The 65824-nt window shown below is 44.1% G+C and overlaps 1 protein-coding gene and 1 pseudogene across 5 annotated transcripts; one reads left to right on the forward strand and one right to left on the reverse strand.

Moving 5' to 3' along the window:
- Positions 1 to 16830: 16830 nt before the first annotated feature.
- LOC118019974 (protein DDI1 homolog 2) lies at positions 16831 to 55095 on the reverse strand. 5 transcript variants are annotated; one of them, XM_035019726.1, is made up of 10 exons: positions 54851 to 54988; positions 47112 to 47241; positions 43984 to 44220; positions 42051 to 42177; positions 38174 to 38301; positions 34603 to 34731; positions 29105 to 29208; positions 26307 to 26496; positions 23758 to 23820; positions 19325 to 21248 (listed from the first exon to the last, which is right to left on the reverse strand). In XM_035019726.1, the coding sequence occupies exons 1-9, from the start codon at positions 54986 to 54988 to the stop codon at positions 23804 to 23806; spliced, it is 1200 nt and encodes a 399-aa protein (XP_034875617.1). In that variant the 3' UTR covers positions 19325 to 21248; positions 23758 to 23803. The 5 variants fall into 5 exon arrangements, with proteins under 5 accessions (XP_034875616.1, XP_034875617.1, XP_034875613.1 ...); XM_035019722.1 differs by lacking the exon at positions 23758 to 23820 and having other exon boundaries at positions 54851 to 55095; XM_035019723.1 differs by lacking the exons at positions 23758 to 23820; positions 43984 to 44220 and having other exon boundaries at positions 54851 to 55095.
- LOC118019976 lies at positions 38394 to 38815 on the forward strand (annotated as a pseudogene).
- Positions 55096 to 65824: the final 10729 nt, after the last annotated feature.

A 65824-nucleotide genomic window follows, 5' to 3' on the forward strand; every position in this document is an offset into this window, starting at 1 on the left:
CGGCCCCCAGCCCCTGCGGCCGGGGGCCCCGGACCCCCCCGCAGACCCGGGGCCGCCGAGCCCCAGCCCTTGTCGGCTCACAGCCCCTCGGGCCGGGGGCCGCGGAAACCCCCTCAGCCCGCAGACCTCAGGGACCCCCAGATCCCCGCGGACCTCGGGCCCTCTCCCCCGGCCTTGCCAGCCCACAGACGCAGGTCTCCCGAGCCTCCTCAGCGACCCCGAGGCCCTCCACCCACTCCGGCCGGGGACCTCGGAGGCCCCCACAGATCTCAGGGATCCGGAGAAGCCGCCGCCGCCGCCCCCGCCGGCCAGAGACATCCCCCCGGCCCACAGAGCCCACCTGTACCTTCCCTTTCCTTGGCCCAGAGGCCCTTGCCATGCCCGGGATCCTGAGACTCCCCCCCCCGCCCCCCCACTCAATGCACAGACACCGGCTTCCCTCACCCCAGAGACCCAGGGCCCCTGGCTTTTGGCAGCCTAGAGACCCAGGCACCCCACCCCGACCGACCCGGAGAACCCAGCCCTCTGGCCCTCACTGGTTGCCCTGGCCCTCACCAGCCCAGAGAAGCCAGCCCCTCTCCCCAGTTCCTTACCCTCCCGGCCCAGTCTGAAACTTTCAGGCCATTTCAGGTCCCTGGTGCTCCTCCCCACCTCCAAAACACACCCTCTGCACTTCCCCCTTCAATCACAACACCCACTCTGATTCTTACCCATATCCAATTCTTCAGGGGGTCCACTTACCCTGGGGACCCCAACTCCCTCAGCCCTGAAACCCACCCTAACAATTCCCCTTATCCTCACACACACCCCCTTTCCAAATTCCCCTAAAGCCACCTACACTTAAAAGAGTTTTCAGTCTCCTACCCGGCTCACTTAGCTCATTTGGTCCCCAAATAAGTATTCTGATACATCCATGACTCCCTCTTTTTTACTCTTAAAAAAAAAAAAAAAAAGTCAATATGTATTCATTTTTCTTCATTTTATGAAATTGAGATATATAACATTAGTTTCAGGTGCACAACGTAATGATTCGATATTTGTATATATTGTGAAATGATCAGTACCCTTTTTATTCTTAAGACACCCCAATTCTCAACTTCAGCTCACTATTTTCCCTCTTCTCTGCTCAGGCTACCCCTTCCTCAGCCTCCCAGACCTGGTCACCTCAGCACCATTAAGAAACACTGATTCTACAGCTTATCCTAGATGGACCTCACCCCATACACAACCAAAAGATCCCTCTCCATCCCTCAGTTTCCCCAGGAGAGACCCAAGATGGTGGTAGTTATTTGTTTGCTTAAGATTTTATTTTCAAGTAATTCTACACCCAGCGTGGGGTTCGAACTTACAATCCCAAGATCAAGAGTCGCATGCTCCACCCACTGAGCCAGCCAGGCACCCATTGTTTTGTTTTTAAGTGACTGGATAGGGGGACAAAATTATGTGTCAAGAAAAGGAAAGAGAACAACTTGAGAAACTGCCTTCTATTGCCACTTCAGGATCTGGGTCAAGAGTTTTCGATACTAATGATGATGATGGTGGTAAGTATTGAGTACTGACTATGTGCCATGAGCTGAACTAAGTGCTTTATATACATTTGTCTCATGTATTCTCACACAACAATTCCTGTACAGATGATGGAAGCCATTTGCATCCTGAGATCCCTTTACATTTCTTCATACTATTCTAGCAGGTGACCCTGTAGGGGCTTGGGCTAACCGTGGAGGAAAAGAAGCAAAGTCTCTAAACTGAGGGCATTTCTTATTAGTACTGAGTTCAGGAAAATAAGAAATAACAGCCTCCGTGGAGTAGGGCTAGGACAGAATGACAGGTGGGGAAGAGGCTGCAGTCGCTGGGCAGGTAGAGAAAAGGCTGAGAACAGAGGACTCATTACTTTGAATGAGGAAAGAAATAGTAACATGTCCAAAGGTGTTTGTGGCAAGGAGGAGGAAAGCTGCTTGGATGACCAGTCTAATAGCTCTGCTGCACTCCCTTCCCACTGCACCCAGGCTAGGGTGCCTACAGGCCCTGACCTGTCGGATGCAACTCTGGCTCATGAGAATCCATTCAGCCCAAAGTGGAACCAGCTAACATTGGGATTCTTCCTTGCTGTTAAACAGTAAGACATCTTCTGGGCTGCAGCTTCCGCTGGGTGCCACCTTCCTATAAATGGCTACTCATGGCTTGGGCGCATGACAGCTTCAACGGACGTTTGGATTATTGGCTACATCCCTGTGATGTAAGGTGGTGGCATTTTTGCCGTACTGTTTTCATCTTCACACACTGGGGGATGGGCACATTCAACTTTTTACAACATTCAGGAGGAACATAGAGGCCTACTGCCTACCAAATTCCTAAGGTGGGCGCCTGGGTGGCTCAGTTGGTTAAGCGTCTACCTTTGGCTCAGGTCATGATCCCAGGGTCCTGGGATTGAGTCCCATATCTGGCTACCTGCTCAGCGGGGAGCCTGCTTCTCCCTCTCCCTCTGCCCCTGCCTCCCTACTCATGCTCTCTCTTTCTTTCAAATCAATCAATCTTAAAAAAAAATTCCTAAGGTTTACATGGGTAAATGGGTAGGAGAAAAGAGGCATATTTTAGTCTCACAAGACTTCTTACAGGGAACAAGAGGGGGCCAAGTGTGTGTTCACGTGCAGATAATTGCCCCATGCCCAGAGCTCAAATATGGAATTCATCGTTGCCCATCAAAGACAAGGCAACTCAGGGGGCACCTGGTGGGCTCAGTCGATAGAGCAGGTGACTCTTGATCTTGAGGTTGTGAGTTCGAGCCTCAGTTGGGTGTAGAGATTACTTTTTTTTTTAAAGATTTTATTTATTTATTTGACAGAGAGAGACACAGTGAGAGAGGGAACACAAGCAGGGGGAATGGGAGAGGGAGAAGCAGGCTTCCCGCAGAGCAGAGAGCCCGATGTGGGGCTCGATCCCAGGACGCTGGGATCATGACCTGAGCCAAAGGCAGACGCTTAACCAACTGAGCCACCCAGGCGCCCCGGGTGTAGAGATTACTTAAGAAGAAAAAAAAGGCTGGGCGCCTGGGTGGCTCAGTTGGTTAAGCGACTGCCTTTGGCTCAGGTCAAGATCCTGGAGTCCCGGGATCGAGTCCCACATCGGGCTCCCTGCTCAGCGGGGTGTCTGCTTCTCCCTCTGACCCTCTTCTCTCTCGTGCTCTCTGTCTCTCATTCTCTCTCTCAAATAAATAAATAAAATCTTTTAAAAAAAGAAAGAAAAAAAGGCAACCCAGAAAAGAACAAAACTAAAAAGCCCCAGGATGCCTATCAATTCTGTTATAGGGAGTCACTGAAGCTCATCCATTTATTGCACAAGACTTCTGATCATATGGCAAGTGCATGAGACTCTGAGGCATCAGGAGTCAAAAGCCTCAGTTGACTCATGCTAAGGCCTCGGGCAAATCACTGTCTTAGTTTCCGAATCAGTGACACAGGAAAAATGACTTTGTTCTTCTTCTTTTAAATATTATCCCTGTCTCCCACTGCTCAACTCCATCAGGCGAGGGATGAAGTAGGGTAAGAAAGCACATCATAAAGAGTCCACAGGCCTGGCCACCCACCAGGTCTTCTTTACTATTCTTTCCAAATATGTGTGCTCCCTCAGAGAGGAAGGAGATAGGAAAAAATTCTGGCAGCTTTATCCTGCCACATCCTTAAAAGGTCATTGGACAGGATCATTTTTTAAAAAGGGGGGACAGGGGAATGGGTTAAATGGGTGATGGGTTAAGGAGGGCACTTGGGATGAGCACTAGGTGGTGTACGTAGGTGTTGAATCACTACATTGTACACCTGAAATTAATATTACACTGTATGTTAACTAACTGGAATTTAAATTAAAATGGGGGAGAAGGTGGAGGATAGTTTAAGAGACTCGTTCCTCCCTTGCCCCTTAACTCAAGGCAAATGTATTTGTGTTTCTGGAGGAGGGAGTAAATATTTCCTTGACCATCAGGCTTGAGAAGCTGAACCCCATCTGAGAAGGGGAGATAGCAGGGGCTGGTTGTACATCACAACAATGCTTGGTTTCCTATAATTTAACTCCAGCACCCACAAGTGCAGACAATCTACAGCTCTAAGACTGTGTAAATCAAAACAAGGCAGCTTTACTACTGGGTATTTACCCCAAAGATACAGATGTAGGGATCTGAAGGGGCACATGCACCCCAATGTTTATAGCAGCAATGCCCACAATAGCCAAACTATGGGAAGAGCCCAAATGTCCATCAACAGATGAATGGATAAAGAAGATGTAGGGTGTATTTGTGTGTGTGTGTGTGTGTGTCTATAAATAATGGAATATTAGTCACCAAAAAAAATGAAATCTTGCCATTTGCAACGACGTGGTTGGAACTAGAGGGTATTATGCTAAGCGAAATAAGTCAATCAGTGAAAGCCAGTTATCATATGATTTCACTCATATGTGAAATTTAAGAAACAAAACAGAGGATCATAGGGGAAGAGAGGAAAAAATAAAACAAGACGAAACCAGAGAGGAAAACAAACCATAAGAGACTCTTAATCATAGGGAACAAACTGAGGGTTGCTGGAGGGGAGGGAGGTGGGGGGGATGGGGTGGCTGGGTGATGGGCATTAAGGAAGGTACTCACGTGATATACTGAGCACTGGGTGTTATATAAGACTGATGAATCACTGACCTCTACCTCTGAAACCAATGATACATTATATGTTAATTAATTTAAATTTTAAAAAAAGGCAGCTTTAGTCGAGGTGATTTTTATTATTATTTTTAAAAGATTTTTATGAATTTTTAAAAAAGATTTTATTTATTTATTTGACAGAGAGAGCACAAGCAGGGAGAGTGGCAGGCAGAGGGAGAGGGAGAAGCAGACTCCCCACTGAGCTGGGAGCCCAATGTGGAGCGATCCCAGGACCCTGAGATTATGACCTGAGCCGAAGGCAGACACTTAACTGACTGAGCCACCCAGGCGCCCCTATTTTTAAAAGATTTTTAAGTAATCTCTGTACCCAACGTGGGGCTCAAACTCACAACTCCAAGATCAAGAGTCGCACCCTCCACTGACTAAGCCAGCCTGGTGGGCCTAGGTGATTTTATTTTAAAATGTTGAACTCAGGGGCGCCTGGCTGGCTCAGTCAGAAGAACACATGACTCTTGATTTTGGAGTTGTGAGTTCGAGCCCCACATTGGGTGTAGAGATGACTTAAAAAATAATAATAAACCATTTTTAAAAAATGTTGAACATCCAGTTCCTTCCTCATGACTGTCCAGTCAGCAACATGGGTTGGTGAAAATTGGGAAGTTGTTCAACCTCCAGTTTAAAAGGCTCCAACATCTTCCTGTGGCGGCATCTGGAATGACATCCAGACACTTCTCTGGCCTCCAAGGCCATAGCCGACCTGATCCAGCCTCTCTCCCTGACTCATGTCCTAATCCTGGTGTGTGTAGGCATGGCTATATTATCAAGTGCTCTCTAATGGAGCGTGAATAGAAATAAAGTGATCCACTTCTAGGCTGGGCTTCGAAGGAGATGGGTACTCCTCCTTGCTGTTTCTTCTTCTGCCAGGTAGGAGGAAGCAAAGGGGATGTCTGATTGACAGGATGTGAAGAGGGTGGCTCCCTACATCACTGCAGGGAGCAGAGCTGCCCATCAACCGGGAACACTTGTCTTGGACTATAACATAATCAAGATGAAAAACTTCTTTTGTAACAAATTATTGGAATTTTTGGCCTCTTTGTTCCCTCAGTCTAGCCTAACATTATATATTCCGAGACTTCACCTGGGAGGACCCTTCTTGCCTGTTAGGTGTCAATTTATTTTTATTTATTTATTTTTAAAAGATTTTATTTATTTATTTGACAGAGAAAGACACAGCGAGAGAGGGAACACAAGCAGGGGGAGTGGGAGAGGGAGAAGCAGGCTTCCCGCCAAGCAGGGAGCCTGATGCGGGGCTCGATCCCAGGACCCTGGGATCAGGACCTGAGCCGAAGGCAGACACTTAACGACTGAGCCACCCAGGCGCCCCTAATTTTTAATTCAATAGGGATGCAGAAAATCTTTGTAAAGCTAGCCGTAAGGACCGAAGAGAAGTAGGACCCAATAGAAAGGTGCCTCTCTCTTTTTAAATTTTTTAATTTTCTTTAGTTTTTTGACAGAGAGAGAGCTAGCACAAGCAGGGGGAGTGGCAGGCAGAGGGAGAGGGAGAAGCAGACTCCCCGCTCAGCAGGGAGCCCGATACGGGGCTCGATCCTAGGATCCCGGGATCATGACCTGAGCCAAAGGCAGATGCTTAACCAACTGAACCACCCAGGCACCCTGAAAGCTGCCTCTCTTTACACCTGATTTGGGCCTTTCCGTTCCAGAAGGTAAAGGATGAGGAAGTATAGTCAAAGCCCATATGACCACTGGCTGAGGGGTGCTGTTTGCCAACATCCCAAATTATTTGTATATGTGGGTATAATAAAAAGTACTACTTCACATGGAAGCCTGAAAACTTACTAACCCCAGAATGTCATCTGTCTTTTAAAATCTACGTTAAACTCGGGGCCCGGTGGGTGGCTCAGTCAGTTAAGCATCTGCCTTCGGCTCAGGTCATGATCCCAGGGTCCTGGGATCGAGCCCCACATCGGGCTCCCTGCTTGGCGGGAAGCCTGCTTCTCCCTCTCCCACTCCCCCTGCTTGTGTTCCCTCTCTCACTGTGTCTCTCTCTGTCAAATAAATAAATAAAATCTTAAAAAAAAAAAAAAAATCTACATTAAACCCAAACTCAGCAGTCATGCTAGGCTGGAATCCCTAAGTCTGCAAACTGACCTCCATGACCTCACTGGGCCTCAGGCACAGTTCTGCTATGTCACTCCACTTACAGGACAACCCCTTGGGACCTTGGAGAGCATAATAGTGTTGATGGATTTATTAACTCACAACAGTGAGTTAACTCACTGTTCTAGGCACTGGGGGTACAGCAGTGAGAAGGACAGGCATAAATCCCTACCCTCCTGGGGCTTACATTCTAACGGGAGAGACAGTCAACAGAAATGAAATGCTGGTATGTTGGGTAGTGCTTAGCGCTATGGAGAAAAACGAAGGGAAATGACGGAGAAGGGGGTGGGTGGCTTGAATTTTAGATGGAGTAGCCAGGGAAGGCCTTTACGGAGGTGATATTTGCATAAAGACCCAAAGGACATGAGAGAAAAAGCCATGAAGGTTTCTGAGGATGGGGCCTTCCTGAGTAAGGAAATAACCAATACAGAGGCCCTGACGTGGGAAAGAGCATGGTGAGCTCACGGAATACGGAGGGCAGGGTGGCTTAGGGATAGATGAGTGAGGGGAAAGGAGGAGGAGGGGAAGGCAGGGAGGTGAATAGGGGCCTTGGAGGCATTAGGAGGACTTCTGCTTTTACCCCGAGTGGGATGAGGACCCATTGATGGGTTTTAAGGACAGGTGTGGTTTGGTTTAACAGAATCATGCTTGCTGTTGTGCTAAGGAAGAATAGAATGTAGGTAGAGGCGCCTGGGTGGCTCAGTCGGTTAAGTGGCCTGACTCTTGATTTTGGCTCAGGTCGTGATCTCAGGGTCCTGGGATCAAGCCCCACCACAGGCTTGTGCTCAGCAGGGAGTCTGCTTGAGGATTCTCCCTCTCCTTCTACCCCTCCCCCCTCTCTCAAATAAATAAATGAATCTTAAAAACAAAAACAAAAACAACGGTAGGTAGGCAGGGGCAGGAGCACGGAGACCCAGGGGAGAGATGATGGGGCCTGGGACCAGGGCTCTAGAAATGATTGAATTTTTAAAAATTGAATTTTATTCATTTATTTGAGGGAGGGAGAGAGAGCACGAGCAGGGGGAGGAGCAGAGGGAGAGAGACAAGCAGACTCCGCACAAAGCACGGAGCCCAACACGGGGCTCGATCCTGCAAACCCAAGATCACAACCCCAGAGGAAATCAAGAGTTGGAGGCTTAACTGACTGAGGCGCCCCCAGGAATGGTGGGATTTTGAATCTATTTTGAAGTGCAGCCAATAGGCTTTAGGACGGATGGGATGTAGGTTGTGAAGGATGAGTCAAGGTCTTAGAGCGAGCAGCTGGAAGGATGATGCTGCCAGTTGCTACTGATTTCTCAGGGAGGATGGAGAGGAGCAGGTTTGGGGGTGGGGGGTGCGGGGGGGATAGTTCTGGTTCGGGCCCTGCAATTTCAGATACCTGGAGTTGAACAGGGAAAATGTTGACTTTGTGTAATTTTCTAGGAAGAACCAAACCACCCTAGCTCTAATTTTTTTTTTTAGGACAAAATCCATACATATGGATTGGTATAGTTGGTTAATCCCATTAGTACACTAATAGCTCTGAACAAGGAAGCAGTATCCGGTGACAATTTAGCCCTTTTATGTAAGACAGCAATAAGCTGGGGCGTCTGGGTGGCTCAGTTGGTTAAGTGACTGCCTTCGGCTCAGGTCATGGTTCCAGGGTCCTGGGATTGAGCCCTGCATCAGGCTCCCTGCTTGGCGGGAAGCCTGCTTCTCCTTCTCTCACTCCCCCTGCTTGTGTTCCCTCTCTCACTGCCTCTCTCTCTCTCTCTCTCTGTTAAATAAATAAATAAATAAATAAATAAATAAATAAATAAATAAATAAAACCTTTAATTAAAAAAAAGATGGCAATAAGCTCTGCTTACCATGTATTTTGAAATTTAGAACTATGTTCTTTTTTGAACTCTTTTTTTCTATTTCTTTGTATTTCTACTTTTAAATGAATATCCTACCCTTTTCTTACATTTTCCTCCTCCAAGCTATAGATAGATTCATGTCATAAACCCCCAATGCATTTACTTCTCTGATACTTTTTATTTATTTAGTAATCTCTACACCCAACATGGGGCTTGAACCCTCAACCCCAAGATTGAGAATCGCAGGCTCTTCCAACTGAGCCAGCCAGGCACCCCACTTCCCTGATACTTTCAAAGTTTTGTTTTTAATAAAGATGCAGTAAATTCCCCTTTCTTTGTGCTAAGGACTCATAATTCTTTCCACTAATAACTAATGTCTCACAATTTCTATCACTATCAAGTACTAGAAATTGGATTGAGATCTGAAAAATGGCAACATAATTCTTACTTCCAACTAGAAGTAGCCTTTGCTCTCATCATTCTTTTCTTAAAATATTTTATTTATTCATTTTTTGAGAGAGAGAGAGAGGGCTCGATGAGAGGGAGGGGCAGAGGGAGAGGGAGAGAAGCAGACTCCATGCTGAGCATGGAGCCCAATGCAGGGCTCAATCCCATGACCTGGAGATCATGACCTGAGCTGAAACCAAGAGTTTTAACTGACTGAGCCACCCAGGTGTCCCTGCTCTCATCATTCTTATTAGATAGGCAAGAACCCTAACGGAACAAGGGGGCACATGTCTAAGCTCCTCCCCATAGACACCAGCTTTTCCAGGTACATTGAAATCTTCTCAAGTAAAGGCTCCACAATACAAACCATACACAAAGCAATGACTCCACATTGGTCAACACCCTAAGGTGTTTCCAAGTTACTCATTAATCTCAAAATGGTTCATTTTAAGTCTTAAGATTAAGATTTATTTTAGAGAGAGGGACAGAGACAAAGAGAGTGACTGTGCACAGAGGGGCAGAGGAAGAGGGAGGAGAGAAGCCGACTCCCCGCTGAGCGTTGAGCCCAACATGGGGCTTGATCCCATGACCCACGAGATCAGGACTTGAGCCGAAATCAAGAGTTGGCCACTTTAACAGACTGAGCCGTCCAGACCCTCCAAGTCACTTCAATTAAAAAAAAAAAAAAAAAAGTAAACACACAGCATTTCCAAGCTTAAGGAGAGAAGAGAGATTGTCCTGATACCCTCAACAAGAAATTGACTCTCAGTAGTTCAGAATGAGGGGTCTCAATTTGTGAATATATAACTGGGAGGCAAGGCAAGGCTCCATCCCCACCAGACATTAGAAAATGGATATTCTTTGAGATGAAAACTGGGTTAGTTGATCTCTTCTTACTGGGCACAGAGCTAGCCTACATTTCTCTGCCTGCCCTTCAGCTAGGTGTGGCCAGTTCCTGGGGTTTTCACTGATTTTGTGTGGGACATGATAGGTACCATTTCCAGGTCTGGCCTATAAAACCCACTTGAGCTCGGTTCTCTCTTCTGTTATTTCCCAGTGTGATGTTGAAGCCAGGGCAAGCTTGGAAGACAGGTGAAATGGCAGAGCTGCTCCAAGCTTGTTTCCCAAATGACAGCGTGAAGAGTCCTCCTATCTCCACTGACTTGGACCCACACCGTGGGCTGTTAAGGAGAAGTAAGGTTCTGTTGTGTTAAGCTCCTGATATTTGGGTTGGGTATCCTACAGCAGTTAGCTTATCTTAACACAGAAAGTGGTACTAATTTTATTCACCATAAAAACCTAAAAGAAGACCTTGTCTTGGTGGTCAAGAAGGAAACTGATGTATGGAGGCTGGAAAAAACGGAGGTGCTTCTTATCCAGGGGGTGAAACATCTGGTAGAACTCCCTGTGGCACCTTGGATGGTCGGCTGCATTAACTACATAGCCTGAAGCTCAGGTCCACAAGGAAAGGTTGAAAAGTCAGGTTAGTGTGTTGACTTTGACATTATGAGAAAGACACAAGTTTAGGAAAGAATTGGCTTGTTGCAAGCAGAATTGAAAAGGAACGGGGCCAAGAAACTTGGGGCCTTGAATTCAGGGTTGTTCGAGCTAATTTCCTTGTTCTGGACTTCAGATAGTAAGAGCTAAGTTTGAAATAGCCTTTGAGGGCGCCTGGGTGGCTCAGTTGGTTAGGCGACTGCCTTCGGCTCAGGTCATGATCCTGGAGTCCCGGGATCGAGTCCCGCATCGGGCTCCCTGCTCGGCAGGGAGTCTGCTTCTCCCTCTGACCCTCCTTTCTCTCATGCTCTCTGTCTCTCATTCTCTCTCTCTCAAATAAATAAAAAATAATAATAATAAAAAAATAAAAATGAAATAGCCTTTGAATACCAAGGCCCAGTAAGACTCAGCCCTGTAGTAAAAATCATATTAAGTTCTTCCCATTCAAACCTATTTCAGATAAACTCTAGATGCCCCTGAGGGCAGACTGGAAGTGAGAAAGCAAAGAAATGAATCATGCTTGAAGATGGTGTACATGAAAGAACTCTTTGAGTGTGGTTACTGGCAATGCAGGATTGACTGGAGCAAATAATCAGACGCCCCTTAAGTGTTACTGAGTAAATTGTTTTGCCAAAGAAACTACAAATCCAGAGTTCAAAAGCCATGGACTCTTTTCCAAGCCTTTACACAACCCCTAGTCCCCAGACCTGTGCCAGGGGTAAGCTAACAGAGGGGTGTAACTCCCAAGGAAGGCAGACCGAACACCTGCTTCAGGTGGGGCCATGGACAATGGACAAGGGAGTTCCCTCCACAAGAGGTAATTAGAATTTTAAGCAGAGGAACTCCCTGAACCACCTCACGAGGGCTGCATTTCCCATTCTTCTCTTTTCTGAATGGGATTTGCTATCGCGGTTATTCTGTCCGAGTCAACACGGTGTGTGGGGCGGGAGCACAGAACTTAACCTTGAGTTCGATTTGCTAGACCATAAAGAGGCGCCATCAAGACCTGAAGGACAGGGCATCACAGGAGATTCTGGACTGAGGTTGGCTGAGTGCCTGACTGGGGTATGGACCATCTCCTTGGGGGCGGGGGGGACGGGGAGGGTTGAAGCACTGCTAGGTGGTACCTGACTGTACCGCTCACCCTGGGCACATGAGTAGATTAGGTTTCCCAGCTGCCCTTGCACTTTGGTCTGGCTGTGTGACTGAGTTCCAGTCAGGGAACGGTGGGTAGGGAAGTGACATACACCACTTCCAGGCCTGGTAGAAAAACTTCTACGAACAGCCCTCATTCTCTTCTCCTGGTATGTCAGCGGGATACTGGTGTCCAAGGTAATCTTGGAAGCCATGTGTGGAAGAAAGCAGAGCCCTGGCAGCCTAGGACCCTGAATGACTGACTGCATGGGGCAGAGCCAGATCCGAAGGTTGGGATTGCCTAACTTCTAGAAACTGCATTCAGCATTCTCAAATCCTTTCCATGACACAATGAATACTAGCTAATATCTAATGAGCACTTAAAATGGTGCCAGGTGCTGTGCTAAGTATTTTACATGTATTAACTCGTTTAATCCCTACAGCCATCCAGACGGTCCCCATTTTGTAGACGAGACGGAGGCACAGAAAGGTTAGGAAACTTACCCAAAGTCACACAGCCAGCAAGTGGCAAAGCAGCCTGGCTCCAGAGGCTGGTCTAACCACAACACCCTATCACAAGGTCTGTCACTGTGCATCGGCTGCCCACACGGTCACAGACGCACGTCTCTGACACAAGCAGGTGGCTGTGTCCCTGCAGTGGTCATCTGGAGGTCAACTTCGATGGCTTGGAGATACCCATTTCTTGTGAGGTCTGGGCAGATGGCTGCAAATCAGAGTACCTGGGTAGGGGTTATTTATGAGACTGACGCGCTGCCCACTGCGCCAAGAGGGCCGCTTGGGTAGGGGTTATTTAAAGGGGCGGGGAGACAAAGACTAAAGCAACCATCTCAAAAGAAATTGATCAAACAAGAGTCTTATGATAAAAACTTTATTGTCTTAAATATCAAATGTTTTACACATCACTTTTTCTTCAGAAAGTTCCTATTAAAAAAAGAAAAATAAAGTGTTTCAATTATTTAGGGCTGACTTAACATTTCAGTATGTGACAAAAAACTCAAACCCAAATGCATCTAGTTCACTCAGCTGCAGACAGGTCCTATGTCCAGCCCCTAAACCAAGGGCACAGTGCAGCCAACTGTGGGATTCCTGAGTTTGGTTCTCTTAAGTTCTCAGAGTTTTCCCAACTCTCAAAACCAAAGCACTATGGGAGTGACTAAGCTATTGGCAAGCCTATTTTGCCAATCCGCCTAGTTTTTTAAAGATGCAGTAGTCTCAAAGCTCAAAGAAAAGTCAGAAAAGCAATACATGAGCAATCGCAAGAACAAAGGGGAAAAGAAGGGTTTCTATTTGCTAAGATTTGCCAAATATGGCTACAAAACTGGTAAACAAACCTTACTTGAGAGTGAAGGCCATTAGCCCAACTTGCCATGAAGACGAGATTCTGAATAAAAACGAGCAAATCAATTTTCATTGTAGGTGCACAGTGAAGAAAGCAATATAATCAGTATGTTCAACTGCTCTGAGTGCATCACTATTTCAAAAGGATGATCGCAAGAATAGAGAATGGAATATAATCATTCAGAGAGAAAGGTCTCAGATAGGAGGCATACACTCAGAAAGCTGTGGGGCCTTCAGGGAAAGAAAAAAAGTCTGGTCAGCATCAGGTAATGTCAGGCTGAAGGAATCTGGAAAATCTGGAAACCAACTGGCTGATCTGACTGCCTCTGATAGGAGATTGAGAGAGGTCTCCTCCCTTTAAGCCACAAATGCATTCATTCAAGGTTGTGTGTAAAGCAAGCTCCTGGTAAACAAAATCTTTTCCCATCAGACATGGATTTTCCCATGGAAAAATATCCAGCATGCCCCTTCCCCAAGTCGGCTAATGAGAATGTTCTTATTTATGTATTTAAAGAAATACAGTTCTGTAAAAATCTAATTTTGTGTTCTACGCCCCCACCACCCCAGGTCTTCTGTCATCTGCCTAACTTTTTTAGGTAAAAGAAACATTCTCTAACTCCTACACCCTTGAACCATTTTCTCTGTAGATTTCATTCCTCAAAATTGTGCCCTGAAACTTACCAGCTATATCCCTCTCACCTTTTACAGCCCCCAGAGGGTCTAGATTACCAATCACCAATATATATCTGATAAACTTTTGAGTTTTCTAATTGTAAGCCTCAGAAGTCACTAGTAGTCAGGGCCAGAAATTCTACCTGTATGCCTCAGGATTACAACATACATGGGGACATTTTAAATAATGGGTTGAAGAATGTCCTTTTGATGGAGCTATCCTGTCAAAGATTTGGTAGAGCCTTGAATCCTCTTGTCAATAATCCTGCCCACCATCCGGTGCCATCGCTTGCTACGTTTTCTGCTCTAGATTCCCATTTCCACATCTTGCACTCAGCTGCTTTAAAACAGCAAATCCTGCAGGATCCTCTGCTAAGTCCTGTTGGCCCAGATGGTCTGTATTCCAGAGCAGCCGTGCTCAAAGGGTGAGTGGGGAGGATGCCTCAGCACACTCCACATTCCTATTCTGCGCGGAAGGGTGTCCTGATGGGAGGAAAAGCTGTCACTGGTGCGTATTTGCGATCATCTCCCATTTACTTGCACTTCTATCCTGCCCATATCCCCTTGTCCCCCGGTAGCATAAATTATTTCCAAATAATTTATACTGACCTCTTCAAGTATTTCTATCAAATGCCAGAACATTTTTTGTTGGTTTCTGATTCTATTAAAAATAATAACTTTTTAAGAGCAGTTTTAGGCTCACAGCCTCTAATTCCATTTTGAGCCTAATTTTCCCAATCTCCTCTGAATTCGAACCATTATCATTCTAATATGACTTTGAAAATAAAACCATGCTAATAGGCAAAAACAGATCTTGCTCTTAAAGCTAAAATTTGTTTCATGTCTCCTTACTAGACAGAACTTCACAAGGGCAGGCTTCCAATCTGATTTAGTCACCCCTGTATCCCCAGTGCTCCCCAGTACTGGGCACACAGGCACTTAATGTCTGATGAATAAATCAATACACACTTTTTTTTTTTTTTAAGTAAACTCTACCCCCAATGTGGGGCTCGAACTCACAATCCTAAGATCAAGAGTTGCATGTCCTAACGACTAAGCCAGGCAGGCACCCCATGAATCAATGAAATCTTATTCAAAGACTCATACTGTATAGCCTTCAAGAGTACCAGACAGATTTTCTCGAATTCTGTCTTCACCACCACAATACAGATAGTGCAACAAACAACATAATAAACATCTAGAAACCATTTTTTTGGTACTCCCGATGCAAAAAAGCCCTATTATAATTCTTCTATCTAGGGAAGTCTAAAGATTTGGTGCAGGGTAATTCTGAATTAACAATGAGGGTGAGTCTTAGGACCACTCCATGCATAGCCTCTATCTTTAGGAAGGACATTTTCAAACTTTCCCTCCGATACTTCCACTTTCATTTCCCACCAAAATGTGACGCTTCTGCTATTTGGAGAAACTAAGGCACAAGAGAAAATCAAGTACATCAAAGGTTTACCCCTAAATTATTTATTCAATGAACTCCTAGGAACACCTTACTAACACTGAGAGGCCTCTAAGGTATAGAACTTAAGCCATGATTTTACATTTCTAGTTCTCAAGGACCACGCTTCGAATTTACTCTGTTGTTAAGAGGAACTGGAGTTTTTTATTCTTTCAGAAAAAAAGCTATTTTTTATTTTATGGAACTCCTAACACAAAAAGGTTAACATTCCATCTTCTGGGAAAGGAAACTCCTAATAACTTGTTTCTTTCTAGTTCAGCCACAGACTATACTAAGTCACCAAATTCAAAGGAGAAATTTGGCTTTTTGGAATTTGTGCTAGAGAACAGAAGAATGCATAATCTAATTAGCTTCTCTTAGGATATGTTACCAGTGATAACAAGTTTGAAATACATCGCAGTTCAATTATCCTGCTTGCTCTCATTACAGGCGGCAAACAGGTAGGAAAAGGAAGTCTAAATGCACTGTAACTTTTCTGGCCAGTTATTTGCAAGGCTGTTTTTATATATATGGTGGGATAAAAGCCACCGTAAGTGGAGAATATATCTGTAGGTACAAAAACTGTTTGCTTTTCAGTCTATGTAAAATCAACTGTAAGGTATTTGTCAATCACACACACATATATATATATATACACACATACACACACACACACACACACACGAGCCGATGGTTAAATCAACTAAGTTTTTATGGCTTTTACTAGAGATAGAAAGCTGTGCTAAGGGAAGAACAGGCAGATTCCATTTTAACTAGTTATAAAATCGGTGACACAGAGTCTCATACATCTTTCCATTTTTATGCAACCCTCTCTCGCTGGAGAAATGCTTTGGGGAAAAAACACATGGGTTGTGTCTTCCTTTAGTACATATGGAGACAAGGAGCTCTGGGAGGTTTCATAGGCTCCAAGGCAGAACAGTTTTAACACACACCCACCATCTATCCCATTCTCTTTGCCAAGCAACTGGTTATCTTTATATGTTAATGGCTAAGGCCCAAACTGTGGGATGAAGGCTACTGGCTGATGTCTGGAGGCCTAAACAGGTACAAGTGGAAATCACTCTTACCAGCTCCAATGAGCAAAATCTGCAGCCTTGGCAGAGCCGTCAGGTCACCAAGCACATTGCTGCACACGCGAATCAACTTAGGGTAAACCGCAGAAGTCATACAGGACAATCTTCTCCTCTCTTTGGTGAATAAACAGAGACCACCCTTGGAGGTGACTGCTGACCACAGAACCGTCCGTTACTGGTTGTGGCAAAGAAGCTGTCAGTAAAGTGGCCCACTACTGTTTATGGCTGACCAGTATCCGTGTTTTAGCTACCAGAGGAGTTCACAATGATTTTATCTTATTTTAAGAGAAGTTAATCTTGAATTTCTTCACTTTTTAAAAAAAGGTTATTTTAACTTTTTTTTTTTTTTTTTAAGTAATCTCTACACCCAACGTGAGGCTCGAACCCACGACCCTGGGATCAAGAGTCACATATTCTTCTGACTGAGACAGCCAGGCGCCCCAAATTTCTGCACTTTCAAAAAAACTGACAATGAAGGTTCACTAGTGTCATGTTCCTTAATTCCCTTTGTGTTTTAAGAACTGCAAAATTTAAAAATGATTCAAAATCCTAACAATGTCAACAACTTCACTTTCATACAAATGATGGAACAGGAAATAAGGTTTTAAAAATCGAAGCAATTATACACTGAAAAATAAATGATGAAAAAGGACAAGGATATCTGGCAAGTGGGTTCAGCTCATTCATTCAAAGTACTACTAACAAGAATACATGTACAACTACAGGCCTATTCAATTTCCTCCTAAAAATAAATACACATATGTAGTAAAAAGCTATTATAATAAAACCTTTTGCGGGCTGATACCCTATATTCCACCTGGGATTGATTCCCAAATCTCTGCGCTGTGAAAACTGAGCGGCCAAGCCTCTGAGCAGTATAGCACCGCCCAGACAGAGCCGATGAGGCCCATCCTCACGCAGAGGCCTTTTTGGAGGAGTCTGTTGTCATCGGTAACTTCCCCCACCTCATACCAACCCCACTTCGCGACCTCCAAGATTTATAAGCTTAGAATAAATTCCCAGTTACCACCCATAAAGCAAATACAGGGGCCATTGCATTGCTACTAGATTTTGCTTCAATCATAGCACCAACTACTTAATTACAATCACAGCTCTAAGAGTCGGTTGACAGAAATCCTATATGCAGTTTCCTAGTGCATCTTACATCTTTGGTGTGGGGCAGGCAAAAGGGTCTGCAACATGTGATTGTCTAAAAGAGTATCTTAAAGACAACCTGGCTGACCCGCTGTTCTGAATGCCCTCTTGAAAACAGTAAACCACAACTCCTTCTGTCAACCATCTCCTAACTTCAGAGGATGATGATGAATCTATGTGACTTTCCATCACATCACTAAAGTCTCATAACACACAGACAAATATCACAGCAAAAGGAAAAGATGGAATAGGGTAGAAGAGAAACGTCTCTAAGTGCCCCCAAATTAAAATTTCAAAAACTCCTGAGATATGAGCCTCCATTTTGATTGTGCTCAATGACTCGAATTCTGATGGAAAGAATAAGCTTCCAAAGAGAGTAAGACTTTAGACAAAATCATTTAACACTAAGTTCACGAATCACCCTTTCAAAACATCTATTTCAAACACATTGTGAACCAGAACTTGGAATCGGGAGTTATTCTCAAGATTCTTTTCAATAAAACCAAGATTTCGGATTCCTGCTAGGTACGTAAGAGTTTATTCTTCAGGAAAAACTACCTAAAATCTATCCAGTAGGATTATTGCACAGTGGGGCCCACAGGACAATGGTTTCCAAGGGCTAGTCCTCATATAAAAAAAGGCCACAATAAATACTTCTATATACTATGCCCCACTCTACCTTGACATGGTAAACACAAATATGATGCATCTTGCTTTAAAAAAGAAACTCCTGAGGAAAGAAAGGGATGGAAATCTCTACCCAAGGCCACTTGAGTCAGAAACTGCAGTTACTATTTCCGGTGCCACGAAGGACACTCAACAAAGAGACTGACCATTCCAAGCACCAAGATGAACCAGTGACAAGGTTATTTCACTCAGATCACAGCTCAACCTGAGCTTTAGAAGAAGTTCCTAGTAGATGAGCTTCTAAAGGAAATAAACTGCTGGCGATCAACCCGTTAGCAGATCTTTAAGTTCCTCATTAATCACTAAAGGTTGAGGTGTGATCAGTAAGATGCTAGCAAACCCACTCTCTAATCAATTCCAGTGTTTCGGCCATTTTTCACTCCTAGTTCTTGAAATATCACCAGGATAATTGCAAATGGAATTACAGACTCTTCCCTTTTCTATCTGGGTAGCACCATGTTTCACTCTGATGTTGACTCCCCCGCCCCTCCCCCGCAGTGTCCCACCCCAAATACTTGGCAATCCATGCAGCAGCCTATGATGCACAAAGCAGCCCAAGTTCTAAACCCTCCCACCTCATCCCATAAAAAGGTCAAATCCTAACCAAACAAATAAAAACATACCACTCTAGGAGATATTAGTCAACTACTCTTCAATTTCCTGTTGTTAACTGATGAATCATCAATACACAGAGCACTAAGTGTAATTCCAAACACCAAACCATGTGATCCAGTTTGTAAATGGACAACTGACCAACAAGCCATACCTTGCCTACAGTACAGACAAAGCCAAAATGGGAAGCTGATTTGCTTTTAGCTGCATGGGCGGTGGGATTTCTCATGGCTTCTGCTTTTTAAAGCATTCACTCTCATTCTAAAATGGTATGCTATACACGAAACCATCAATTTTATTCCAGAATACATCATCTTAATGATAATAAAAAGCTTTTGTATGCACATTACTGCCAATACATTTAAAAAGGCCCAAATTTTAACAAAGAGAATAGACAAATTCATCAGACAAGAGATAAGTTACTTTGGCCGAAAAAAATCCTTAAAAAAAATCTGGCTCAACATTCTGCTTGCAGGTTTCTACATACACTGTATATGTGGTGAGTGTGTATGTGTGTGTGTGTGTGTGTGCGTGTATAGCTTTTTTAAAGGGAATGGAGTATGGTCTAGCCCCCTTTTCCATGGTTATGTAGGAACTACAATGTTCTTTGCTAGCAAAACAAGAAGTGCAAGGTCTGCATTTCCACCAACTCGATGCAAAGCCCCAAGAGCTTCCTGCAAAGTGAAGCCAGCACGGAGAATGCGGTCAATGTCTGCGGCGGGAAAAATTAATGGTGGAAGAATGGAGGGACTTGATGCTGGCTGGCTGGGAGGTGGTTCAAACTCAAGAAGTGGTCCTGCAGCTTCAGGACAGACATCTTCTCTGGTCTCAGGCCTGTCTGGCACTGGCTTCTGTGTGCCCGGACCCAAATCTTGAACCAGTATGAAATTGGACAAGGACTTCGCTTGCTCAGAAGTGTGACTGACTGCATCCTCCTCACCGGCTAAGGGTTTGCATGGAATGTCTACACCTAAGGTGCAGTGTGACTGATTAGACGTTTTAGCTGAGGCTAGAGTGGCAGAGCTGCTCTCCTTTCCAGATTCCCTAGGCTTGGGGACACTTTCCTTATCCGTTACTAGGCCATCGCCCGGATCCCTTACGGTACTACTTTCTACTGCATCTACTCCAGCACCATTTGAAGTGTCTGGTAACTTCTCTGCCCTCACCGATACAGATATGGTCTGATGAAAGGTGACTTGTGAATGCTCTTCATTCTGGGCAGCTGTAAGATGCTCACTTTGGGTCCATCTTTCAGAAAGGTCCTTAGTAACTGTTTGGCCCTCAGTTACCATTTCGGACTGACAGATAACTTCCCCAGATCTATTTTCTGAAGCTGGTTTACTACTAATGACCAGAAGTTCATGGAGTTCCTTCAAGGCTGCTGTTAGAGATGAGCATGATTCCTCTGCTGACTCCACAGAGGGCTGAGAACTGCCACAAAGACTTAAGGAGGGGGAGCAATCCCCATCTTCTTTACTTGTTCCAGACATTTCAACATTGCTGTCTGGGAGCTGTAAATCCTGAGTGCAAACTGAATTACTCAAAATTTCAGACGGAGGGTTACCTCTTGGTGTTTCTACTTCCATCAAGGGATTATCTAAGGTGAGAGCAGATGCACCGATGTTCTTGACACCGGCATGCTGACCATCTGCCGAATTAAGCATAGCAACTAGGGACTCTTCAACTGTATCTACTTCCATAAATGTTTCTGACTTTGAGCAGCCAAACCATCCTGAAGGTAGAGTACTTTCCTCTGTACCTGGAGGGTCCGCATTCTGTCGTAGCCGGTCTTCTTTCATCGTCGATTCCAAATCAACACTTCTTTGTTGATTCTGTTGCCTTTCTCCAAGAAGTTCAAAGTCCTCTGCGTTACAGAGATGTTCTCGGTCATTTAGAGCGTTCTGTTGTCCAACCCCGTGCTGTTCATTCCCTGGTTCTTTGTGCTGCCGAAGGCCATTCACCTGATGCAGGTTCTGATTTTCTGGATGCCAACCCTTCTCACCTAGAAACCCCGGTGGTTCTTGCACCCTAGTAGTTGTGACAGATACACTAGCTTGCTGTCTTGTGTGGAGATGAGATCTGAGGCCCTGGGTGCTTCTTTCAGCAGATTTCTCCGTATTATCGGCAACAATGGCTTCTTCAGAGGAATTCTGCAAAGGTATGGCTGGACTCTGGTCTGCTGGAGCACTGTCTGCTGAAGAAGCACTATCAGAAAGATCCTGCAGAGGAAGATGTTCTTTCTTTTCAGAGGTTATCTGGAATTCAGCTGAAGCCTTCAAAGCCTTCACAGCTTTAGGTTCGATGCTGTCGGGGTCACTGGGCTTGATAGGGCAGACTGAAGCAGAGACAGAGTGAGCAAGACTCATAGGATTACCAATCTCAGGACTCTGTCCTGAAGGATGGGCTGGATGGTTAAATCCATCTGAAGTTGGTAATGATGACATTCCCAGTGAGGTAGTTTCTTTACCGCTTTTCTCTATATGGACCAAAAAGGAAAGGAGATTAATCAGCAGGTTACAAAGGCCACTAAATTATCAGATGATACAAATCTAAACAGGACGGAACAAAATTAGGTCCTTAAACTTGGGTTTGTCTTATATTCATAGACTTATACAAGAACCATTCCCACTGGGGTAGACAATTTAACATCACAGGATCAGAATAAGAGGTAGGTACATTCTTAATAAAACATGTGCACTCTAATTCAGTATTTTTCTTTAAGTACCATTAATAAACATCCACATAGTGGCTGGGTTAGTGCTCAAGACCGAGGGAAAAGGATGTATCTTTAGTCTCAGTGAGCTCAGAACTCTAGAATAGTTTCTCCGAGTGTATTCTATCACTTGCCCTGAAGTCACCTGGCATGTTTGCTAAGCGTGCACACTCAGGGGCACTCATCCTTGGGAGTAAACCCATGAATATGCATTTTCAATAAGCTCCCCAGGTGATTCTTAAGCATGTCACACATTTTGAGGATCTCTACACTGAACAATTCTCATGTCAAGGCACTTTTAGTGTTTCAAATGTGAACACGAAGGTTCTAAACGACAATTCTAAATCCGGGTATATCTGGAACAGAGTGGGAATTATAATGAGAAAGGAGAATACGCTTGGGAATCTCCAGAAGACAGAGAAACGTCCCATTTAATTCATTTCTACCCAAACTTCCTGAAAATCAGGATAAAACTACGTTGAGTGTGGAGTCAAAGAACAAAAATAAGGCTAAAGGTCAAACAGATTAAATCCAATCATCACCTTACCAAATAGGGCAACTTTAGAAAGGATTATCAGTTACTTTATCACATTAACATAGTACAACTAAGTGAGAACATTTAAGTACTTTAAGGGCACGGTAGGGGGTGGTCCTGGCAGTGGAGGGAGATAGTTTGTAATGGTTTTTTGCCAGGCAATGACAATTTAGATTGACTGCAACTAACTGAGCACTCACAGGATGGCAGGCTCAAACACCACCTCATGACACCATTAATCATCACTCCAACCCGCCTTTTGCCACGGATCCAGTTAAACATCGATCTCTACCGCAATTACTGTAAGATCTTTAATTAAATGCCAAAGGCTGGTAACAAAGATTACTTCACAATACAATCTATTAGGGCAGATGTGACTCAAATGCTTCATGCTGATTAACATCCAATGTGGTGGGCCTGATCCTTAAGAAGGCACGAAGCAATCCAGTTAGGATTCAAACAGCTCTAGATCATTCTAATGCAACACTGGTTAACAGCAGGAGAAGATAAAGCACTAACTACGTCAGGAAGTTACTGACTTCTTGCAAAAACAATCTGATAGTTTAGAGGTAAACGGGACAACAATATTTATTTCAGTGCAAATTATACCCATTAGTGCCTAGAAACACAGTGATTAGTTTTATTTATCAATCTCTAGAGCTGACTCTAGAACTCTAGAGGTTCAACTGCGAGTTAATGCCAACAGAGAAGATGCGTTACAGTGAAGTATCCATGTGAGTGGCCTTCTGGCACCAACGTGCCAGTGAGGACGACTGAGTGACGTCAAGGAGAACACGGCCTCCATGTGTTTGGTACTCACTATGAAAGCAGCAGACAGTCCTCCTGTAGCTGAGAGGGTCAGTCTCACTGGCCTAAGTCCTAACTAGGGGAGCACCGGGTCAGTACTATAGGGTAGGAGAAGGGGATGAGGACAATGGATATGAAGGCTAATTAAACCGTGCCTACTTTTACCCCACCTTTGTAAGGAAAAAGGAAAAAAGAAGAAATTGAGTGCTAGGTATCTAATTACAACCAGCCTGCAAACCCCTATACAGTCTAAGGTTGGTAGTTTAAACTCTTTCTTCCTCTTGAGAAATCAGCCGGTACGCTCAGGCTGCTGTCTCCCAGATTTACACTCTAGGGAAACGGGGGCAGAGTGCCTCCGGGGGAGAGTCTGTCAGGCTAGGGAGAGACGGAAGGGCCAAGTGTCAGCTCTTCTTTGTGGGAAAATAAAACCTCAGTCCTGCCCACGTTAGTGAACCTGTGTCCCTAGACAAGTCAGCTGGTCTAGGCTTCCACTTCTTCCTCAGTGGACTGGCAGTTTCTACCTGTCTCTAACTCTATGTGGTTGTGTGCAGTGCCAGGAAAAAAGAACTTTCAGGTTTTCAGAAGAAACAGACTCAAGAAACCCCTGATGGTGTAGTTACCCCAACAACAATGCACTGTGGTGCTGACATTCTTGATTTGATATATTCACCATGGCCAGATGGGCCGTTTTTCCTGGGATTTCCCTCCCCTCCTTGGACTGTTCCAATGGTTGAGAAAACTTTGCATAGGAAATTGCGCTCAGTTACGTACTTATGCCAACACACAGATGCATATACAGGCTAGTTGTAACCAGATTAAACAAGGTGAAATGGATGGCAGAAGCTAAATTCCAAAACTGCTGCAGATACAGAGACTTTCAGACCACAGACGATAACTGGATGGAAGGCTTAACGTGGTGTCTATAAATACCTGGTCTGGGGCCCACTCCAGCTGCAGTACACACACACTACATGCATCATGGCTTCTGACGCTCTGTTTGAATTAGGAAACAGACAAGCAAACTTGGGTTAACAATGCAAACCACACAGCATGCAGGGTTTTGTCTCCATTCCTCTGCCACCTTTATAATCAGGAACTGGTAGAGTCAAGCTTGGGGAATGTTTCTGTAGTCTAGTTGGTTTAATTCTCTCACAATACATAAAGCAATGTGTCAACTTCAACAGATTTTTCAAAAGAACTTGGAAAGAAATGAACTTCACACACCCACACACACAGAATTCATGGGCAGACATGTGGGACGGGTGGAGAACAGCAGACCCATAGATGGAATCACACGGTATGGAAATCTTAAAGGTGAGCGAACGCTTGTAACAGTCACTTTCCAAATTTCCTACTCAGTTGAGATTTATTTTTAGAAGAAAAACAAACCAACCTGGATTACCCTGGCTTATCTTTTAGCCAGTTTTTAGAAGATGTATTAGATACAGCTCCTATTCAGATTTATTTTTCCATTGATAGAAAAGATAAAGACACTCTGGTATAAGGTATCCACCAAAGAAACAGTTTTTCGCAAAAATACTTTCATCTACTATGTCCAGAGTTTTGATTTTGATGATACTGGGAAGTTGGTGTTCCAAACAAACAGGACCTGATGTAGAATTATTTCACTACTTAAACATTATAAAAATTAGCACAAGCCATGTATCATCAGTAACAAAAAGTCACGTGGGAAAAAACCCATTTCCTTTTAATCCTTTTAAAAAATATTTTTATTTTTTAATTTTACTTTTCATGTCCTTAAAGTAATCTCTAAGCCCAACGTGGGACTCAAACACGTGACCCCAAGATCAGGAGTCTCACGATCTACCGACTGAGCCAGCCAGGTACACACCTCCTTTTAATCCTTTCAATTGGTACATTCCCTTCACTATGCTGAAAACACCTGTGGTTTCTATTTTAGTTTCCTGAACTTTTTATTACAAGAAGATTATTACCCAAAGAGGGTAACTGTTAGTGGGTTAGAAAGCATTGCTATCATCAGCTAGTGCTTCTCAAATAAAAACACCAAATTGTGGGGGAAAAATGGAGATTTCACAAGATGGTAATACATCTTCATTTTATTAATACCCAGTATTATGACTAAGCTGACAAGTTACTAAAAACAGGTAAAACCTTCTAAGTGGGTATGTCAAACTCAGTCAAGCTTGCCTTGCAGGGAAGATTAAAACTATTAATTTTGTCTCTATCTGGTGGTTCAGAATTCTCCCCTTCCTGCAAAACAGTTATGTCACAACCAAAGCTGTACTTTATATGTAAAACTCAAAGGTACCAAAAGGTGTGGTGATTAGGAACAAGGCCAGCTTGGAAAACTCTGTCTACTACCCACACCCATTTTAAAGAGGCTCAGGGCTAGACCTCTGGGTGTTCTCTAAGTAAAAACACTGGCAAAATCTAGCTGCTTATTTTTTAAAGATCCTGTCTTTTTTGTCTTTAGGAGAAAGCTATTCCCTGGACTTGTAGCTCTAATACATTTTGCTATACCAGAAAACACAGTGTGTGATATTAGTCACTGATGAATAATTACAGCTCAAGACTTTAAAATAACCCCACCTTAAAAGTGAATTCTCTTCAGCTTCTAGAAAATGTATCCCAGAGTCACTGTTTTATAACAGATGGGGAAAAATTATGCCATGAAGGTAGGATTTCAGCAAAAATGTGTCCTTCCACTTAGCCCAGAAAACTTGGCTTGGTCTTTAGATTTAAACAAGGCATGACAACTGAGACTTAACGAAAAAATGATTAGGTATCCCCATGTCAACAGCTGATCTACTGTTCTAATTTGGCCCAAGGACACACTATGCAATCTCATTAATAGCATAAACACTGTAGTTTGATTAGTGTTCAATTATGCATCTTATCGTCAGTTCCTCTATGGTGACAACACTTTCAGTACCTGTTAAAAAGGCTGGGACTGCTTAGTCACAACAACAATGCTTTCCTTCAAAGGAAATGGGCCCAAGAAAAGGAAAATAAATTTTCAGGGAAACTGTAGAACTCAAAAGGAAATGTCTGCTTAATTTTTTTTTTCTTTTTTCAGGTAGGCTCCACACCTAGCATGGAGCCCAGTGCGGGGCTTGAACTCACAACCCTGAGATCAAGACCTGAGCTGAGATCAAGAGTTGGACCCTCAACCAACTGAACCAACCAAGTGCCCCTGTAGTAATTTTTGTTAGGAAAAAAGAAACAAGATTTTTAAGGAAGCCTACCAGAATGTGCTTAAGCAAATAACTCCCTGATGTACCTGGTAACACAGCAATGGATCTGTCGAAACACCAAGGTTTTCTTTATTGGATTCAGAGATAGGGAGAGGTGGTGAGAGGACAAGGAACACATCCATGACAGGACAATGACACGGATTAGAAACTGAAAAGGTCCCCAACCCCTCTGAAGATCCAACCTCCCCCGCTCACCAACCAATAACAAGAAAAGTTATTCGAGAGCTTGGCCACTGCAAATACCTGCATCCTCTACGGATTTCTGAAGAGCTTCTGCTAATTCTTGGTCTGCGATCTCCTCTGGCCGCACATCCTCTCGCCCAGCCCCGTATGCCAATCGGGCACACTCTGGTAACTCTCCCTCGGGAAGGAAGGTGGTCTGAGAGCCTGTGGTGCCGATCACGAGTACATTTTTCTTGAGGTCAATGGAACACTTGGAAGGAAGAAACCAAAGACAGATGACAGTGGATAAAACGCCATGCAGAAAAATTATCATGAATTTAAATATTTAAGTTTTATTTCATATTTAAATATTTTTAAGTATTTAAAGTTTATAGCAGAATCCTCTTCACAGGATGCAGTTTACACTTATTCGTCTAACCCAAGCTCTATTCATTTCTGAACTTAAATGTAATACATGTTCATTGTAAAAATTTGGAAACATGCCAGGCATAATCAGCAGCCCCACTTTTTAGAAACATGTAAGTGACTTTTTCTTATAAAACTGAGACATACTATTTATACATTCACATTTACATTACTATTTACATTTTGCTTATTGCATAAAGTACAGCTTATATTTAAACTCTATACCAATGATCTCAAAAGTGGTATATGGGCAAGGCCATCTCTACAAAAGTATTCTTTATTTCATACTTACGCTGCCCTCCGTTTTTGTATATTTTTCTGTGTATATGACATAGGACAGTACACACATGCATGTTTTATATCTATCAAGTTGGAGAGTACTGGTCTATACCATGACTAACAAACGGAGAAAGATGGTGACAAGTTTAAAAATTGGGTTTTATTGGGCGCCTGGGTGGCTCAGTTGGTTAGGTGACTGCCTTCAGCTCAGGTCATGATCCTGGAGTCCCGGGATCGAGTCCCGCATCGGGCTCCCTGCTCGGCGGGGAGTCTGCTTCTCCCTCTGACCCTCCCCCCTCTCATGTGCTCTCTCTCATTCTCTCTCAAATAAATAAATAAAATCTTTAAAAAAATAAAAAAAAATTTAAAAAAATTGGGTTTTATTAAAACATGCATTCACTCATCCCTTCTACTTAAAATTCTGCACCTTCAGTAGAATATTAATGCAGTATATTTTATAGGAATTTAGTAATAAAAATCTTTTTAAACAGTACTAGTGACATAAAAATATTGACTAGATATGAAATATTGCTGTGAAAAATCTTATTACCCAGTGGACATTAACTGCTTCTTCAATCAGAAGAGTTTATCTTTAAACAAATTATTAGGCTTCAGAGTGGAAATATAAATATCACTGCAAGCAAATATCTTTACAAATCATCCTCCCTGTACTAAATAAACATTTCCACTCCCAACATCTCATGTACACCTTCCTTAATCCTGCAGCTCTTCTTACTGAGCATCGTCTGTCTAGCTAGTAAGGATTTACTAAACGTATACTTGCAGTAAAATCACCATCATGGGGAATGCAAGCTGGTGCAGCCACTCTGGAAAACAGTATGGAGGTTCCTCAAAAAGTTGAAAATAGAGCTACCATATGATCCAGCAATTGCACTCCTGGGTATTTACCCCAAAGATACAAAAGTAGGGATCCGAAAGGGTACGTGCACCCCGATGTTTATAGCAGCAATGTCCACAATAGCCAAACTGTGGAATGAGCCAAGATGTCCATCGACAGATGAATGGATAAAGAAGATGTGGTAGATATATACAATGGAATATTATGCAGCCATCAAAAGGAATGAGATCTTGCCATTTGCAATGACGTGGATGGAACTGGAGGGTATTATGCTGAGCGAAATAAGTCAAACAGAGAAAGACATGTATCATATGACCTCACTGATACAAGGAATTCTTAATCTCAGGAAACAAACTGAGGGTTGCTGGAGTGGGGGGTGGGGTGGGAGGGATGGGGTGACTGGGTGATAGACACTGGGGAGGGTATGTGCTCTAGTAAGCGCTGTGAATTGTGCAAGACTGTTGAATCTCAGATCTGTACCTCTGAAACAAATAATGCAATATATGTTAAGGAAAAAAAAAAAAGAAGAAGATAGCAGTAGGGGAAGAATGAAGGGGGGAATCGAAGGGGTAGACGAACCATGAGAGACGACGGACTCTCAAAAACAAACTGAGGGTTCTAGAGGGGAGGGGGTTGGAGGAGGGGTTAGCCTGGTGATGGGTATTGAGGAGGGCACGTTCTGCATGGAGCACTGGGTGTTATGCACAAACAATGAATCATGGAACACTTCATCTAAAATTAATGATGTAATGTATGGGGATTAACATACCAATTAAAAAATAAAAAAATAAAATAGAAAAAAAAATCACCATCATGATGGCACCTGGGTGGTTCAGTCAGTTAAGTGTCTGACTCTTGACTTCGGCTCAGGTCATGATCTCAGAGCTGGGAGATCGAGCCCTAAGTCGGGCTCTTTGCTGGGTATGGAGTCTGCTTAAGATTCTCTCTCCCCTTCTCCCTTTGCCCCTCCCCCACCTCTCAAAAAAAAAAAATTACCATCATGTGTTGTTGAGATCCCGCAAGCCCGTCAAAAATTACCTGAGTTCCCATCAAAAACTAAAAATAACACAAGAGAACAAAGTTGCCCATTATAATCTCAAACAGATGGCAAGATTTAAAAGATTCAGAGAGATTTCACAAGAAGAAATTCTATTTCTACGGATACATAATTTCAAACCATGCATGATGACATCCTCAATTCAGGACCTTTCCAGGTTGGAGAAGCCACAGTACACACAGCCAAGGGAGACGATGCGCTAATAACCGTGTAACACACAAAATGCCAATGCAAAAGGAAAGTGAAGCTCTTAACTACCTGATGCCGCTTCAGCATGTCCAGTCCCAGAAGCATGTCCATGGGCTGTTCCTCAAGTATAGAGAAAGAACACGCCAGGAAATCTCCTTCAATCTGAACCTGAGCTAAAGCACATTAAGAGAAGAGATTATGGATTTTTATTTTAATCTGTACTTTTTATTTATTTATTTATTTATTTGAGATTACTGATTTTTGCTTCAAAAGCCTCACACAAGCTTTGGAAATATATCTATCATTCTGTGCCTTGCTTCCTATAATCAGTCAAAGCCAGGGCAAAGCATGAAACAGGTGAGTTAAGTATGAAAATCCAGTAAGCCCAACGATTGGTTTGAAAGCCAATGAAGGCACCAGCTTGTAAAGTGGATAGACTGGAACGACACTACCCAGAATACCCAGCTAGATGCATGGTACCATCGGGACACATGTTCAGCTGGTAAGGAAAGCTGGCCCTAAGTTCCTCCAATATTAACCACTTGCTTCCTACACGCTTACAAAAGGCTTTCTAAAAGAGAAATAAAATCTGTACATTAAGTTAGCCTCCAAAAAGTAAACTGTTTATTATTGCCTGTTATAATCAAGTTTCTATTTGCGAAAGCCGAGACAAACCAATGCCTGTGTTTGCCTGGAGCCTCCTGCTTTGCCTCTTTCCTTAATTAGTCCTCTTACTTTATATATATATATATATATATATATATATAATATATTAAAATTACTTTGTTGGGGCACCTGGGTGGCTCAGTTGTTGAGCGTCTGCCTTCGGCTCAGGTTGTGATCCCAGGGTCCTGGGACCAAGTCCCACATTGGGGGGGGGGGTCCCTGCTCAGCAGGGAGCCTGCTCCTCCCTCTCCCACTCCCCCTGCTTGTGTTCCCTCTCTCACTGTCTGTCAAATAAAAAAAAAATCTTTAACAAATAAAAAAAATAAAAATTACTTTGTTATTAAGTATTTCTTTTTTTTAAAAGATTTTATTTATTTTTGAGAGCATGAATGCACTGCGGTGGGGGAGGGTGCAGAGGGAGAAGCAGGCTCCTCTCTGAGCAGGGAGCCCAACTCGGGACTCGATCCCAGCACCCTGGGATCACGACCCGAGCCAAAGGCAGACTCTCAACTGACTGAGCCACCCACGTGCCCTGTTCTTAAGTTTATCTTACAAACAGAAGAGTATATGAAATGTGTACAGTATAAAGCCTAATAGAACAAACACCGATGCATTTATTTCCCAGGTTAGAAAACACAAAGCACAGAAATCCCCTATACATTCTACTGATCATAACTTAGTGACTTCTCCAACCTTCCCTACTATCCTGGTTTTTGTGTTCATCATTCCCAGCTTTTTAAATAATCCTTACCAGTTCTGTATGATTTCTGAGCGGCATTACTGTTTAACTTTGTGTTTTTGAACTACCACTTGCTTCTTTACCCAAGAAGTATTTTGAGATCTATCCCTGTACATGGGACTCTGCTTCTTTCACTTTAAATCACCCCTTAGAGTACTGTAATGTCTAATATACCACAACTGATTTATCGATTCTATTGCTCCGAGACTTTCTGGGTCACTTTCAGTTTTCTGCTGTCATAAGCAATGCTACCCTGAATATTCTGGTACTTGTCTCCTGGTGTGTATTCAGTTTCTCTAACGGTGTGTATACATATATATATATGATATATATATATCATAGTAAATGGAATAGTAAATGGAATCAGAGTTCTAGGGAATATTAGGCTCAACTTTGCTGGGTGATGCTGAATTTTCTAAAATGTTTCTAGCAGTGTATAAAATTTCCACTGCTCCACATTCTCACCAACACTTGGTTTTATCAGATTTAAAATCTTGCTAATCTGGCAAGTAATTTTACAAATTTTCATATATTTAACCATCTGGGTTTCCTGTTCAATAGTGCCTGGGGGCATCTGGGCAGCTCAGCCGGTTAAACATCTGACTTCAACTCAGGTCATGATCCCAGGACCCTGGGATCGAGCCTCACATCAGGCTCCCTGCTCAGTAGGGAGTCTGCTTCTCCCTCTGCCCCTCCCCTCTGCTCCTGTTCATTCTCTAATTAAAAAAAAAAAAAAAATAGTGCTTGTTCAGTCGTTTCTGTAATTTTTTTTTTAAGCAGGCTCCATGCCTAGTGTGGAGCCCAAAGCAGGGCTTGAACTCACGACCCTGAGATAAGACCTGAGCTGAGATCAAGAGTTGGACCCTTAACTGAGCCACCCAGGTGCCCCTATACTGTCTTTTCTCCTGAGTTGGAAGACAGATAACACACACAGAATGTACATATTCTGAATCTGAATCCTTTATTAGTCATATGTGTTACAAAAATTCTTTCCTACTTTGCATTTGTTCACTTTCTTTATGTCTTTCGATAAAAAGTTCTTAGTCTTAATGTGGCCAAATTTGTCAAATAATTTCCTTCTTAACTTTTTAAGGAACCCCTTCCCCGTGCAAGATATTCTCCTATATTTTCTTCTAAAAGCTCTGACTTTGCCTTTCACATCAAGGTCTTTCATCAACCCTGAACTGACATTTGTGTGTGATGTAAGACAGGGTCCAATCTCCAATTCATTTTTTCCACATGGACACCCAGCTGTCCTAGCACCGTTTCCTGAAAACTTCCCTCTGCTCTGTAAGATTTCCTCTCTCATTTATCAAGGTCCACATAAGCATGGGTCTGTTTCTGTTCTAGTTCTTTGGTCTTGACATCTAGAAGGGGAAGTTATTCCAGAGTATCTTGCCTATTCCTACAATAAATGGCCCATGTAAAATTTTAAGTTAGCACATTAGGTCTCACAAAAAAAAGAAACCTATTAGCATCTTCAGGGTTTTACAATGATTCTACTGTTGATGAAGAATGTGGGAGAATTACCACCTTCGACGTCCTGAGGCTTCTTATCCGTGACATAGCTCCCCTTTACTTAGATTTCCCTTATAATCGTAAGGTATTCTTCCTGCCTATCATAGCCAAAGCTGCAAATGCTACAGCTTGCCCAGCCATAAGGAAGGACACAAGAGACTGGTACTTACTTTACTTCCTCCTATCATCTTCCTACTTTAAACCACAGAAATTCTGAGAATTCAGACTCTGAAGCAACCATTGTGTGATAGTTCAGGCCCACGTATGTAGGGAAGTATATGTGAGGAAGGTATTTAAACTATTCTTAGTCTATACAAATCGACAAAAGAAAACACAGAGACTCTAATAGACAAATATATTACAAAAGAAAGAGAAAAATGGGTAGAAACTATCACTGGAAATAAAAGAAACTTACAGTAAAAAAACAAACCCTTTTTTAATCTGTACATTAAGGGAGTAAAAACTAATAACCCTTGATTGCATAAAGACCTCAAGATGAATACTGATTCAGTGCTGGGAAAGCTGCTTTGGTACAAGTTAGAAATACATCAAGAGCTTTTAAGTATTCATAACCTTTGATTCAGTAGCTTCACTTACAGGAATTCTGACTAAAAAAAATTAAAATGTGCATAAAACTACACAAAAATCCACTGCCATATTACAATAAAATATTGGGGGGAAATTTTATCCTAAAAGTTGACCATTAAACCCATACAAGAGAATGCTATGCATCTGAATGCTGCCTATGAAATACCTAGTAACACTAGAGAAATATTATGAATATTATTTTTTCATAAAACAGAGTACAAAATTCTATACATTATATGACCACATTTTTACAAGAATAAAACGCATGGAAAAAAAGGCCAGAAGGAGATTAAGTGGGACTTGGTGGTTAAGTCTCACTCAAAAGGATTTAAAGTATTAAGAAAAAGAACAATTTTGGTTAGAGATGAGGGACTGAACACATGTATTTATCTCCATTTACTCCTAAAAAATTCATAGTAAAAGTCTGTTTAAGGTACAAATCACTAAGGACAAAAATAATGGAAGAAACAACTGAAACACAATTTTGGAACAGAAAGCAGAGGACAGTAAGGAAAACCAGGAAGCAAGCCAGTTCACATGTCAGAACTCCCCAGAGGCTGATGAACAAGGACCTGTGCAAACAGGGGTAGAGGTGGGTCCAAAGCAGGAAGACTGGGTGAAGGTCTCTGTAGGAGGCACAGTTAGATCTTGGGGTTCCCTCTGGCCCTGCTCAGTCATGTGACTTCTTCCCTTCACCTCCACAGTAGACCAAAGGTTTATTTTCTCAAAAGGGTAAAACAGAGGTGGGCACGGAGGAAGACAGAGATACAACAAGCACATAACTGAAACCCAGGGGGATGAAGTTCAAGTTTACTGAGCATCTAGCCCTTTTCTCCCTTCCAACTTCCAGATCACTCACAATTGCCATGGCTGCCCACCCAAGTAATCTTCCAAATAGCCTTTTGGTGTCCCGGTCTTCAATATGAGCAGATGCCAAGGGTCACCAGCCATCTAACACAAACATCAAATAAATGCAAAACATAATAGAAAGGTTGGGAGGCAAAGTTGAGGAAATCTGCCAAACAAATAACACACCCAGGACACATGAAAAGAGAGAAACAGGAAAGAAAGAAAACTAGAAGACAAGTCCAGGATAGGAGATTATCCCACCTGAGCAACAGAGGGGGGGGGGGGGGGGGGGAGTGAAAGGTACCCAGTGCAGTGGATGAAGACAGATCTATACCTGAGTACATCACTGTGCAATTCCAAAACACTGAGGTCAAAGAAAATTCTACAAGCTTCAGAAATGGAAAAGAACTCTTTCACATAAAGGGTCAAGAATCGGGACAGCAGCCAGCTTCCCTACAGAAACACTGACAAAAACTGGAAAACAGATTAGCCACACTGGTAGAATATAGGGGAAAAAGACAAGTTCTGATTCTTAAGGACTCAGTTTCCTCCCTTACACTTCTTCTCAGGAAGCTACTGGAAGGTGTACTCTACGGCTGAGGAGCCAAATTACAAAGAGTGAGACGGGATGCACATAATCCCATCTACCACCAAGGGGAAAGGAGCCTTTGAGACCCAGGCAAGGGAGATTCTAAACAGCAGCTGTTCGGCGGCTCTGAAACACCCATCCAGTCTCTAGAAGACTCTTCAACAGGATGAAATGCATAAAGAAGATTTACACAACTAGGTAAGTGTTTGGGGACTGAGTAACACATAGAATCCCAAATGACCAAAACAAAACAATTATTACGAGAAAAACAATACCAGACACAAAAGGAAAAGCAATCATTTTCAATTAGATGGCTCAGCTCTCAACAGTATTTTACATATCAGTAATAGCACAATACGTGTGTTATTTTGAAATATGAAGGTAAGCACCAAAAGAAATGAGCTAAAATAGTTGAAAGGGACCTCTAAGGGGCAGGAACAGAGAAGTACACAGCGACTGATTTTTCGTAACCAGCTAAAACATGTACATGTATAATTCAGACAGAACAGAGGATTTAAAATTCCTGGCGATTAGGCTTGCTGGATCAGATACACCTATGCAAAATAAATTTTTAAGAATCTACTACTCTGAAAAGACTCCCGCGGTGCCTTTGCTCACCTAGATGTACCCTTCCAATAATCTTCTGGGTGCCCACTCCTTTGGCGATCCCTGCCCACCGACGGTCCACCAGCCTCATTATATTACACCTTTCTGCACAAGCTTGGCTCATAATAGTCATCTGGGCACCTAAAAGCGGAGGGAAACATCAGATAATAAAAACAAAGTCCACGTTTGTGCTAAGATTAAAAATGCAGACTGAGAACAGGGCAGAGAGCAAGTTCACCCCCAGGCTTTTGTCTGTGTAAAATTATTCATACCTAGCTTAATCTAGCCCTTAGTTGTTCCTGCCACACTTAATTCAACTTTCAGTTATACACTGGAATCTGAAACGCAGTGTAGAAACCTAACAGGGAGTGAAAGAATATTTTGTTTAAATGTAATAATCGGAAGACATTTTCAAACTTTACCGACAGAAAGCAAAACTACCTGGAGAGGACTTTCAGAAAGTCAAACCATATCTACAGATGGAAATGCTAAGTTAAGCACTACTTTACAGTCAGATCCATCTTCACCAAGTACCTCTAAACATCTTATCAGATTATTTTTATTTCAAACTTTGGGACACTATAATTTACTAGGTAAAACCTGCAGTCTCTCAAATAAATACGAACTGAACTCCCCCTCTCTGCGCCAACAATCACACTCTGGCAAAGAGGGCAGTTAGGGTCTTTTCTTGCGTGTATTCACCCATGCAGCTGAAGCAGGCCCGTGCAGGAGACAGACATATCTCTGTTTTCCCCTATGGTCCTAATCTTTCCCAAGACTCTAGTCTACACGTCTGTGTGCTCGACATTTCCATCTCCAAGCCAACAGGTATTAAACCCTTTCTCCCCCAAGTAATTCTCACTTTGGATTTCTCTCCTTAGCAATGAAGTTACTTTCTTGCAACACAAACTTCGTACTTGTGACTCCTTGTCTTTTAGCCTTCTCCCCACTCTCAAACTCTGCTCCAACCCTGTGAATAAGTTTTATGCAATTTCTATTTCTGACCTTCCTTCTTCTAACTATAGCAATCAGCCCAGCTTACACCCTATTCCCCTCGTTGGTGGACAATTTCTCTGGTTTCCAAACCACTCTGTGGAGGTATAATTTAAAGCAAGGGAATAGTTCTGACTCTGAGGGATACAGAATTTTCCAGATCTGTCACTGTTGTCAGTCTTCCTCAAATATGATCTTCAGATCACTTACTCATCTGCTCAAAAATCCTCGATGGCTCCTCCTCTTTGTAAGATTAGCTTCAAACCACCTGCCACAGTTTCAGAGTCTACCTCATCCTGGCCAGACTGCTTCCTGCTGCTCCAGACAGGATGTCTGTGTCCCTCCAAACCTCCTTTGTTGAAACCATCACATTCCTAATGTGATTGCATTAGGAGGTGGGGCCTTCAGGAGGTGAGTAGGTCACAGAGGTGAAATCCTTGGGAATGGGACAAGCATCCTTACACAAGAGCCCCCAGACAGCTCCCTCACCCTTTCTGCCATGTGAGGACACTGAGAAGATGAATGTCTGGGACGGAGGAAGTGGGTCCTCAGCAGACACCGCACTTGCCCGCACCTTCGTCCTGGATTCCCAGCCTCCAGAACTATGAGAAATAAACCGGTGTTCATAAACCCCCCAGTCAGTGGTATTCTTTTATACCAGCCCGAAGAGATGCATCTATCAGCCCCATACTCTGACTGTTCTAAACCCTCCACTTGGACAGGACCAAGTTGCTCCCTCTGCCTCTTACTCCCGCTGACCCTACTGCAGAGTGCCCCCCTCCCCCACCTTCACTTTCTCTGAACTCCACTTAGGCGGTAAGGTCCAGCTCAAACCCCGCCTCCTCCCCAGCTGATCAGCCTTGCCCAGTGATCTCCCCTCTCGTTCAATTCCAACACTTCCTGTTCGTTTTACTCATTAGGCACCTTACGCTTTATGGGCACTGAAAGCTCTTGGCATTTGAGGAAGGTTAGATTCAAGAAGGCCCAGCAAAAATGAAGGAAAAGAAAATTGGAGAAGGCAATCTCTTCTCTTCCTCTCTCCCCACTCTACTCCACCAAAGCTACTTATTGTTGTAACGTAAGCGAGCCCAAGACAAGAAAGGGCTCCTTTCGCAATTCTCCTGCCTTTTCTCAAGCCTCGGCTAGAAGCCCCTTCCCCTGCCCGTGCAGGCAGGGCAGTTCAGATAACCGTTCTGTGGGGAAGCCATGCCTGAGCACCCCAGTCAGAGGGAGAATGTGGTCTCGATGGCTATCCAACATGCATCTGATTTTTGTGGTCACTGAGTTGTGGCATCAAACAGATCTGGGGCTGAATCCAAAGTCCACTACTCGTGAACTTTGTCTACCTAAAGAATGACATCACCTCTCTCAGTTCTCTCATCTACAAAATAGGGTTAGTAGTTGAACACGGCTCATAGGGATAACCTGAGGATTAAGTGAAATTAAGATGATTTATATTAAGCACCTGGTGCTTGGCACAAAGTAAGGGCTCAGTAAATGTTGAGTGTTACTATTAGGGTCTCTTACATAGGTATTTGTCTCTCACTCAGAGGAGCCCCATGAAGCTCCAGTTAGTGAGTTTTACTCCCAAACACTCAGCACAAGTGCCCTGCCTACAGCATTCAACGGACTTTTTTTTTTTTAGATTTTATTTATTTGACAGAGAGAGACACAGCCAGAGAGGGAACACAAGCAGGGAGAGTGGGAGAGGGAGAAGCAGGCTTCCTGCCGAGCAGGGAGCCCGTTGTGGGGCTCAATCCCAGGACCCTGGGATCATGACCTGAGCCGAAGGCAGACGCTTAACGACTGAGCAACCCGGGCGCCCCTCAACGGACATTTTTTAAACCGAATAATCAGCAAATGTGCTTCTCCCAGGAATGTATGCATCTCAAGATACAAACACCTAATGGCAGGTGAAACCTAGCATGTGCTCAAATAATTGTGGATGAACAAATGGAGGAAAATGTTCCTTGAACAGGGCCTTTTACTATTCTAGGACTCATCCTATCTTAGAGTCTGGGTGAGCTACACAGAATTAAGACACGGTGTTGTGTGCGGTCTTCCTAAAAAGCAGAGTTATTACTGCGAGGAAAGGTGCCGGCTGGCACAGGGATTATTTAAATCCTCAAGAGGGAAACTCCCTGTCTCCTGACCTGGCTGCTAAGTTCTTTAAGGGCAAGAGCCCTGATTCAATACATGCTTCGACTCCTCATAGCTCCTGGCAAAGTGATGCCACACAGACCATGCTGAGATATTTGATGTACACTCTATACAGTTGTTTCTTACAGCTCCTTCTCCTAAACCCATTTATTCCCAAATTTCTTACAGAGGTATCCTAAAAATTCAGGATGCCAAATAAAGGAAGGTAGGAAGATAAAGGACATACTGCAAAATACAAATCCAGTTAAGAAAAGATTAAGAAATAAACCTGTTACAAACAAACAAACAACAAGAGTGGCAAGTGAAGTAACCCCCAGGCTTGTTAGCAGTCCAGAAGACTCCTGCCAGCTTTAACAGGCACCAGGCTCCCCTTCTCCCTGTGTCAGGTCAGAATGTCGGGCAGATGGAGAGACTGAGCTGGAGACGTCACCTGAGTCAACAAAGGCTTTCACAGGATGTCCATTCACTTTGCAGTTAATATAAAGCATCACCACTTGACCAAAACTTTCAGGAGCCTCTTCCATAGCTATTGTCATGTTTTCCTCAATGTTCTGTTGCCTGTAACAAACCAAAACCAAGTACAGTAAAATCATTATTTCCAGGAAGGGAAATCTGTTTCAAAGTCACAATATTAAAAACAGGCTTGGCTTTCTCTTCAACAAGGCGGCTGAGCGGCAGACGCAGAGATGCCGATCTTCGCGAAGACCCTGACAGGCAAGACCATCAACCTGGAGGTTGAGCCCAGTGACACCAGTGAGAGAATGTCAAAGCCAAAATCCAAGATAAGGAGAGCGTCCCACCTGACCAGCAGTGTCTGATTTTCGTGGGCAAACCGCTGAAGGATGGCCGCACTCTCTCAGACTACAATATCCAGGAAGAGCTCACCCTGCACTTGGTGCTTTGCCTGTGGGGTGGCACCATGGAGCCTTCCCTCAGCCAACTGGCCCAGAAATAAAACTGCGACAAGATCATCTGCCACCACTGCTTTGCTTGCCCACACTCCTGCGCTATCAACTGCCTTGGGAAGAAGCACGGCCACACCAACCGCCCGCACCCCAAGAAGGCCAAATAAGGCCCCTCCATCTGCTCCTCCTTTGCCTGCAGGGCAGCCTCCTGCCCGAGCCCCCAAGGCCTTGGAGCCTCCATGCTTTCCCTTTCACAGACTGGAGGGAAAAAACCCCAACAGAGCTGTACACCTCTTTTGCCCCTGTTACGGCAGCTGAGTCATGGAAATGGAAACCGGTCTCTTGGGCAACAGGTGAGGCAGAGATGCAGCCGGCAGAAAATCGAAAGGCATACACATGGCTTTCTCACGCCAAACAGTTCTGCTCCCTTTATGAGCTCAGACACAGGAAGATAAACCTCTGGAGAGTAAGGGTCACAACCTTTCAATTCTGTAGAATGCGAGAATTTCACGAATGCTTCAATTTTAACGGGGGATTTACTGGGTATCTGGGTACATTTCCTATGCCCAGTGCCTTAGAAATAGTTGGCAAATGCAATACATGGGTGTTAACTGTGCTGTGTCTCTGCTTAACTCCCGAGACTGGGTTTTCTACCTGTGAGGGAGGTGACGACCCCTGCTGTAGTGCGGCTACGAGGCGGAGAGCATCTAGAACACGGTGATGGCAGAAGCGCAGATGCCCAGCAAATGCGTGCGTCTCTCTAGTTACCGCTGTCACTTAGAAAACCACACACACGCACACATCACAGCTCATGTGGTCCGTCAAACCGTTCCTTCAAACATCAAACATACTCTAATTCCCACGTGAGAAAAGGATATAAAAGAGGGTTCTAGCTTACTCCAACATCTCATGCCTTCATTCCCAACCTCCTCCTGAAAACCTGTGCCTCGGATAAACCTCACTGGCTACGCTGCCGCCACTGCGCAGTTAGCGAACACTACGGACGTTAGTGGGAACGAGGGCAGGGGCTGCGCGACGTGCCTGAAGCCTGAGACACGAACGGACAGGGCCCCAGACTGGGGATAAACTACAACCACAGACCGCCACCCGTTTGTGCAGACAAACTTCTACGGGAGCGCAGCTGCACGCTCGCTTCTGGGCTGTCGCATTACGTATGGCCGCTCTGGTACCAGCACTGGCTTAAGCCAGCCTCGCGACAGAGACAGCGGGGCCTGCAAACCCTAAAATAGTTCCTCTCTGGCTGACCCTGCTCTAACTTGTAGTGCCTGTCCTTTTCATAGTAATACTCTACCTCAACTGAACTCATGATTTTATCAGCCATTCTCTAATAATACATGAAACTTTCCAGGAAATCAAAGGCACACTTGTTCAATTTAGTCAGGGAAATATGCAAGCTATTCTACCCCAGTGTACATATACCCTGAGTAATCACTGGTGCAGCGAACCAAATAAAACTTGAGGAGGCATCTGACAGAATTACACAGCTTTTCTCTTATGCCACATTCGTAAATTTAGAAATGAACTAAAATTAGTTGTACACTCCTGACCTTGCATTGACTGCAACCAAGATAAATTTCAGCAAAATCAGATTCTGAGATAATACCAGTCACTCTGGCTATTCTGGGCCCTATATGTCGAGAGTCTCTTGAGAGGCACAAGGTCTTCTTTTTTTAAGAGTGTACACATTACCCTATTTCCTTAATCTCCCCTGGCCCCCCATGGGCCACACGAATATGCCTCATCTCACTGCCACTCTGCCCGCAGGGCAGGTCAGGGTTTGGCCACGATGCCTCTCCACTCTCCCTCCCACTTTCTGGGTTGAACACGTCTATTCTTGAGAATTATGTCAGGTTCCCTTAGAGCTGCAATGGGGTCTAGTTCAGAGAACACAAATTTCTTCCTGTTTCGCTGGGTAGATTTAACTAGTGAGATGCTTTTTCAAAGATATTCATATACTAATATACTGATGCAATTAATGGGGGCACTTCATCAACAAGAACACGAATGGCTTGGGGCTGACCGATTCTGACATACAATTTAAATTTCCCTGATTTCAAATGTAGTTAGAGAAACAAGAAATAAAATAACCGCTGTAAGGTTCCAAGCTGAGCGTATAATATAATGACCAAGTTGGGCTTCATTCGAGTAACAAAAGATTATGACAACGAAGAACATAGTTCTTCTTAGTTATACAGCAGTCCCCCCTTCTCTGCAAGGGATACATTCCATGACCCCCAGGGGATGCCCGAAACCACAAAGAGTACCAAATCCTATACATACTATGTTTTTTCCTGTGTATACATACCTATGATAAACCATTTATCAGTGGAGCATAGTAAGATAGAAGCAACAATAATAAAATAATTATAATATTCTGTAATAAACATGTGAATGCGGTCTCTCTCAAAACATCTCATTGTACTGTACTCACCCTTCTCATGATGATGTTAGGTGATAAAATGCCTACGTAATAAGATGAAGTGAGGTGAATGACAGAGGTTTTGTGACGTGGTATTAGGCTACCACTGATCTTCTGATCTATCTGCTTCTGGACTACAGTTAACCGCAGAAAACCGAGATGGTGGATAAGGTGGGGGAAGAACTAAGGCCTTAACCATTCGCAACAAAAACTGAATGGGGTGGAGGGATAGGAAGCTGTTCCTTCATTCTAAGGGACTGGAGAGCATCTTGCTCATGACCAGAAATGTGGCCCAGGCTGGCCTTAGCATCACTGTACCTGCCCTGGCCCCACCTCTTAAGATTCTGATCTAGCAGATTTGGGAGTGAAGCACAAGCATCTTCATTTTTAAAGCTTCTTTTGTGATTTTAACGTAGCCCCACGTGAGAACAACAGCGTTAGAGACGCTGGGGCTGGAAAAGTGTCCGGCAGGCAGTTTATCCACTGAGGCCAGGGCAAGAACTGCAGGAGGAGAACAGACTCAGGACTACAGGGTTCCATCTGTCCAGAGCTCTCTCTAATTCAATCATGCTCAAGCCCGGGTTTAGTTAGGGCTCCCGCGTTATGTCTAAGGACTCAGATTCCAGTCAGGCAGCCTAACAGTCTCACCAAGCTGAGGCTTCTGCTCAGCCCCGGGGTCATCTACCTGCAGCTGCTTTGATGGTGCACTGTGGGCTGGTCCTGGAGTTTTCATTCAAGTTTTAGAAGAGAAAGCCATTGAGTTAGGTTTGTAATGCTGAATCAACATGCGAGGAAAACAGAAGAGGAGAGAATGACCGAAAAGGCTGACGCTGCGCTCAGATACAAAACAAGGACGCTGCTTCAGAGCAGACGCCCAACTGATACCGGGTCACCTGTGCGTCACCTGTCATTCGGGAACTCTGGATTCTCTAAAGCTCGCTCTTTAGGTAAAGGGTCATTACCTTATATCTTCTTCTATTTTTGCCTGAGCTTCAAGATCAAAAGGGTCGGCAGCAAAGAGACGAATCCTTTCTTGCTCTCTCCGGGCTCGGTCCTGCTGCTGCTCCACCAGGACCCTAGAAAATTTCTCTACAAAAATAAGGGGGAAAGTCTTCAGTACCACTCCATTTCCGTTCTTTATTAGTACGTTTCCAGATCAAATCGTTTCTCAAGATACAACTGTGAAGAGATGCAGAAAGGAACCCTAAGAATTATTTTAAGTGAGCAATTACATTTACTTGCTATTTTCTGAGGCAAGACGACGTCACCCAAATTTAGTATAAGGACATCAAGTCTTGGCAAAAATCATTTCTTCCTGTAAGGAGTTATCCATCGTATTGTTTCTACCCAGAGATAACAACACTTGGACTGAAATCAGCGGGAATGACTATCTGTGTGGCAGGTAAATGGCTGCACTACTCTCCTCCCCGGCCGCTCTTATGAACCTGCTACCTAGAAATAAAACAGCACGACAACAGGGAATGTAGTCAATGGTACTGTAATAGCATTTGTGTGGTGACAAATGGTGCGCCTGGGGTGAGCACAGCATAAGGCACAGACTGGATGAATCACTATGTGGTACACATGGAACTAGGGTAACACTGTGTGTCAACTACAGTTCAATTAAAAAACAAAAGTCAAACAAAAAAACAGTGCACTACAACCCTGTTTCTCCTCTTCTAGTTTCATTCCCTTTATAACACCCTCTGCCTTAAGCCAGGTAAGTTAAATGCAAACTACTGTTAGCCTACCTAGCTAACGTGATGAGTAATAGGGAAATGAGTAAAGAGAAAATATTGCTTGCTTTAAAATGTATGTTACAAGAATCACCTTAATTTTGCTATTTCTTAAATGGGGGTGCATATAAGTGTATAAACGTAAACATGTCATCATTGTGGTCTTTGGTGACTAGATCTGCTACATAAGAAATTAAAGACACCAAAATAATGGTCATAGGAACTATTAATACACACACCATGAATGAATCTAAAACATATTAAGTTGAGCAAAAGAAGCCTGACATCAGAGAGGACATAGTATATGATTCCATTTACGTGAAGATCAAAACCATGATTATCAGAATGGCAGTAGCCCGTAACTGACTTGTTGCAGAGAATATACTGGAACTTCTGGAGTGAGAAAAATGTTCTATATCTTGACTAGGGTGGTGGCTACATGAGTTTGCCAAAACTCAGTGAACTGTATACTTAAAATCTGTGCATTTCTGTTAGGTAATTATTACCTCGATTTTAAAAATGGTCAACTGAAGAATGAGCTATTAAGTGTCTGTTATATTTTAAAATTTAATCAGTACCATTTCATAAGCCCAAGAGTAAAACTAGAGAAATTTACAGAGAAAAACTTTATTCATGAAGCTGACTAAAAATAAGCGTTCTGTTTAATGTAAAAATGGCTCAAATACAGCTCCAAGCAAACTGTTGGCAACAACCCCACTCTCATTAAACTTGGGGCGGGTGAAAATAAAGGGGTTGGGTTCCATTTTCCCATACAGGCTGATGGCACTGGACATGTTTTCTGTAACTAAAAGCATTTCACCTGGCAGCAAGCTGGCTTACTAGCGCACTCAGACTGAGGGTCTAACTAAACAGGTTAAAATATCAGCACCTAGATTATGCACTGTGAAAATAATTTGGAAAAAAAAAAAGTCAGTGGAAGGGGCTGGCCAAGCTGGATTTCAGAACTCTACGCAGTTGTAAAATTCTCTCTCTACTGCCAATCGACTCAGAGAGCAACCTAGAGAGCAACAGGTAGGTGCAAGAAACCATGTGACGCGGTGGGTCGAACACACCAGTTGCTCGAGTTTCTCCACACACACCGCGACAGGACTGCTGCCCCTCAGGTCAGCTTGACAGTCTTCCGTATTTATAAGCTTACCAAGGTCTCCACTGAGCAGAGCATCTGCCAGGGGCGGATTGCGTTCCTTCAGCAAGGACAGCTCATGGGGGTTGGCCAGCAACATGTCTCGGAGCAAGGCTGGATTGTCCAAGCCCTGAGGAGATGAAGCTATGTCTCCAGGAGATGAGTGGGACTGCTGTGCTCCTGGTGGCTGGCGCTGCCGGGAGCCTGACGTGCCAGGCACGGCTATACTACGGAAGTCTATTCGGGGTAAGTCTGTTGGGGAAAATCGGTTCAAAGTTTACTTCCAGTGACTCCATAAAAACAAGCATTTGAAGGGAACAGCGGAACATATGCTGGTACATGGCATGTAGGAAATGGTAACTGCAGACATTTGACCCTTCCCCTGCTCTCTCTCTCAACTGACTGAATATAAAGACAGCAGTCCGAGAGAACCCACAGGTAAGAACAGAAAAGGGGTGCTGACAATGGTAGTAATCCTAGATTTTTGGCTCATACAGTATCCCAGAAGAGATGACAAGTTTTTACTTATTTGTGTGTGTGTTTTTTCAAGATTTTATTTATTTACTTGACAGAGAGAGACACAGCGAGAGAGGGAACACAAGCAGGGGGAGTGGGAGAGGGAGAAGCAGGCCCCCCGCCGAGCAGGGAGCCGGATGTGGGGACTCGATCCCAGGACCCTGGGATCATGACCTGAGCCGAAGGCAGACGCTCAACGACTGAGCCACCCAGGTGCCCCTACTTATTTGTTTTTAAAACATTAAAGCTAGTCTCAATATACATAATCACATAATTCTGGATGTAATTCTTGAGAAAAATCCCAGTCCACTTTGACATGTTTCAAAGAGCCTGCACGCCTTGGGTAAAGAATACTATACAAACCAAGGGAACTGCATCAATTTTAGATGTAAAATTCTACAAGTCTCTGCTAAACACATTCATTCTTGGAATTTACACTTTCACTCTGTGCATCACTGCTAACTCTTACACCCCTGGGGAGCTAGCAGGTATAATCATTTTACAGGAGAGACAAACAGAAGAAAAGTAACATGCTCAGGTTCTCAGTGCTGAGGTCACCAAAAGATAGAACAGATTTAGAGGCTACAACTCCCAGGTTCTATAATCCAGGCTGAGCTGACCTTATTAAAATGAAAGGAAAATAAAAGGGAGCCTTACACAAAGGACCCACATATTGTATGATTCCATTTATATGAAATGTCCAGAATAGGAAAATACACAGAGACAGGAAGTAGACTGATGGCTGCCTAGGGCCAGGAGGCTTGGAGGCAGATGGGGAATGACTGTTAATAGGTAGAGTTTATTTTTAAGGTGATGAAAATGTGCTACAATTGATTGTAGTGATGGCTGCACAACTTGGAATATACTAAAAATCAATGAACTGTACCCTATAAATGAGTGAATTGTATGGTATATGAATGATATCTCAATAAAGCTATTACTTAAAAAGGAGTTTTACCTTAGCAAAGAAAAAGTAGAGCAGAGCCAGAATGGGGGGCTAGAACGGAGTGAATCTGCATCTCCTCAATCCCAAAAATGTATCTGATGGTCACTCCTGTCCCAAGTCTGAGGCCATGCTGAAGCTTATGGGACATCAATAGAAGAAGGGAATCCTTAAATTCCTTAAATTCAGTTTCTGCCTCTTAGCACGGGTTCAAACTAGACACTTTCTTCAAACGGACCTGAGCCGGCAGCTAGTAAATGTGTATGTGTGCGTGTACGTGTATGAGGGAGTTAATCTATACCAACCAGCAAAACACAGGGGCGGGCCTTCTCTGTGGGTCAAGAAATTTTATCTCTAGCCCTGTTACACTTATCTTGAGAGTCCATTCGCTTCAGAGTAATTCTGAGAAACCGGTTTACCTGATAGACGAGATCACCTCCCCTCCCCCACCTGCTGGCTCTCTTGTCCACATGGGACAGTACAGAAAAAACAAAACAAAACAAAAAAACAGTGAATCTCCAGAACTAACAATTTCACCAAATTAACCAAAGAAAGACTTGGTTTTTGTTGACTGGCACGTTCGAATCACAACTCTTTCTCAAGTTTAACAGTAGCCCGGAGGGACTCGTGTAACCCCGACCTGGGAGGAACAGTGCATGATGGATCTCTTACAGCCCCAGTCTCAGGCTGACTAGAAACTCGTGTTCTAAGCTGGAGTGTATCATCCTCACCCAGACACCCGTCAGCTGTTACCACAAACTATAAAACCAGCCAACCTAAAGACTAAACACTGTTTAAAGAAATCTATCTGAAAATAGCAGGGAATGGAAAACACTATTACATTTCATCAAACAGTTCCACCTCAGAACCTTGTCAACTTTCTACAGATCATGAACCCCTCTGAGTATCTGAAGAAAGCTACAGATCCTCTCCCCATTAAGTGCACATGAGCTCACAGCCACGCAATTCCGTGATTATTTCAGGGACACAGAAATGTTCTAAATCCCAATGCACAGATTCCAGATTATAAACACCTCATCTGGATGGAACATCAACATAGACAACAGCTTCCTTTCATGTGATTAACACGGCCAGTGGGGAAGGAACAGAATTTGGTGGTCCGGCTGCTTAATGCTCCTAAAGCTCAGTATAATGGAAAAAGTACCACATTTTTGTTCCCATGCCCTTACTTATTAGCTATGTAACACTGAAGACATTACTTAAAATCAGAGCTTCATCTATTAGTGGTAACAAATCATAAAGAGGAATCTCTTCCCCCACAACAGTGATGAGCCCCATGCGACGTGGGTACAAACGCCTGGCTGACTGCTCCACACAGGCCTGCTAGCCGAGGGCCGGACACGGAGTAGCAAAAGTTAGTCAGGAATCACAGGCAGAGGTGGCCTCCGAGGTCCTTCCCAAGGATAAAGTTATTATTGATAACAACGGAAGCAAACACTTATCGAGGACATGCTGTGTGCCAAAGGTTGCACGTGCACTATTCCCACAGCCTATCCTACAGCTGGTGATGAACCGGACGTAGGGAAGTTAATGCATCCAAGGTTACAAAGCAACCAAGGGGCAGTCAGAGCCTGTCCCCTGCACTCTGAACCCGAAGCTAGTCCACAGCTCTGGCCCACCGTGTTACGCCCTCTCTCCTGATGCTGGTGTCAGGATGTCTTACTTGGGAACTGCACTGGAGGTCGAGGGTCGGCGTTCTCCTTCTGCCGTAAAATCACAACGTCCCCATCTTTCAAGCCGTAGGAAGCCAGCGATCTGTGGTTGTCTGTGAGTGGTCTTTCAGCATAGACAATCTACAACCAGAAAAGATTGCACGGTAGAAAGCACTGAGAAGTAACATGGCACAAAGCAGGAAGACTACGTACAACGTCCCTTTTCATCTGATTATCAGTCCCTGCTCAAAACCCCCCAGTGGTTTCCTATCACACCTGGAATAAAAGCCCAAGTCCTTCCCATTACCTACTAGGCCCAAACCATTTGGCCCCTGGCTCTCCCTCTGACTTCATCTCATACTGTAACTGCTGTTCCCCAAATAACATGATCAATTTCCCCCTTGGGACTGTTTCACTTGCTCTTCTCTCTACCTAAGGAATGTTCTTTTCCCAGTCATCTCTTTTTTAAGTAGGCTCTGTGCCCAATGTGGGGCTCAAACTCACGACCCTGAGATCAAGAGTCGCATGCTCTGCCAACTGAGACAGCCAGGTGCTCCCCAGTCATTTCTTTTAAGGTCTCTGATCAAACATTACCTTTTCAGAGCCCTTCACTCATCATTCTATTAAAAATATACCCTCATCTCTCATATTATAAATCTTTATTGTGTTTCTGCCCCACTAAAATGTAAGCTACTTGGGGACAGGATTTTGTTTTGTTCTCCGTATCTCAAATGCCTTGTGTGTGTGGGGGTGTGTGTGTGTGTGAGATGAGAACTTCTAACATTTACTCTCCTAACAGCTTTCAAGTACGTGATACAGCACTGTTAATTACAGTCACCAAGCTGGACATGACATCCCTGTGTGTCCACCTTTAAATGATCCTGCACACTGGCAAGTCTACAAGTTTTCCAAATACCACCCGTTCTGCATCCTTCCTTCTCTTCTACCATTCCCAAAGTTTGGTCACACTTATGAGTGGAAGACGAAAGGGGAAGAAATTCAGAAAAGAACAACTAAACACAGATGGCAAAAAGCATCATGGATGTACTACTACTACTAATATTTTTACGAGATGCAATCAAACACTGAAGAAAACCTGACAGCAGAAAAGCAGATGAAACACCACGCTGCAGAAAGCAAAGGCACAAAGAGCATAGGGTAATTTTACCATGAAGGAACATAAAACCTACCCTGAGCTATCACATACTCCAGAGGGGCATTCAGAATAAACTCAGGCTTTGAAAGGTTTTTCTCCCTAATGATTTGCTTTGCACCAGGCCACATGCAAACTGAGGAGCCTGAGTCCTGTCCTGGCTCTGACGGTGGCCGTGTCACTCAGCTGGTCCAGGCTTCACATTCCCCATTTGTCAAGCAAGCAGTTGGGACTGGAGAATCACTACAGCTGTCCCTTCCAGGTCCTCCTGCTCCACTACCATTTTACAGCGTTTCCTCATGCGTCCTCAAAGCTTTCATAGTAAGACTGCCTGACACAGAACCTGAAAAATACAGGATTTATACTTGGAAAAAGGATCTGTCACATCTGCTCGCAGAATTTGCACTGATGTGAGGAACAGAACAGGAAACCGAATTTCCAAAACCAAATACTTCTGGGGATGCACAAAAAAACTGATTTCAGAGTATGTAGGGCTGACGATACTTTGTAAGTTCTCTACGTGACTAGAAAATGTAATGTTAGGGGCACCTGGGTGGCTCAGTTGTTAAGCGTCTGCCTTCGGCTCAGGTCATGATTCCAGGGTCCTGGGATCGAGCCCCACATCGGGCTCCCTGCTCACCAGGAGCTTGCTTCTTCCTCTCCCACTCCCCCTGCTTGTGTTCCCTCCCTCGCTGTCTCTCTCTCTGTCAAATAAATAAATAAAATCTTAAAAAAAAAGAAAAAAAGAAAATGTAATGTTAGTTCTTACCCTCAACCTACAGAGTTCAAACATGTTACAACAGACTGCAACTATCATTCCCTCAATCCATTCACACTCTTATTCTCTGTTATTTAAGCACATATCACACAATAAAGGTACAAGAGAATCAACACAGACTGTTTGCAATAACCACCTCAGAGTCGTACCATAACTTGTGGGATTGTCGGGAAAACTACTAGAAATCTGAAGTGACAAGTGTCCTGGGTTGAGGTGTACAGCAAGAAGAGGCAAGCCAAGAGAAACGCCACGCAGGCAGCTCTTACAAGGCGGCAGCGACACTGTGAAGCCACCACAATGAAGGGACCACGTGGTCCATGGCCCACTCCTTAATTTTCCAGGTTCAGAAACTCAATTATCTGTATATTTAGAGATACAGTCTGACACATTCTAACTGTACTTATAAAAGAACATTTATCTACAATAGGAAATCAACCTCAGGAGCATTTTGATGCTCCTGTCCACCAGATCGCTGAAATCTCTTCAGCCTGAAGGGCCACAATAAAACACTACCATTGCGTGCACTTCTATCACAATGGGTTCTCACGGTCTCCCACTTACCAACAGCCTCTCATTGAATTGTCAATCATTTTATGAGGTGGGCCTTATTTGTCCCATTTTATGGACGGGGAAGCAGATACAGAGAGTTCGGTGACCTGAGACCACACAGCTATTAAGAAGAGAACTATGACTGGAACCACGTCTGCCTGACTATAGAGCCCATATATAATCTTCCCTAAGGACCACATATAACTTCCCCAGTAAGTCCAAAGTGGACTGGTGAATCAGCTGGTGACCTGAACAAGAGCTATAAAGCCGTCCAATAAGGGCCTATACTAACCAGGGGGATGCAAACCCTATCCACTGCTCACTGTAACCCCTGCCCCGAACACTAGCAACTTCTCCCTCTTTGGACTCCCACCTTGTAGACGCTGTATGTCACTCCACAGTGTTAGTTAACACAGTCTTTCCTCAGCAGACAATATAATTTTTTTTTTAAAGTAAGACAGCCTCATCTAACAATAAGATCCAGGTAATAACTACCACCAAACCATACATGAAATGTGGAATATTGCTATCTGCCCCATTTCCTAAAAATACTAGACTGGAAAATGTGGGTGAGGAGCAAACATCTTTCACACTGACAAAGCAGCGGGCGTACTCCATTTTAGTCAAGGACACAAAGGAGATAAACAAAAGCTTAACCGAAATTATAACTGCCACAAAGAAATGATTTCTTTTTGTTAAAACGGGTTTAAAAGTCTAAGAAAGACAATGATTTTATAACTTAAGTCCTAGAATACAACTGAATGAGCTTCCAGCCTAATAGAAGTGTATTAGACCAATGGTTTCAGATTTCTACCGGTCAAAACAAAATGAGTTTCAGTAGTAGCACTGGTGATACTTTCTACTAGAACACCCAACTCAAAGGCCACAAAGCTAAAAATTCTAGTTTTGCCAGTTATGAAACATACAACAGGAAAACTGATACTGCTGCAAGTCTTTAGGTGCAGCACTGGTCCACCTGTTAAGGACTTATTCTAGACGAGGTGCCCTCCGGACAGAATTCTCCTCTTAGTCAACATTCAACAATAGTCTAATTAAAACAACTCCGGGATCTTTAAGCATGATGTCAAATGTTTTCCGGTCTCTGAATGAGAGCCTTCAATCAACAGAAATCGTAACAATACATTTCTAGCTGTAAGGACCAGACACTGGCCACAAAATCTTTGGACTCACATGTGAATGGCTACATCATAGTATCTACCGTTAATCGAAAGCCTACTATATGCCAAGTGATCTACATACACTATCGCAACAGCTTGACTTTTCCAACCTTCTGGAAAACAATTTGGCAACAGTTACTAAAAGCCTTTCAAAAGACCTGGCAATTCCATACCTAAGAATACATCCTGAGAAAATAATCAGAAATGGGGACAAGGCCTTAAGTATATAGGTAGCCATGGAAATGTTACTCATAACTGCTTCCAATTTTCCCCAATTCAAATGCCCAGCAACAGGGAAATTGTTAAATAAATTGTAGTACATCCACAGGATGGTATATGATATGGCCATTAAAATGATAAATTTGAAGAATATGAAATGCGATGGGAAATGCTGACAATGTAGTGTTGACGCAACAAAGAAAGTTGAAACTGTTAGTATAGTTCAGGGCATCGTGTTTAAAAGACACATATGGGGTGCCTGGGTGGCTCAGTCATTAAGTGTCTGCCTTTGGCTCAGGTCATGATCCCAGGGTCCTGGGATCGAGCCCCACATCGGGCTCCCTGCTCAGCGGGAAGCCAGCTTCTCCCTCTCCCACTCCCCCTGCTTGTGTTCCCTCTCTCGCTGTGTCTCTGTCAAATAAATAAAACCTTAAAAAAAAAAAAAAAAAATATAATATAATTATAATATATAAGAGGAAGTAAGCTTAGAAAAAAAATACACTAAAATGTAAACTGCAGGGGTGCCCGGGTGGCTCAGCTGGTAAAGCATCTGCCTTCGGCTCAGGTCATGATCCCAGGGTTCTGGGATCCAGTCCCACGTCAGGCTCTCTGCTCAGTGGAGAGCCTGCTTCTCCCTCTCCCCTCTGCTCGTGCTCTCTCCCACGCCATCTCTCTCTCTCAAATAAATAAATAAAATCTTAAAAAAAAAAGTAAACAGCAGTTATTTGAGGGTTATCAGGTACTAACTTACTGTCCTTATCTTTTCCTGCAAGTTACAAATTCTCTATAACGAATATGCAGTATTTATCAGGAAAAAAAATACAAGAAAATTACCTGTAAAATAAACATGTCAAAACCAGCTACAATAGAAAATTTCAGTCTCTACTGATTTAAAATAGTGTTTTACAAACCACAAATCATGCTGTGTACAGAGCTGCTTTTCCAGGATCATACAGTCACTGCTATTATTTGGTATTTAAATATGCCTTTCATTTGAGAGTCCTTACACATTCTGCACACGTCTTTACCACATGCCACCTACAGGGGTAAATTATAATGATGTTTCAAAAATACAAAGACATTAATTTAAAGTGAAGCTAAGTTCTGATAATTCTTTGAAGTTTGCCCGGCCAAGTCTGCATCAAAGTATCAGAGCCATGACTGGCTTCCAAGCCCACACTTGTATTAAGAGATGGAACATGCCCAGCTTTAATCACATGTACAGAGAAAGTTTCTAGTCTAAATTTGTTATCGTCACATTACAACTACTATAATCAGACTAGAGCTGTTAAAAATTAACACCTTTTCCAAGTGCATACTTATGCACAACTGATGCTGATGTGGAAGACTGAATTCTAAACTAGTGATCCTCCATGTGGGGCAGGCATGCAAAGCAATTCTTTAAACATGAAGGAACAGAAAAACATTAGAATTTTCATTTCCATTTATTTTAGTTCATCCTTCCTTAAATTCTATCCTATGGCTGTTCATAATGTACATAAGGTATTACTTCATGTATATTACATAATTGATGTTTCCAGTTATATACATATACGTGCATATATATAAAATGCATATCACATTCATTCATAATGTTTGTAACTTTTTATATATCACAAAGATGTGTGTTCCAAAACATTTTACTCAGAGGAATACATAACCAAAAAAGTTTGGAGATTAGTGGTGGAGATCTTGACAGGAAAGAATAGCCAGGAACATTAAAAAAAAAAAAAAATCCCTTTAAGAAGGTAAATAAGAGGAGTGAGGTAAAGAGACCAATAGAACTGTGAGAGGGAGAAAGGGAAGATGAGTAATAGGGGAGAACCTGGGAGGTAAAAGGGTGGGAGAGGGGGCCTCAAGTAAGTGATATTTTTGTAGGTAAGAACTATAATGATGCTTACTATTATGATTTGGTGAACGGAAATGACTCAAGTGTCTAGGGTGGATCCTGTTCCTGCCTGATGGACAAACAACTGAAAAGACAACCGACCACCAGACATCTTAAAATAGATACTGTGTTAGGTTACAATGGAGCCAATGGAACAAACTTGAAACGCAGGAGCTGTTTAAGGCTCTATTAATACAGGGTTCACAGTACTTGGAACCCGGTTTTGCACATGCTAATTTGGCTTGGGAAGGAAGTAAATGCCCAAAAGGTGACCTAAGGAATAAGAAAGAAATCTGGAGTTAGCCTAATTGTTCAATTAGTGAGGTACTCCTCACAGCCTGAGCTGTGTCAATCTGACACACTCTTCACTTAAATTTTGTTACAGCCCATCTCAAAAAGGGTAGAAATTGAGGCAATGTCAATCTTCATCTCCCAAGTCCTAATAACAACAAAATCAACTTACATCTTAATTTTTTATTTCCCCCACCAGCTGGTGATTACAACCAGGGTAACAGAAAAGCCACCTTCAAGTATTTAAGAGTTGAGTGTACCTCCCTACCTAAACTGTCCTTTCCTAGCTCTCCACTTGAGGGATTCACTGACAGGAACTGGTTCCTCAGATTTTGTGGATTAGCTGTTTATAGAAAAAGGTGCAAATAATCCCTTTTACCAATTTCTTTGTATCTTTCATCAGTCTGCCTATTTGAGTGGCACTTTCCACCCTGAAACAAATTCTTTCTTGATATTCAGCTTTATGCCAAGGTTCTAAAGTTCACATACTGTAAAGGAATCATACTCACTTCTGAACAAAATATTGACGCATCTGTTTACCATAACACAGGGCAGAACACGCTGTAGTTGGGCAATAGTTTTTGGAACTATTTCATAACTGCAATAGGAAATCAAGATTTACATTCTGGGGCCTTGGAGGACTTCTATAATTTTCTTAATGTTTAGACCATGTCCTCCAAGGTCTACTTATCAAGTTAAGATTTAAATGTTTTAGTGTGAAGGCCAGAGTTATCGTCACCAATTCTGTTTGGTGGCAGCCTCACGGCATTTTGAGAATAAATTACTTTGCTTATTTAAAATGTTAGAGCAGCTGAACTTCCTTCCAACAGGGTAGGGAAATGAAACAGGCAAATCACACAGAGAAGATACTAGGCCATTTTTACAAAAATATCCTCATAAAGCACTGAACTTTGAACCCATCCAAACTCTGAATTGTGGCCTGAAATAAAGAGGGATTCTGGCCTACTCCCAGCGAAGAAACCACAGAAACAACATGAATTGAACTAATAACTGCCATCCCTTGGGGGGGGGGAGGGGGTTGCTTTTTTTTTTTTTTTTTTTTTAAGAATTTAACCAGAAATGCCATGTGGTAGGGAAAAGGAAACAGGGCATTTCCAAATTCCTCAAAACAAGGTAATGCAAGTCTCAAAACTTTTTCCTTCACTCAGGAGTGCAAATCTCTACATTTAAAGGTAAATTACGTTTGCTTAAGCAGGAGCCCTCTCCAAAAAAGCCGATGCACATCAACCTACCACAGTGATCCAAACTGGTATTTCTGGTTGGGGAAGCAGGATGTATGAATTCCTGCAAACCTCGAGCTGCTGCTTCTATTCTACGGTTGTTCATAATGTACATAGGTCCACAACACCCCAAACTCGGGATTATTAAGGGAGAAAGGGCCAAAGAGCCAGAAGGTGGGGCGGGCCGCCCAACTGTCCACGCGCCCCTCAGGCTGCAGTGGGTGCGTCTGCGGTCAGGTTCTCCGCTCCCTCCCATGCATGGCACCCCACCCCACGCTCGGCGTGTGTGGGGGCAGCTACCGATTCCAGCTCCCTCCCGGACGCGGGGGCGAGCTGGGAGAGGCCACCCTGCTCCCCCACCCCCAATTCCTCACCAGTAGCAAAGGGAGGGCGTGAGACCCGCAGACAGGAGGGTTAGCCCCGGAGGGAGACCCCGCTCGCTGCCCGGCATACCTGGCTCTCGGCTGCGGGGATGCCGGACTCGAGCTCGCACAGCGCGCGGAAGTTGTGCAGCTCGAAGTCGGCGTCGACCTGGAGGGAAAAGGTCACCTCGGAGAGGTCCCTCCGCACACAGTACACGGTGAGCAGCATGGCCCGGGCCCGACCCAGCTCGGCTCGGCCCGGCCTCGGCGCTGGGCTGCGGGGCGGCGGCGGGGCCTGGCTGGAGCTGCGGGCGAACGGCGCGGGCTGCTCGCTCGCCCGCTTGCTCCTTCCCTCCCTCACACACGCTCAGTGACTCACTCCCTCCCGCCCTCACTACCAGGCACAGCCGCCGCCACCCGCCTGCAACTCCGTCTGCCTGCCTGCCGGCCTGCCTCCCACCGCTGCCGCCAAGCGCGCCAGCCGCCCAGCGCCCCGCCCCGCCGCAACGCGGCTGCCGTAAAGCTCGCCTCGCCCTCTCTGCCTTCGCGACGCAGAGAAGGGGCGGGCCGGGAAGAGGAAGCGGGAAGCCAGGAGAGGATTGGAGGGAAGCGAAGGCTTGGGAAGCCAGAGGGAGGAAGGGCGAGAAAAGGGGAGGGAAGGAAGGGAATGAGGGAAATCGATGAGTGAGTTAATAGACGAAGTCGGTGGCGGACACCAGGATCTCATTCACCCAAATGAGGCATTTATTAAGCGCCGACCACGTGGATACAAAAATGCGTAAAAACACAGGTCTTTCTTTGCCCTAAAGGAACTCTCACGCAACTAAGCAGAGTTCTAAAATGTATTTACCAAGTAGAAATTGAGGCTCAGGGAGATTAATTCACTTCTTGTCCCAATGATTTAGGGTTAAAACCAAAATCATGACCCTGCCTAGTCTATAGAACCGAGCTTACTCTGGTCCCTGCAGACTTCTCCAGACCTGCCGCCCAATCCCTTCCTGCACGCTGCCCACGCAACCGCTTTGGGACTTTCGGTTCCTCCGAGGCTCCATTCCCCTGCCTTACAAAGTGTTCTCTCTACTTGGGACTGTCTCCTTCCTAGACCTAGCATGCCCCCAGCGCCTACTGCAGAGCCTTTACTAGGCACAGCTTAGAATCCACTCGATAAAGTATTGGCTACTTTAATGGCCTGTTCATGGCCACGTAGCTGATGACTGGACAGAGGCCCAGAGCATGAGGATAAGGTCAGAAAACCAAAACTGATGCAAGAGTGGCATCTCCCTACTTAACCACCGCCCAATTCCCCATCCGTGGAGTAGGGACCCCTCTTCTGGTATAACAGGAGGGAGGGAGGAAACACGATGGCTATGGATGCAGGTAAGTAGGTAGGTTTGGTGGCAAGAAAGTCAATGACCATCTGAAGACTTTTCTCTGAAAAGGATGGAAGGTCATCTGTGGAGAATAAAGAGAAAAAGTGGAGGAGCAGGGGGTGGAGAAGAGTGGTTGTATCAGCTACAGAAAGCCTATCAGTGATTTAAGCAAATAAAGGTTTATTTTTCTCACAGGATAGGAAGCCTGGAGGTAGACAGCAGCATCTGTTCAGTGACTCAATGATATCAGGGCCTGTATTTCTGTAAATATTTTGGCCTTTCCTGGAGGGTCACAATATGCCTGGCTGCCTCCACTCCATGCAGCATTTGTTGTTTAAGGCAAGAGCTTGGCCAGAAGTCCTGCAGCAGGTTTCTACTTACATCTCTCTGGCCAGGACAGTGCCACAGAGATACAAGCAAGGCTAGGAAAGTGAGTGTTTAGCTTTTCTCACCTCTATAAAGGACATGGACAGGAGAAAAAAGTTTTGGGAACAGGTGTTAGGTGAAACCTACATAGTCTACTACAGCAGAGAATATTTGAAATATCCATTGCAAATTGAAGCAAGTTGAACAGAGAAATGATGTAGAATTGTCAGGTGGTGTTAAGGATTCAACTGAGGTTGGAATCACGAATTGATTAATTTTTCTGTGTTACATCTTTTTTCTAGTGGTGCTCATGTGCCCGGGTGTGACAGATTTTATTTTCCAAAGATGGCCACGATAATATCTCCTATCTTACATGTTCTTCTTACAATGTGACCGTAACATTCCTCCTATTGAGAGATGGGGTGTATGTCTCTCCATTTGAATCATGGCTGACTGACCCTGGTATAAACGTCATTGTGTGACTTCTGAGGCTGGGTTATAAATGGCAATATAGCTTCTGCCTGGCTCTCTGGGAACACTTGGTCTTAGAACCCAGCAGCCATGCTGTGAGGAAACCCAAACCACATGGAGAGAACATGTGTGGATGTTCCAGGCAACAACCTAGATGAGATCAAAGCCAATTCCTAGGAAAACCACAAAAGATACTTGCAGTTTGTTTCAACCCCAGACATTGAACCATCTCCAGCATCTGGGTCTTTCCAGCAGAGGTCTCAGATGACATGGGGCCATCTCCACTGTGCTCTTTTTGAATCCCCAACCCACAAATCTGTGAATATAATACAATGATTATTTTGCATGACTAAGTTTGAGGTGGTTTGTTACAAAGCAACAATAAATGGTACACTGAATACAGTCTCTCTTTATATATGTATAAACATATATATGTACACACACATGTATATGTGTATATATATACATAAATGTATACACACATATCACATCTTTATCCATTCATCTATCAACGGACACTTGGGCTGCTTCCATAGTTTGGCTGTTGTGTTTTTTTTTTTTTTAAGATTTTATTTATTTATTTGGGAAAGAGAGAGAGACAGCATGAGTGGGAGGGGAAGAGGAAGAGAGAGAGAATCTCAAGCAGAGTCCCCACTGACTGTGGAACCCAACATGGGGCTTGATCCCAGGACCCTGAGATCATGACCTGAGCCGAAACCAAGAGGTTGATGCTTAACCAACTGTGCCACCCAGGTGCCCCCATAGTTTGGCTATTGTAAATAATGCTGCAACAGACATAGGGGTGCATGTATCCCTTTGAATTAGTGTTTGTGAATTTTTTGGGTAAATACACAGTTGTGTGATTACTAGATTGTAGGGTTGTTCTATTTTTCCTTTTGAGGAACCTCCGTACCATTTCCCACAGTGGTTGCACCAGTTTGCATTTCCACCAACAGTGCAAGAAGTTTCCTTTTTCTCCACATCCTTGCTAACACTTGTTGTCTCTTGTTTTTGATTTTAGCCTTTCTGACAAGTGTGAGGTGATATCTCATTGTGGCTTTGATCTGCATTTCCCCAATGATGAGTGATGTTGAGCCTCTTTTCATGTGTCTAATTGGCCATGTGTATATCTTCTTTGGAGACATGTCTGTTCATGTCTTCTGCTCATTTTTTAATTGGGTTATTTGTTTTTTGGGTGTTGAGTTGTATCAGTCCTTTATATATTCTGGATACTAACCCTTTATCAGATATGTCATTTGCAGAGATTACTTACATAAATTAAAAAAAAAAAGTGGTGAGAGAGAGGGGTGCCTGGGTGGCTCAGTCGGTTAAGCATCTGTCTTCGGCTCGAGGTTATGGTCTCTGGGTCCTGGGATCGAGCCCCACATCAAGATCCCTGCTCAGCAGGGAGCCTGCTCCTCCCTCTCCCTCCGTGCACTCTCTCAAATAAATAAATAAAATCTTAAAAAAAAAAAAGTGGTGAGAGTGGACATCCTTGTCTTGTTCCTGACCTTAGGGGAAAAGCTCTTGGCTTTTCACCATTGAGTATGATGTTGGCTATGGGTTTTTCATATAGAACCCTTATTATGTCAAGGTAGGGGTCTCACCCCTTTTGGACTCTGCTCAGTTGCTTCTTGATCTGGTTCAGAGTGTGGACTCTTACTTCTCTCATCACTCTATGAGACTTTGCATCTCCATTACTCGTGACCACAAATGGCTTGAGACATCTCCGGGCCATAATTCTAAGTGAGGATGGGTTGGGGTGGACCTTGAGAGAAAGCCTAGACAAGAAGGATACCCTTGATTCCCATGTATCAATCAATACTGTATGTCAAGAACCTTGCAAATGATTGCTAACATTTACTGAATGCTAACTTTGTGCCAGACACTCTTCTAAGCACTTTATGTGTTGAGTCATTTAATCCTCACAAAAATCCTATGAGGTATTATCTCCATTCTACAGATGAAGAAACTCAGGCATAGACAGGTCAGTCTTTTGCCCAAGGACATAGAAGTAGTAAATGGCAGTTCCAGGATTCAAACCAGGCAATTTGACTTGAGTCCACACTTTTAAGTTTGTTTGTTTATTTATTTATTTATTTATTTATTTATTTATTTATTTATTTATTTATTTATTTATTTATGTAATCTATACACCCAATGTGGGGCTTGAACTCACAACTGAGAGATGAAGAATTGCATGCTCTTCTCACTGAGCCAGCCAGGCGCCCCACAAGTCCACAGTCTTAACCACTACCTTACACAGCTACATGTAAGACCTCATTTCATCCTTCTAAAAGCCCTCAGAGATAGGAACTACAGGTTTCCCCTGCTATCTGACAGTAGATGGTTCCTATGAAATCTTTTGTAAATTGAAATGGTGCAAAACGAAGAAGTGATTACCATTTCATAAAATCAAAAATCCTTTCCAGATTTCTTTTGGTTAGTGAAAACAAGTACTAATGTAGGTCTTCTGTAAAATTAAAGTTTCATAAAGCAAACTTTTGGATGGCAGGGGAATCCTGTATTTATATTCATTCCCATTTCATGGATAAGGAAATTGAGGTGTGGGAATTTTAATCAACTTGCCCAGGTTCATACAGCTAGTGAACAGCAGGTTCTCCAAGCTGTAAAAAACTTTAAGAACAAAAACATCTATTTCCAACCTTTAACTAGAGCACCAGCATTCTGCCTGCACACTACATGTGGAGACACCTGGCTGTGTTCCAAAACCCTTTCTACACCATATGGTCACCACCAGCAAAGTTTCTGCCTACTTCTAGGTTCTTGCCTAATTCTTCTCTACTAGGAAGAACAAATTGGTAAAGGCATTTACCCTCGTTGATTTTTAAAACTCCTACAATTTGTGGGCCCCTGGGTGGCTTAGTTAGGCGTCTGCCTTTGGCTTGGGTCATGATCCCAGGGTCCTGGGATTGAGTCCTGCATTGGGCTCCCTGCTCAGCGGGGAGTCTGCTTCTCCCTCTGCTCCTCCCCCACCCCCACCCCCACTCATACTCACTCTTTCTCTCTCTCTCGCAAAAATAAATAAATAAAATCTTAAAAAAAAAATAAAACTCCTACAATAGGGACTAAATCCCCAAACACTCTAAGTACTTGTTTTTGTTTTTTTTAAGCAGGTATATATTGTTCTTTGAATTTTTCCCTCATCAGTTCATGGTTGCTCGAAGAAGCCTCTCTTACCTTGCTGTTCCCGGCATGTCAACTGATAGCGGATAGTGCTCCATTTTACTCATTTTACCTTAACACAAAAACTCTTCTCATTCGGTTTCCTATTTCTTAGGCCAGGATCATGTGCAGATGTATAATGCAATGCCTCCTCCCTTTCCTGCTTATCTTTCCTAAAATCTGATAGCATTTCAGTTCCACTATATTCTAGGTCACTTCTTCCTCTTCATTTCCAGTGTACCGTGTACTCATTGGGTTATCAAAACATTGCAGGTAATTATGGTTGTAATTTCAAGCACCATAATTTGCCTACTCAGAAGTTTGTAGCTAGAGATCAAAATGTACTTTGATTACCAGAGTCAGCCTGGGCAAAAGTACAAAACAGGCCAAAGTTTGTCCTTGGCAAGCTCAGCGTGATGCTCCTTCTTTGGCTCCCTTTCTCTCCACCTGCTCCTCTTAGTTCTCGTGGGTCCTACTTTCTTCCTTTGCTTTTTTAAAACCTGCTCTCAAAGAGGAGCTGGACCAATTCACACTAAGGTACTAATGACCGCTGAAACTTCATATGGTCTCTCTTAGTGTAGTTGCATTTTAATAGGGATAAAGGTATCAATCATCAGCTACACATTTCTAGGCTTCAGGGAATTTGGTGGGGAAGGCAAATTTTCCCAAGAACCTCTGGATTGACACAAGCCTACTTTACCTACTCTGTTGACATCTGACCAGGACTTTGTTGATCTATCCTTGATATTACTGGTTTAATACCCACCTTGGTAGTTAAATTGCTTTTCTATTTTTTTCCCTTCAGGAAGCTCCAAGTTTTTCATGAGAAACGTGTGTCTTTCTTCTTGGAACACCACATCACAGTTGTGGAGGAATCTCAGGTATCATAGTTAAGAATATAGAGCCAGCTTTTAAGATATAAGGTGGATACAAAACATTCTGAGTGGGCACTGCCAATGTGAGAATCATTACAATACCAGGGATGTGTTCAAAGTCTTTTAGCCACTTGGAACAACTTTGGTCCACTCACCATAATCAGCAATAGAACCATATTGGACATAGACCACTCATTAATTTCTTCAACAATTTTTTTTTAAGATTTTATTCATTTGACAGAGAGAGACACGGCGAGAGAGGGAACATAAGCAGGGGGAGTGGGAGAGGGAGAAGCAGGTTTCCTGCGGAGCAGGGAGACCGATGCAGGGCTCGATCCCAGGACCCTGGGATCATGACCTGAGCCGAAGGCAGACGCCCAATGACTGAGCCACCCAGGCGCCCCAATTTCCTCAACAATTCTTAACACCTACCGAATGCCAGACACTGTTCTAGGTACAGCAGGGAACAAGACAAACACACGGAGCTCACATTCTAGTAAGGGGTCACAGAGAACATACAAAATGTGTCAGGTGTGATAAATGCTATAGAGGGAAAAAGAGCAAGCAGATGATAGGGAGTGTTGGGGAGAGGTGTGAGGAATTTGTGCATGCAGTGGTTGTTACTTCACAGAGGGTGGTCAGGGAAAGTCTGTTTTATAAGGTAACATTGGAGCAGGATGAAGCAGAATGGAGCAAATCATGTGGACATCCAAGGAGAATACTTAGCACAGGCAATAGCAGGTGCATAGACCTAAATATGGAAGGATACCTGCCTTGTTCCAGAAAGAGAATGAAGAACAGCACTTCCAGAAATCAATGAATGAGGAGGACAGTAGATAGGAACCCATGGGACCAGATTATGTGGCAAGTGATTATAAGGACTTGGCTCTCACTGACTGAAATAGGAAGCCACTGGAGTTTTGAGCAGAGAAGTGACATGATGTAATGCGTGTGTCAAAAGAGCACTTTGGCTGGGGCGCCTGGCTGGCTGAGTAGGTGGAGCATGTAAATGTTGCTCTCAGGTTGTGAGTTCAAGCCCCAGGTTGGGTGCAGAACTTATTAAAAGAAAAAAAATCACTTTGGCTGACTTGCAGAGGAAGGCGTTGGTGGACTCGTTAGAACCAGCAATAGAACTAGCAATAACCCACGTGACAGACCGTGGGGAATCTGACCAGGGTGCAGGTTGCGAGAAGCTGTCAGATTCTGAATTCATTTTGAAAGTAGAACCTACAGGACTTGCTGACGCACTGAATACAAGGTGCGGAAGAAAGAGGAATCAAGGATGGCCACAAGGTACGTATGTGTCAGTATTCCCGAGTATATATAGTACTTTAAACTCCTCCGCTCGTTAGCGTGAAATTTATTAGAAGGAAAGAATAGTATTGCTAGCAGCCTCCTGGCAGTTTTAAAGAAGGGTTGGGCCATCCCAATCATCTCAAATCCCTTTCATATCGGACATTTTTTCGGCCCAGCCTCACAGGCTTGTCGCGGGGTCCCCCAAACCCTGGCCTGCACGCGGGGACCTAGAATTTATGAACTGACATGTGGATAACTAGGCTCTGAGAAGCAGGCTCCGTTCTCTAAATTCACAGTGGAAGTTGCACTTGTCCAATTACTACCTTGGCAAGACTACTCCCCACCCCGCAAAGGGACGCCTCTTATCCCAGATGCAGGATCTCTCTTCTAGCCAGTGCTGAATATGAGAGCCTGAATGAATGCATAATGAATATAATAGCCTTATTACCCTATATTTTACCCCTTATTAAATATTACAAATTTCACACAACTCTTTCTGTGCCCACGGGAGCCGACTTCAGCATCGGACGAGTCTTATTCTCAGGAAATGCTCCTGCACGACCAAACGAGCCTCACGGGCGCATTTGGCACCGTTTTATCGCTTCACCGTCGCCGGTGCGGAATGGCCCCAGCTGCCCGTTTGCTCACCCTCTGGCCACCCCATCTGAGGCCGGGGCCAAAAGCCCGGGTCGCACTTCTGCGGCGGCATCACCACCACCGTTCCCGAGCCGTGCGGAAATGCGCCTGCGCCGTATCACGTGACTGCAGCGTAATCTTCCGGAGAGCCGGGGTGCCTCGTCACGTGACACGCGGAGGCCAATGCCTGGCGTCCGCGCTCTGGGCTCCTGGTTGCTAGGCGACCCCTGCCCAGCTCTCGAGGCTTGGGTTTATCCCGGGAGGTGGCGTTCCACGGCTCCGACCGGCCCGGGCTCTTGGAAGTGCGGCAGCCTGCGGGGGCTTTTCGCGGCTGCCGCCTTTTCTGCAGCGGATGGCCGGGTGGCGGTTTCTACTCCCGTGCGCCCTTCGGGGCTCCAGCCCGGGTGTCCCGGCATCCGCGGTCGGGCGGGCTCGCGGTCCTCTGGGCCCCAGCCGGCGGCGGAGGGGCCGAGGGGCCGCAGAGCTGCGCGGGTTGAGCGGGGTCCACTCGCAGGCTCCCCGCGTCGGCCAGCTCGGCTCAGGAAAACTGGCTCAGACTCCAGCTGGGGCGGAGGTGTACCTGAGGCAGTGGCGGCGGGAGAAACTGGTGCCTGGTGGAAGTCCCAGGCGTGGGTGGCTTCCTGCAGCTTCCTCGCGCCTTATGTCAGGGCTTAGGCTTGTCGCCTTGACCAGAGAAAGGAGATGGGTAGTGGGACCCTGTGTACTGCAAATGCGTCTTTTTTTTTTTTTTTTAATGTATTTATTTGACAGAGAGTTAGCACAAGTAGGCAGAGCGGCAGGCAGAGGGAAAGGGAGAAGCAGGCTCTCTGCTGAGCAGGGAGCCCGATGCGGGGCTCGATCCCAGGACCCTGGAATCATGACCTGAGCCGAAGGCAGCCGCCCAACCGACTGAGCCACCCAGGCGCCCCTGCAAATGCGTCTTGACCGAAAAGATTGTGCCTTGAATAGTGGTAGACAACAGATTTCCAGTAAAAAAGAAAAAAATTCGCAGAAAGGTCAAATACTTCTTTAAAAAAGAGTTGGTGGGGCGCCTGACTGGCTCAGTCGGTGGAGCATGCAACTCTTGATCTTGGGTGGGTCCTGACTTCTAGCCCCACATTGGATGTAGAAATTACTTTGGAAAAAAAAAAAAGTTTTAGGGATGCTTGGGTGGCTCAGTCAGTTAAGCGTCTGCCTTCCGCCCGGGTCATGATCTAGGGTCCTGGGATCGAGTCCGGAATCCGGCTCCCTGCTCACCAGGGAGTCCGCTTCTCCCTCTGCCTGCAGTTTCCCCGCCTGCTTGTGCTCGCTCTCTGACAAATAAATAAAATCTTTAAAAAAAATAAAGTTTTATATATTTGCCTTTCTAAAAAAATTTTTTTTAAAATATTTATTTGACAGAGAGAGAGAGCACAAGTAGGCAGAGCGGCAGTCAGACGGAGAGGGAGAAGCATGCCCCTCGCAGAGCGTGGGGCTGGATCCCAGGACTCTGGGATTATGACCCCAGCTGAAGCCAGTCGCTTAACGGACTGAACCACTCAGGAGCCCCACCCCCTACCTTTTTATAAAGGCTTTGTCTTTGACATTTCTATTAACAGTGGCAGTCTTTGGTTGTTCAGCATTTTCAGTCCAGAAATACTTGTGGTGGGCTTGGGAATTGTATATAGCTCGGTTCTAAAAGTTCATTTATAATCTTTTTTATATTTCCCATGACTCTACTCAATATTTTGAAGATAGAGAATACAGTTATAATAATCGTTTTAATATCTTTGCTAATTCTACCATCTGTGTCACTTCCAGGTCAGTTTGTATTCGTTGGTTTGTGTCCTCATGGGTCACATCTACCTCTCTACTTGCCCAGTAATTTATTATTGGATGCCAGATATTGTGAATTTTACCTTGTTTAGTGCTGGATATTTTTGTGCTCCTGTAAATCTGGAACTTTGTTGTGGGGGTGCAATTAAGTTACTTGGAAATAGTTTGATTCTTTGGGGTCTTGCTTTTAAGATTTGTTAGGACCACAGCAGTGCCAACTGTAGGGCTGATTATTCCCCCTGAGGCAAGATCTTTATGAATATTCTTCCCAGTGCCCCATAAATTAGGAGCTTTTCTAATCTGGCTAGTGGGAATAGGCACTATTCCCAGCCTGGCTGGTTCGTGAAGCACCTTTCCTTCTAATCCTCTCAAGTGGTTCTTCTCCCAGGCCTGGGTAGTTTTCCTACTTAAATGCCCTACGTGGGACTTGGTGAATACCAGAAGAGGGCCTTCTACAGATCTCTGGGGTTCTCTCCCTCCCTTTGTGTGTGTGTGTGTGTGTGTCTGTCCGTCCTCTCTGGTACTCTGTCCTGTAAAGTCTAGCTGCCTGGTCACCCTGGACTCTCAGCTCTGTCTTCACAACTCAGGGACTCTGCTGAGCTCTGCCTCAGTTTTCCTTTCCTGCACTGTAGCCCGTCAGCTCAAGGTAGTAAACCAGGGCAAGTATTAGGGCTCACCCTGTTTATTGTCCTTTCTCAGGGATTATTATCCTTTGTGGCTTTATGTCCAGTGTATTGAAAACCTTTGTTTCATATTTTTTGTCCTCTTTTAGCTGTTTTAGGTGAGAAAGGAAATCTGGTCCCTGTTTCTTTATCATGACTTCTGGAAGTAGAAGTCTAAATATCACACCCATCTGGAAAACTTTTATGTCTCAAAACCATTGAATCTTGAAACTCTTAGGTTGCATACTATTGAACTCACACCCACAGCTATTATCTGTCCTTTATATCTCTACAGACTTAACCAAGAGCCTGCTACTTGGCTGACACTCAGTAAAAGCTGGAGTGGATGAATAAACTATTTTGAGCAAACAGCTGTCGGTCAGCTTAT

The sequence above is a fragment of the Mirounga leonina genome, unplaced genomic scaffold (genome assembly GCF_011800145.1).
Source record: "Mirounga leonina isolate KUSES-001 unplaced genomic scaffold, KU_Mleo_1.0 Mir_173, whole genome shotgun sequence".
NCBI lineage: Eukaryota > Metazoa > Chordata > Mammalia > Carnivora > Phocidae > Mirounga > Mirounga leonina.

Excerpts from the sequence above, each read along its gene's own strand:
- LOC118019974 (XM_035019722.1), bottom strand. The coding sequence starts at position 54,988 with ATGCTGCTCACCGTGTACTGTGTGCGGAGGGACCTCTCCGAGGTGACC. Across the intron at positions 47,242-54,850 it reads TCCCCGCAGCCGAGAGCCAG|ATTGTCTATGCTGAAAGACC; the intron begins GTATGCCGGGCA and ends TTCTGGTTGTAG. Across the intron at positions 34,732-38,173 it reads GAAAGCCTTTGTTGACTCAG|GTGCCCAGATGACTATTATG; the intron begins GTGACGTCTCCA and ends CTCCGCTTTTAG.